This window comes from Aphelocoma coerulescens, unplaced genomic scaffold (assembly GCF_041296385.1).
Source record: "Aphelocoma coerulescens isolate FSJ_1873_10779 unplaced genomic scaffold, UR_Acoe_1.0 HiC_scaffold_158, whole genome shotgun sequence".
NCBI lineage: Eukaryota > Metazoa > Chordata > Aves > Passeriformes > Corvidae > Aphelocoma > Aphelocoma coerulescens.
In genome coordinates this window covers 235,833-304,748 of record NW_027183506.1, presented here as the reverse complement: position 1 = coordinate 304,748, position 68,916 = coordinate 235,833, and positions in this window count along the sequence as shown.

The window sequence follows — 68,916 nt, the reverse complement described above, 5'->3', positions numbered from 1 at the left end:
TAGCATCAGCACGGTCTCCAGGGCTCCCAGAGGTTCTGTGGTGTCACAGAGGAGGCAGGGTTGCATCAGGTTCCATAGCATCACCACGGTCTCCAGGGCTCCAAGAGCTTCTGTGGTGTCACAGAGGAGGCAGGGTTGCATCAGGTTCCATAGCATCAGCACAGTCTCCAGGGCTCCCCTGAGCTTCTGTGGTGGTGTCACAGAGGAGCCAGGCTTCCTTGTAGTTCCCCAGCATCACAAAGGCTCTCCTGGGAGCCACGGGTCACAAAGCACCGTGGGCTCTGTGCAGCCCCGCTGTGTCACAATGGCCGCTGGCTTCCACGAGCCCCCGCAGTGTCCCAGTGGGCCCCGTGGCTTTAGGAGTGGGTGGCTGGGAGTTGGTGCCAGCGGCTGGGGGAGCAGCAGCAGGGACTGTGTGTGGACAGTGCCATGGCCACTTGTGTGGCCACTGGTGTCTCTGTGCCAGGCACAGCCGTGGTGTGTAACACCGGCTCTGGGTCCTTTGGCTGTGCAGGTGGCAGTCACGGCCTGGAGCAGGGCTGCTCCCGGGGGACAGCCTGGGGCAGGAGGCTGCTGGAGATTCATTCCCCACACTCCTTGTCATGAGGTGCTCAGAGTGATTGGAAAGGCTGTTGGCAGCAGGCAGTTCTCTGGGTTCAAGCTGTGGAGCTGTCAGCGGGAATGCAAAGGCCAAGCTGGTGAGCCTTTTGTCCTGGTGCCTTTAGTGTGTGAGCAGTCCCTGGTGCCGTTGTCTTTGGATCCTGAGTGTGGGAGAGGCAAGGCTTAGGATGGTGCGTAGAGCTGAGAAGGAAAGTGCCGAGAGCAGCGTGTGTGCTGCTGCTTTGAGGGGTGCAGTTGAAGTTGTAGGCAGCAAGAGCTTTCTCAGCTGGCCCTTTTGTGAGCTCTGCTTTTGCCAGATGACTTCCATCTTACCCTCTTACCATCTTAGCCTCTCATTTTTGCATATCCCAAACCCCCTTCCAAACATCCAGCAGCTGCTTGTAAAGAAGAAGTCCTAGAACAAAAAGCCAGTGCTGCCTTTCATAGCCCCTTTGCTGTCTATGAAGTAGAGGAAAGAAGCTAGTGAGACGCACTTTCTTTCTCAACTCCATAGAGCGCATCCTTCTCTCAAGGTGGCAGAGTCCTTGGCGGAAGTGAAGCATCTGCAGCTGCAGTTCAGACTGAGAGATGTGCCAGGACAGGAAACATTTGCTGACCTTCCCTGTTCCCTGTGCAACATGATTCTCGCATCCCAGTCACTTTCACATACCTTCGGTATCCCTGAGTCCAAGCAGCTAAAGCTCACAGAGACAGAAGTGTCAGGAAGGAAAACGTTCCAAAAGCACCCCCTTCTCTTATCAGCATATAAATTGTGCACAACAGGCTGCGGCACCGAACCTTCCTTCTCAGATAGACATGCCATCACACTTTTCACTCTTGCAGCTCGGTTGAAAAGCTCCAGCAGCTGCTCCCGCAATAGCAAAAGGTTCTAGAAGTGAAAGCCAGTTTGGGGCTGCACCTTCTCCTTGCCGCATGTAAGCCACACCAAACTCCCTGATGCACTCTGTCCTCCCCTTCTCAAAGGAGTAGACGGTGGCATCAGGACACACCTGTGTCCCAGCAGCTGGGTGCCCAGCCGGGAGCAGGAGCAGGGCTGGGGCTGCTCCCAAAGTTGCCCCGCCCCAATGCCAGAGCCGGACATATGCTGAGGGGGGGCTGGATCAGGCTTTATTGTCCAGCTGCATGCCAGGAGTGAGCACAAAATCTACCTGCATTCTCTGCAGCATGCCATCCTGGAGCAGAGCCATTGCCAAAGGAAGCCGTGAGCCCGTGCCAAGCCAGTGCCGGAGTGGGATCCTAGCAGCACCTGTGGAAGCCGGGAGAGAGGAGCCCACCTGGAGCAGGTTCGTGCAGGATTAATCATCCCGTGGCTTCCCACCAGGGTCCTGTTGCTTCCAAAAGGCCCCACAGTGTCACTGTGGCCCCTCGGTTCCACCAGGTTCCATAGCGTCACTGTGGTGCCCAGGGTTCCGTCAGCTTCGCCAGCATCCCCACGGTCTGCAGAGCTCCCCGAGCTTCTGTGGTGTCACAGTGGAGGCAGGGTTGCATCAGGTTCCATAGCATCAGCACGGTCTCCAGGGCTCCCAGAGGTTCTGTGGTGTCACAGTGGAGGCAGGGTTGCATCAGGTTCCATAGCATCACCACAGTCTCCAGGGCTCCCTGAGCTTCTGTGGTGTCACAGTGGAGGCAGGGTTGCATCAGGTTCCATAGCATCAGCACGGTCTCCAGGGCTCCCAGAGGTTCTGTGGTGTCACAGAGGAGGCAGGGTTGCATCAGGTTCCATAGCATCACCACGGTCTCCAGGGCTCCAAGAGCTTCTGTGTTGTCACAGAGGAGGCAGGGTTGCATCAGGTTCAATAGCATCAGCACGGTCTCCAGGGCTCCCCTGAGCTTCTGTGGTGGTGTCACAGAGGAGCCAGGCTTCCTTGTAGTTCCCCAGCATCACAAAGGCTCTCCTGGGAGCCACGGGTCACAAAGCACCGTGGGCTCTGTGCAGCCCCGCTGTGTCACAATGGCCGCTGGCTTCCACGAGCCCCCGCAGTGTCCCAGTGGGCCCCGTGGCTTTAGGAGTGGGTGGCTGGGAGTTGGTGCCAGCGGCTGGGGGAGCAGCAGCAGGGACTGTGTGTGGACAGTGCCATGGCCACTTGTGTGGCCACTGGTGTCTCTGTGCCAGGCACAGCCGTGGTGTGTAACACCGGCTCTGGGTCCTTTGGCTGTGCAGGTGGCAGTCACGGCCTGGAGCAGGGCTGCTCCCGGGGGACAGCCTGGGGCAGGAGGCTGCTGGAGATTCATTCCCCACACTCCTTGTCATGAGGTGCTCAGAGTGATTGGAAAGGCTGTTGGCAGCAGGCAGTTCTCTGGGTTCAAGCTGTGGAGCTGTCAGCGGGAATGCAAAGGCCAAGCTGGTGAGCCTTTTGTCCTGGTGCCTTTAGTGTGTGAGCAGTCCCTGGTGCCGTTGTCTTTGGATCCTGAGTGTGGGAGAGGCAAGGCTTAGGATGGTGCGTAGAGCTGAGAAGGAAAGTGCCGAGAGCAGCGTGTGTGCTGCTGCTTTGAGGGGTGCAGTTGAAGTTGTAGGCAGCAAGAGCTTTCTCAGCTGGCCCTTTTGTGAGCTCTGCTTTTGCCAGATGACTTCCATCTTACCCTCTTACCATCTTAGCCTCTCATTTTTGCATATCCCAAACCCCCTTCCAAACATCCAGCAGCTGCTTGTAAAGAAGAAGTCCTAGAACAAAAAGCCAGTGCTGCCTTTCATAGCCCCTTTGCTGTCTATGAAGTAGAGGAAAGAAGCTAGTGAGACGCACTTTCTTTCTCAACTCCATAGAGCGCATCCTTCTCTCAAGGTGGCAGAGTCCTTGGCGGAAGTGAAGCATCTGCAGCTGCAGTTCAGACTGAGAGATGTGCCAGGACAGGAAACATTTGCTGACCTTCCCTGTTCCCTGTGCAACATGATTCTCGCATCCCAGTCACTTTCACATACCTTCGGTATCCCTGAGTCCAAGCAGCTAAAGCTCACAGAGACAGAAGTGTCAGGAAGGAAAACGTTCCAAAAGCACCCCCTTCTCTTATCAGCATATAAATTGTGCACAACAGGCTGCGGCACCGAACCTTCCTTCTCAGATAGACATGCCATCACACTTTTCACTCTTGCAGCTCGGTTGAAAAGCTCCAGCAGCTGCTCCCGCAATAGCAAAAGGTTCTAGAAGTGAAAGCCAGTTTGGGGCTGCACCTTCTCCTTGCCGCATGTAAGCCACACCAAACTCCCTGATGCACTCTGTCCTCCCCTTCTCAAAGGAGTAGACGGTGGCATCAGGACACACCTGTGTCCCAGCAGCTGGGTGCCCAGCCGGGAGCAGGAGCAGGGCTGGGGCTGCTCCCAAAGTTGCCCCGCCCCAATGCCAGAGCCGGACATATGCTGAGGGGGGGCTGGATCAGGCTTTATTGTCCAGCTGCATGCCAGGAGTGAGCACAAAATCTACCTGCATTCTCTGCAGCATGCCATCCTGGAGCAGAGCCATTGCCAAAGGAAGCCGTGAGCCCGTGCCAAGCCAGTGCCGGAGTGGGATCCTAGCAGCACCTGTGGAAGCCGGGAGAGAGGAGCCCACCTGGAGCAGGTTCGTGCAGGATTAATCATCCCGTGGCTTCCCACCAGGGTCCTGTTGCTTCCAAAAGGCCCCACAGTGTCACTGTGGCCCCTCGGTTCCACCAGGTTCCATAGCGTCACTGTGGTGCCCAGGGTTCCGTCAGCTTCGCCAGCATCCCCACGGTCTGCAGAGCTCCCCGAGCTTCTGTGGTGTCACAGTGGAGGCAGGGTTGCATCAGGTTCCATAGCATCAGCACGGTCTCCAGGGCTCCCAGAGGTTCTGTGGTGTCACAGTGGAGGCAGGGTTGCATCAGGTTCCATAGCATCACCACAGTCTCCAGGGCTCCCTGAGCTTCTGTGGTGTCACAGTGGAGGCAGGGTTGCATCAGGTTCCATAGCATCAGCACGGTCTGCAGAGCTCCCAGAGGTTCTGTGGTGTCACAGAGGAGGCAGGGTTGCATCAGGTTCCATAGCATCACCACGGTCTCCAGGGCTCCAAGAGCTTCTGTGGTGTCACAGAGGAGGCAGGGTTGCATCAGGTTCAATAGCATCAGCACAGTCTCCAGGGCTCCCCTGAGCTTCTGTGGTGGTGTCACAGAGGAGCCAGGCTTCCTTGTAGTTCCCCAGCATCACAAAGGCTCTCCTGGGAGCCACGGGTCACAAAGCACCGTGGGCTCTGTGCAGCCCCGCTGTGTCACAATGGCCGCTGGCTTCCACGAGCCCCCGCAGTGTCCCAGTGGGCCCCGTGGCTTTAGGAGTGGGTGGCTGGGAGTTGGTGCCAGCGGCTGGGGGAGCAGCAGCAGGGACTGTGTGTGGACAGTGCCATGGCCACTTGTGTGGCCACTGGTGTCTCTGTGCCAGGCACAGCCGTGGTGTGTAACACCGGCTCTGGGTCCTTTGGCTGTGCAGGTGGCAGTCACGGCCTGGAGCAGGGCTGCTCCCGGGGGACAGCCTGGGGCAGGAGGCTGCTGGAGATTCATTCCCCACACTCCTTGTCATGAGGTGCTCAGAGTGATTGGAAAGGCTGTTGGCAGCAGGCAGTTCTCTGGGTTCAAGCTGTGGAGCTGTCAGCGGGAATGCAAAGGCCAAGCTGGTGAGCCTTTTGTCCTGGTGCCTTTAGTGTGTGAGCAGTCCCTGGTGCCGTTGTCTTTGGATCCTGAGTGTGGGAGAGGCAAGGCTTAGGATGGTGCGTAGAGCTGAGAAGGAAAGTGCCGAGAGCAGCGTGTGTGCTGCTGCTTTGAGGGGTGCAGTTGAAGTTGTAGGCAGCAAGAGCTTTCTCAGCTGGCCCTTTTGTGAGCTCTGCTTTTGCCAGATGACTTCCATCTTACCCTCTTACCATCTTAGCCTCTCATTTTTGCATATCCCAAACCCCCTTCCAAACATCCAGCAGCTGCTTGTAAAGAAGAAGTCCTAGAACAAAAAGCCAGTGCTGCCTTTCATAGCCCCTTTGCTGTCTATGAAGTAGAGGAAAGAAGCTAGTGAGACGCACTTTCTTTCTCAACTCCATAGAGCGCATCCTTCTCTCAAGGTGGCAGAGTCCTTGGCGGAAGTGAAGCATCTGCAGCTGCAGTTCAGACTGAGAGATGTGCCAGGACAGGAAACATTTGCTGACCTTCCCTGTTCCCTGTGCAACATGATTCTCGCATCCCAGTCACTTTCACATACCTTCGGTATCCCTGAGTCCAAGCAGCTAAAGCTCACAGAGACAGAAGTGTCAGGAAGGAAAACGTTCCAAAAGCACCCCCTTCTCTTATCAGCATATAAATTGTGCACAACAGGCTGCGGCACCGAACCTTCCTTCTCAGATAGACATGCCATCACACTTTTCACTCTTGCAGCTCGGTTGAAAAGCTCCAGCAGCTGCTCCCGCAATAGCAAAAGGTTCTAGAAGTGAAAGCCAGTTTGGGGCTGCACCTTCTCCTTGCCGCATGTAAGCCACACCAAACTCCCTGATGCACTCTGTCCTCCCCTTCTCAAAGGAGTAGACGGTGGCATCAGGACACACCTGTGTCCCAGCAGCTGGGTGCCCAGCCGGGAGCAGGAGCAGGGCTGGGGCTGCTCCCAAAGTTGCCCCGCCCCAATGCCAGAGCCGGACATATGCTGAGGGGGGGCTGGATCAGGCTTTATTGTCCAGCTGCATGCCAGGAGTGAGCACAAAATCTACCTGCATTCTCTGCAGCATGCCATCCTGGAGCAGAGCCATTGCCAAAGGAAGCCGTGAGCCCGTGCCAAGCCAGTGCCGGAGTGGGATCCTAGCAGCACCTGTGGAAGCCGGGAGAGAGGAGCCCACCTGGAGCAGGTTCGTGCAGGATTAATCATCCCGTGGCTTCCCACCAGGGTCCTGTTGCTTCCAAAAGGCCCCACAGTGTCACTGTGGCCCCTCGGTTCCACCAGGTTCCATAGCGTCACTGTGGTGCCCAGGGTTCCGTCAGCTTCGCCAGCATCCCCACGGTCTGCAGAGCTCCCCGAGCTTCTGTGGTGTCACAGTGGAGGCAGGGTTGCATCAGGTTCCATAGCATCAGCACGGTCTCCAGGGCTCCCAGAGGTTCTGTGGTGTCACAGTGGAGGCAGGGTTGCATCAGGTTCCATAGCATCACCACAGTCTCCAGGGCTCCCTGAGCTTCTGTGGTGTCACAGTGGAGGCAGGGTTGCATCAGGTTCCATAGCATCACCACGGTCTCCAGGGCTCCAAGAGCTTCTGTGTTGTCACAGAGGAGGCAGGGTTGCATCAGGTTCAATAGCATCAGCACGGTCTCCAGGGCTCCCCTGAGCTTCTGTGGTGGTGTCACAGAGGAGCCAGGCTTCCTTGTAGTTCCCCAGCATCACAAAGGCTCTCCTGGGAGCCACGGGTCACAAAGCACCGTGGGCTCTGTGCAGCCCCGCTGTGTCACAATGGCCGCTGGCTTCCACGAGCCCCCGCAGTGTCCCAGTGGGCCCCGTGGCTTTAGGAGTGGGTGGCTGGGAGTTGGTGCCAGCGGCTGGGGGAGCAGCAGCAGGGACTGTGTGTGGACAGTGCCATGGCCACTTGTGTGGCCACTGGTGTCTCTGTGCCAGGCACAGCCGTGGTGTGTAACACCGGCTCTGGGTCCTTTGGCTGTGCAGGTGGCAGTCACAGCCTGGAGCAGGGCTGCTCCCGGGGGACAGCCTGGGGCAGGAGGCTGCTGGAGATTCATTCCCCACACTCCTTGTCATGAGGTGCTCAGAGTGATTGGAAAGGCTGTTGGCAGCAGGCAGTTCTCTGGGTTCAAGCTGTGGAGCTGTCAGCGGGAATGCAAAGGCCAAGCTGGTGAGCCTTTTGTCCTGGTGCCTTTAGTGTGTGAGCAGTCCCTGGTGCCGTTGTCTTTGGATCCTGAGTGTGGGAGAGGCAAGGCTTAGGATGGTGCGTAGAGCTGAGAAGGAAAGTGCCGAGAGCAGCGTGTGTGCTGCTGCTTTGAGGGGTGCAGTTGAAGTTGTAGGCAGCAAGAGCTTTCTCAGCTGGCCCTTTTGTGAGCTCTGCTTTTGCCAGATGACTTCCATCTTACCCTCTTACCATCTTAGCCTCTCATTTTTGCATATCCCAAACCCCCTTCCAAACATCCAGCAGCTGCTTGTAAAGAAGAAGTCCTAGAACAAAAAGCCAGTGCTGCCTTTCATAGCCCCTTTGCTGTCTATGAAGTAGAGGAAAGAAGCTAGTGAGACGCACTTTCTTTCTCAACTCCATAGAGCGCATCCTTCTCTCAAGGTGGCAGAGTCCTTGGCGGAAGTGAAGCATCTGCAGCTGCAGTTCAGACTGAGAGATGTGCCAGGACAGGAAACATTTGCTGACCTTCCCTGTTCCCTGTGCAACATGATTCTCGCATCCCAGTCACTTTCACATACCTTCGGTATCCCTGAGTCCAAGCAGCTAAAGCTCACAGAGACAGAAGTGTCAGGAAGGAAAACGTTCCAAAAGCACCCCCTTCTCTTATCAGCATATAAATTGTGCACAACAGGCTGCGGCACCGAACCTTCCTTCTCAGATAGACATGCCATCACACTTTTCACTCTTGCAGCTCGGTTGAAAAGCTCCAGCAGCTGCTCCCGCAATAGCAAAAGGTTCTAGAAGTGAAAGCCAGTTTGGGGCTGCACCTTCTCCTTGCCGCATGTAAGCCACACCAAACTCCCTGATGCACTCTGTCCTCCCCTTCTCAAAGGAGTAGACGGTGGCATCAGGACACACCTGTGTCCCAGCAGCTGGGTGCCCAGCCGGGAGCAGGAGCAGGGCTGGGGCTGCTCCCAAAGTTGCCCCGCCCCAATGCCAGAGCCGGACATATGCTGAGGGGGGGCTGGATCAGGCTTTATTGTCCAGCTGCATGCCAGGAGTGAGCACAAAATCTACCTGCATTCTCTGCAGCATGCCATCCTGGAGCAGAGCCATTGCCAAAGGAAGCCGTGAGCCCGTGCCAAGCCAGTGCCGGAGTGGGATCCTAGCAGCACCTGTGGAAGCCGGGAGAGAGGAGCCCACCTGGAGCAGGTTCGTGCAGGATTAATCATCCCGTGGCTTCCCACCAGGGTCCTGTTGCTTCCAAAAGGCCCCACAGTGTCACTGTGGCCCCTCGGTTCCACCAGGTTCCATAGCGTCACTGTGGTGCCCAGGGTTCCGTCAGCTTCGCCAGCATCCCCACGGTCTGCAGAGCTCCCCGAGCTTCTGTGGTGTCACAGTGGAGGCAGGGTTGCATCAGGTTCCATAGCATCAGCACGGTCTCCAGGGCTCCCAGAGGTTCTGTGGTGTCACAGTGGAGGCAGGGTTGCATCAGGTTCCATAGCATCACCACAGTCTCCAGGGCTCCCTGAGCTTCTGTGGTGTCACAGTGGAGGCAGGGTTGCATCAGGTTCCATAGCATCAGCACGGTCTGCAGAGCTCCCAGAGGTTCTGTGGTGTCACAGAGGAGGCAGGGTTGCATCAGGTTCCATAGCATCACCACGGTCTCCAGGGCTCCAAGAGCTTCTGTGGTGTCACAGAGGAGGCAGGGTTGCATCAGGTTCCATAGCATCAGCACAGTCTCCAGGGCTCCCCTGAGCTTCTGTGGTGGTGTCACAGAGGAGCCAGGCTTCCTTGTAGTTCCCCAGCATCACAAAGGCTCTCCTGGGAGCCACGGGTCACAAAGCACCGTGGGCTCTGTGCAGCCCCGCTGTGTCACAATGGCCGCTGGCTTCCACGAGCCCCCGCAGTGTCCCAGTGGGCCCCGTGGCTTTAGGAGTGGGTGGCTGGGAGTTGGTGCCAGCGGCTGGGGGAGCAGCAGCAGGGACTGTGTGTGGACAGTGCCATGGCCACTTGTGTGGCCACTGGTGTCTCTGTGCCAGGCACAGCCGTGGTGTGTAACACCGGCTCTGGGTCCTTTGGCTGTGCAGGTGGCAGTCACGGCCTGGAGCAGGGCTGCTCCCGGGGGACAGCCTGGGGCAGGAGGCTGCTGGAGATTCATTCCCCACACTCCTTGTCATGAGGTGCTCAGAGTGATTGGAAAGGCTGTTGGCAGCAGGCAGTTCTCTGGGTTCAAGCTGTGGAGCTGTCAGCGGGAATGCAAAGGCCAAGCTGGTGAGCCTTTTGTCCTGGTGCCTTTAGTGTGTGAGCAGTCCCTGGTGCCGTTGTCTTTGGATCCTGAGTGTGGGAGAGGCAAGGCTTAGGATGGTGCGTAGAGCTGAGAAGGAAAGTGCCGAGAGCAGCGTGTGTGCTGCTGCTTTGAGGGGTGCAGTTGAAGTTGTAGGCAGCAAGAGCTTTCTCAGCTGGCCCTTTTGTGAGCTCTGCTTTTGCCAGATGACTTCCATCTTACCCTCTTACCATCTTAGCCTCTCATTTTTGCATATCCCAAACCCCCTTCCAAACATCCAGCAGCTGCTTGTAAAGAAGAAGTCCTAGAACAAAAAGCCAGTGCTGCCTTTCATAGCCCCTTTGCTGTCTATGAAGTAGAGGAAAGAAGCTAGTGAGACGCACTTTCTTTCTCAACTCCATAGAGCGCATCCTTCTCTCAAGGTGGCAGAGTCCTTGGCGGAAGTGAAGCATCTGCAGCTGCAGTTCAGACTGAGAGATGTGCCAGGACAGGAAACATTTGCTGACCTTCCCTGTTCCCTGTGCAACATGATTCTCGCATCCCAGTCACTTTCACATACCTTCGGTATCCCTGAGTCCAAGCAGCTAAAGCTCACAGAGACAGAAGTGTCAGGAAGGAAAACGTTCCAAAAGCACCCCCTTCTCTTATCAGCATATAAATTGTGCACAACAGGCTGCGGCACCGAACCTTCCTTCTCAGATAGACATGCCATCACACTTTTCACTCTTGCAGCTCGGTTGAAAAGCTCCAGCAGCTGCTCCCGCAATAGCAAAAGGTTCTAGAAGTGAAAGCCAGTTTGGGGCTGCACCTTCTCCTTGCCGCATGTAAGCCACACCAAACTCCCTGATGCACTCTGTCCTCCCCTTCTCAAAGGAGTAGACGGTGGCATCAGGACACACCTGTGTCCCAGCAGCTGGGTGCCCAGCCGGGAGCAGGAGCAGGGCTGGGGCTGCTCCCAAAGTTGCCCCGCCCCAATGCCAGAGCCGGACATATGCTGAGGGGGGGCTGGATCAGGCTTTATTGTCCAGCTGCATGCCAGGAGTGAGCACAAAATCTACCTGCATTCTCTGCAGCATGCCATCCTGGAGCAGAGCCATTGCCAAAGGAAGCCGTGAGCCCGTGCCAAGCCAGTGCCGGAGTGGGATCCTAGCAGCACCTGTGGAAGCCGGGAGAGAGGAGCCCACCTGGAGCAGGTTCGTGCAGGATTAATCATCCCGTGGCTTCCCACCAGGGTCCTGTTGCTTCCAAAAGGCCCCACAGTGTCACTGTGGCCCCTCGGTTCCACCAGGTTCCATAGCGTCACTGTGGTGCCCAGGGTTCCGTCAGCTTCGCCAGCATCCCCACGGTCTGCAGAGCTCCCCGAGCTTCTGTGGTGTCACAGTGGAGGCAGGGTTGCATCAGGTTCCATAGCATCAGCACGGTCTCCAGGGCTCCCAGAGGTTCTGTGGTGTCACAGTGGAGGCAGGGTTGCATCAGGTTCCATAGCATCACCACAGTCTCCAGGGCTCCCTGAGCTTCTGTGGTGTCACAGTGGAGGCAGGGTTGCATCAGGTTCCATAGCATCAGCACGGTCTCCAGGGCTCCCAGAGGTTCTGTGGTGTCACAGAGGAGGCAGGGTTGCATCAGGTTCCATAGCATCACCACGGTCTCCAGGGCTCCAAGAGCTTCTGTGTTGTCACAGAGGAGGCAGGGTTGCATCAGGTTCAATAGCATCAGCACGGTCTCCAGGGCTCCCCTGAGCTTCTGTGGTGGTGTCACAGAGGAGCCAGGCTTCCTTGTAGTTCCCCAGCATCACAAAGGCTCTCCTGGGAGCCACGGGTCACAAAGCACCGTGGGCTCTGTGCAGCCCCGCTGTGTCACAATGGCCGCTGGCTTCCACGAGCCCCCGCAGTGTCCCAGTGGGCCCCGTGGCTTTAGGAGTGGGTGGCTGGGAGTTGGTGCCAGCGGCTGGGGGAGCAGCAGCAGGGACTGTGTGTGGACAGTGCCATGGCCACTTGTGTGGCCACTGGTGTCTCTGTGCCAGGCACAGCCGTGGTGTGTAACACCGGCTCTGGGTCCTTTGGCTGTGCAGGTGGCAGTCACGGCCTGGAGCAGGGCTGCTCCCGGGGGACAGCCTGGGGCAGGAGGCTGCTGGAGATTCATTCCCCACACTCCTTGTCATGAGGTGCTCAGAGTGATTGGAAAGGCTGTTGGCAGCAGGCAGTTCTCTGGGTTCAAGCTGTGGAGCTGTCAGCGGGAATGCAAAGGCCAAGCTGGTGAGCCTTTTGTCCTGGTGCCTTTAGTGTGTGAGCAGTCCCTGGTGCCGTTGTCTTTGGATCCTGAGTGTGGGAGAGGCAAGGCTTAGGATGGTGCGTAGAGCTGAGAAGGAAAGTGCCGAGAGCAGCGTGTGTGCTGCTGCTTTGAGGGGTGCAGTTGAAGTTGTAGGCAGCAAGAGCTTTCTCAGCTGGCCCTTTTGTGAGCTCTGCTTTTGCCAGATGACTTCCATCTTACCCTCTTACCATCTTAGCCTCTCATTTTTGCATATCCCAAACCCCCTTCCAAACATCCAGCAGCTGCTTGTAAAGAAGAAGTCCTAGAACAAAAAGCCAGTGCTGCCTTTCATAGCCCCTTTGCTGTCTATGAAGTAGAGGAAAGAAGCTAGTGAGACGCACTTTCTTTCTCAACTCCATAGAGCGCATCCTTCTCTCAAGGTGGCAGAGTCCTTGGCGGAAGTGAAGCATCTGCAGCTGCAGTTCAGACTGAGAGATGTGCCAGGACAGGAAACATTTGCTGACCTTCCCTGTTCCCTGTGCAACATGATTCTCGCATCCCAGTCACTTTCACATACCTTCGGTATCCCTGAGTCCAAGCAGCTAAAGCTCACAGAGACAGAAGTGTCAGGAAGGAAAACGTTCCAAAAGCACCCCCTTCTCTTATCAGCATATAAATTGTGCACAACAGGCTGCGGCACCGAACCTTCCTTCTCAGATAGACATGCCATCACACTTTTCACTCTTGCAGCTCGGTTGAAAAGCTCCAGCAGCTGCTCCCGCAATAGCAAAAGGTTCTAGAAGTGAAAGCCAGTTTGGGGCTGCACCTTCTCCTTGCCGCATGTAAGCCACACCAAACTCCCTGATGCACTCTGTCCTCCCCTTCTCAAAGGAGTAGACGGTGGCATCAGGACACACCTGTGTCCCAGCAGCTGGGTGCCCAGCCGGGAGCAGGAGCAGGGCTGGGGCTGCTCCCAAAGTTGCCCCGCCCCAATGCCAGAGCCGGACATATGCTGAGGGGGGGCTGGATCAGGCTTTATTGTCCAGCTGCATGCCAGGAGTGAGCACAAAATCTACCTGCATTCTCTGCAGCATGCCATCCTGGAGCAGAGCCATTGCCAAAGGAAGCCGTGAGCCCGTGCCAAGCCAGTGCCGGAGTGGGATCCTAGCAGCACCTGTGGAAGCCGGGAGAGAGGAGCCCACCTGGAGCAGGTTCGTGCAGGATTAATCATCCCGTGGCTTCCCACCAGGGTCCTGTTGCTTCCAAAAGGCCCCACAGTGTCACTGTGGCCCCTCGGTTCCACCAGGTTCCATAGCGTCACTGTGGTGCCCAGGGTTCCGTCAGCTTCGCCAGCATCCCCACGGTCTGCAGAGCTCCCCGAGCTTCTGTGGTGTCACAGTGGAGGCAGGGTTGCATCAGGTTCCATAGCATCAGCACGGTCTCCAGGGCTCCCAGAGGTTCTGTGGTGTCACAGTGGAGGCAGGGTTGCATCAGGTTCCATAGCATCACCACAGTCTCCAGGGCTCCCTGAGCTTCTGTGGTGTCACAGTGGAGGCAGGGTTGCATCAGGTTCCATAGCATCAGCACGGTCTGCAGAGCTCCCAGAGGTTCTGTGGTGTCACAGAGGAGGCAGGGTTGCATCAGGTTCCATAGCATCACCACGGTCTCCAGGGCTCCAAGAGCTTCTGTGGTGTCACAGAGGAGGCAGGGTTGCATCAGGTTCCATAGCATCAGCACAGTCTCCAGGGCTCCCCTGAGCTTCTGTGGTGGTGTCACAGAGGAGCCAGGCTTCCTTGTAGTTCCCCAGCATCACAAAGGCTCTCCTGGGAGCCACGGGTCACAAAGCACCGTGGGCTCTGTGCAGCCCCGCTGTGTCACAATGGCCGCTGGCTTCCACGAGCCCCCGCAGTGTCCCAGTGGGCCCCGTGGCTTTAGGAGTGGGTGGCTGGGAGTTGGTGCCAGCGGCTGGGGGAGCAGCAGCAGGGACTGTGTGTGGACAGTGCCATGGCCACTTGTGTGGCCACTGGTGTCTCTGTGCCAGGCACAGCCGTGGTGTGTAACACCGGCTCTGGGTCCTTTGGCTGTGCAGGTGGCAGTCACGGCCTGGAGCAGGGCTGCTCCCGGGGGACAGCCTGGGGCAGGAGGCTGCTGGAGATTCATTCCCCACACTCCTTGTCATGAGGTGCTCAGAGTGATTGGAAAGGCTGTTGGCAGCAGGCAGTTCTCTGGGTTCAAGCTGTGGAGCTGTCAGCGGGAATGCAAAGGCCAAGCTGGTGAGCCTTTTGTCCTGGTGCCTTTAGTGTGTGAGCAGTCCCTGGTGCCGTTGTCTTTGGATCCTGAGTGTGGGAGAGGCAAGGCTTAGGATGGTGCGTAGAGCTGAGAAGGAAAGTGCCGAGAGCAGCGTGTGTGCTGCTGCTTTGAGGGGTGCAGTTGAAGTTGTAGGCAGCAAGAGCTTTCTCAGCTGGCCCTTTTGTGAGCTCTGCTTTTGCCAGATGACTTCCATCTTACCCTCTTACCATCTTAGCCTCTCATTTTTGCATATCCCAAACCCCCTTCCAAACATCCAGCAGCTGCTTGTAAAGAAGAAGTCCTAGAACAAAAAGCCAGTGCTGCCTTTCATAGCCCCTTTGCTGTCTATGAAGTAGAGGAAAGAAGCTAGTGAGACGCACTTTCTTTCTCAACTCCATAGAGCGCATCCTTCTCTCAAGGTGGCAGAGTCCTTGGCGGAAGTGAAGCATCTGCAGCTGCAGTTCAGACTGAGAGATGTGCCAGGACAGGAAACATTTGCTGACCTTCCCTGTTCCCTGTGCAACATGATTCTCGCATCCCAGTCACTTTCACATACCTTCGGTATCCCTGAGTCCAAGCAGCTAAAGCTCACAGAGACAGAAGTGTCAGGAAGGAAAACGTTGCAAAAGCACCCCCTTCTCTTATCAGCATATAAATTGTGCACAACAGGCTGCGGCACCGAACCTTCCTTCTCAGATAGACATGCCATCACACTTTTCACTCTTGCAGCTCGGTTGAAAAGCTCCAGCAGCTGCTCCCGCAATAGCAAAAGGTTCTAGAAGTGAAAGCCAGTTTGGGGCTGCACCTTCTCCTTGCCGCATGTAAGCCACACCAAACTCCCTGATGCACTCTGTCCTCCCCTTCTCAAAGGAGTAGACGGTGGCATCAGGACACACCTGTGTCCCAGCAGCTGGGTGCCCAGCCGGGAGCAGGAGCAGGGCTGGGGCTGCTCCCAAAGTTGCCCCGCCCCAATGCCAGAGCCGGACATATGCTGAGGGGGGGCTGGATCAGGCTTTATTGTCCAGCTGCATGCCAGGAGTGAGCACAAAATCTACCTGCATTCTCTGCAGCATGCCATCCTGGAGCAGAGCCATTGCCAAAGGAAGCCGTGAGCCCGTGCCAAGCCAGTGCCGGAGTGGGATCCTAGCAGCACCTGTGGAAGCCGGGAGAGAGGAGCCCACCTGGAGCAGGTTCGTGCAGGATTAATCATCCCGTGGCTTCCCACCAGGGTCCTGTTGCTTCCAAAAGGCCCCACAGTGTCACTGTGGCCCCTCGGTTCCACCATGTTCCATAGCGTCACTGTGGTGCCCAGGGTTCCGTCAGCTTCGCCAGCATCCCCACGGTCTGCAGAGCTCCCCGAGCTTCTGTGGTGTCACAGTGGAGGCAGGGTTGCATCAGGTTCCATAGCATCAGCACGGTCTCCAGGGCTCCCAGAGGTTCTGTGGTGTCACAGTGGAGGCAGGGTTGCATCAGGTTCCATAGCATCACCACAGTCTCCAGGGCTCCCTGAGCTTCTGTGGTGTCACAGTGGAGGCAGGGTTGCATCAGGTTCCATAGCATCAGCACGGTCTCCAGGGCTCCCAGAGGTTCTGTGGTGTCACAGAGGAGGCAGGGTTGCATCAGGTTCCATAGCATCACCACGGTCTCCAGGGCTCCAAGAGCTTCTGTGGTGTCACAGAGGAGGCAGGGTTGCATCAGGTTCAATAGCATCAGCACGGTCTCCAGGGCTCCCCTGAGCTTCTGTGGTGGTGTCACAGAGGAGCCAGGCTTCCTTGTAGTTCCCCAGCATCACAAAGGCTCTCCTGGGAGCCACGGGTCACAAAGCACCGTGGGCTCTGTGCAGCCCCGCTGTGTCACAATGGCCGCTGGCTTCCACGAGCCCCCGCAGTGTCCCAGTGGGCCCCGTGGCTTTAGGAGTGGGTGGCTGGGAGTTGGTGCCAGCGGCTGGGGGAGCAGCAGCAGGGACTGTGTGTGGACAGTGCCATGGCCACTTGTGTGGCCACTGGTGTCTCTGTGCCAGGCACAGCCGTGGTGTGTAACACCGGCTCTGGGTCCTTTGGCTGTGCAGGTGGCAGTCACGGCCTGGAGCAGGGCTGCTCCCGGGGGACAGCCTGGGGCAGGAGGCTGCTGGAGATTCATTCCCCACACTCCTTGTCATGAGGTGCTCAGAGTGATTGGAAAGGCTGTTGGCAGCAGGCAGTTCTCTGGGTTCAAGCTGTGGAGCTGTCAGCGGGAATGCAAAGGCCAAGCTGGTGAGCCTTTTGTCCTGGTGCCTTTAGTGTGTGAGCAGTCCCTGGTGCCGTTGTCTTTGGATCCTGAGTGTGGAAGAGGCAAGGCTTAGGATGGTGCGTAGAGCTGAGAAGGAAAGTGCCGAGAGCAGCGTGTGTGCTGCTGCTTTGAGGGGTGCAGTTGAAGTTGTAGGCAGCAAGAGCTTTCTCAGCTGGCCCTTTTGTGAGCTCTGCTTTTGCCAGATGACTTCCATCTTACCCTCTTACCATCTTAGCCTCTCATTTTTGCATATCCCAAACCCCCTTCCAAACATCCAGCAGCTGCTTGTAAAGAAGAAGTCCTAGAACAAAAAGCCAGTGCTGCCTTTCATAGCCCCTTTGCTGTCTATGAAGTAGAGGAAAGAAGCTAGTGAGACGCACTTTCTTTCTCAACTCCATAGAGCGCATCCTTCTCTCAAGGTGGCAGAGTCCTTGGCGGAAGTGAAGCATCTGCAGCTGCAGTTCAGACTGAGAGATGTGCCAGGACAGGAAACATTTGCTGACCTTCCCTGTTCCCTGTGCAACATGATTCTCGCATCCCAGTCACTTTCACATACCTTCGGTATCCCTGAGTCCAAGCAGCTAAAGCTCACAGAGACAGAAGTGTCAGGAAGGAAAACGTTGCAAAAGCACCCCCTTCTCTTATCAGCATATAAATTGTGCACAACAGGCTGCGGCACCGAACCTTCCTTCTCAGATAGACATGCCATCACACTTTTCACTCTTGCAGCTCGGTTGAAAAGCTCCAGCAGCTGCTCCCGCAATAGCAAAAGGTTCTAGAAGTGAAAGCCAGTTTGGGGCTGCACCTTCTCCTTGCCGCATGTAAGCCACACCAAACTCCCTGATGCACTCTGTCCTCCCCTTCTCAAAGGAGTAGACGGTGGCATCAGGACACACCTGTGTCCCAGCAGCTGGGTGCCCAGCCGGGAGCAGGAGCAGGGCTGGGGCTGCTCCCAAAGTTGCCCCGCCCCAATGCCAGAGCCGGACATATGCTGAGGGGGGGCTGGATCAGGCTTTATTGTCCAGCTGCATGCCAGGAGTGAGCACAAAATCTACCTGCATTCTCTGCAGCATGCCATCCTGGAGCAGAGCCATTGCCAAAGGAAGCCGTGAGCCCGTGCCAAGCCAGTGCCGGAGTGGGATCCTAGCAGCACCTGTGGAAGCCGGGAGAGAGGAGCCCACCTGGAGCAGGTTCGTGCAGGATTAATCATCCCGTGGCTTCCCACCAGGGTCCTGTTGCTTCCAAAAGGCCCCACAGTGTCACTGTGGCCCCTCGGTTCCACCAGGTTCCATAGCGTCACTGTGGTGCCCAGGGTTCCGTCAGCTTCGCCAGCATCCCCACGGTCTGCAGAGCTCCCCGAGCTTCTGTGGTGTCACAGTGGAGGCAGGGTTGCATCAGGTTCCATAGCATCAGCACGGTCTCCAGGGCTCCCAGAGGTTCTGTGGTGTCACAGTGGAGGCAGGGTTGCATCAGGTTCCATAGCATCACCACAGTCTCCAGGGCTCCCTGAGCTTCTGTGGTGTCACAGTGGAGGCAGGGTTGCATCAGGTTCCATAGCATCAGCACGGTCTCCAGGGCTCCCAGAGGTTCTGTGGTGTCACAGAGGAGGCAGGGTTGCATCAGGTTCCATAGCATCACCACGGTCTCCAGGGCTCCAAGAGCTTCTGTGGTGTCACAGAGGAGGCAGGGTTGCATCAGGTTCAATAGCATCAGCACAGTCTCCAGGGCTCCCCTGAGCTTCTGTGGTGGTGTCACAGAGGAGCCAGGCTTCCTTGTAGTTCCCCAGCATCACAAAGGCTCTCCTGGGAGCCACGGGTCACAAAGCACCGTGGGCTCTGTGCAGCCCCGCTGTGTCACAATGGCCGCTGGCTTCCACGAGCCCCCGCAGTGTCCCAGTGGGCCCCGTGGCTTTAGGAGTGGGTGGCTGGGAGTTGGTGCCAGCGGCTGGGGGAGCAGCAGCAGGGACTGTGTGTGGACAGTGCCATGGCCACTTGTGTGGCCACTGGTGTCTCTGTGCCAGGCACAGCCGTGGTGTGTAACACCGGCTCTGGGTCCTTTGGCTGTGCAGGTGGCAGTCACGGCCTGGAGCAGGGCTGCTCCCGGGGGACAGCCTGGGGCAGGAGGCTGCTGGAGATTCATTCCCCACACTCCTTGTCATGAGGTGCTCAGAGTGATTGGAAAGGCTGTTGGCAGCAGGCAGTTCTCTGGGTTCAAGCTGTGGAGCTGTCAGCGGGAATGCAAAGGCCAAGCTGGTGAGCCTTTTGTCCTGGTGCCTTTAGTGTGTGAGCAGTCCCTGGTGCCGTTGTCTTTGGATCCTGAGTGTGGGAGAGGCAAGGCTTAGGATGGTGCGTAGAGCTGAGAAGGAAAGTGCCGAGAGCAGCGTGTGTGCTGCTGCTTTGAGGGGTGCAGTTGAAGTTGTAGGCAGCAAGAGCTTTCTCAGCTGGCCCTTTTGTGAGCTCTGCTTTTGCCAGATGACTTCCATCTTACCCTCTTACCATCTTAGCCTCTCATTTTTGCATATCCCAAACCCCCTTCCAAACATCCAGCAGCTGCTTGTAAAGAAGAAGTCCTAGAACAAAAAGCCAGTGCTGCCTTTCATAGCCCCTTTGCTGTCTATGAAGTAGAGGAAAGAAGCTAGTGAGACGCACTTTCTTTCTCAACTCCATAGAGCGCATCCTTCTCTCAAGGTGGCAGAGTCCTTGGCGGAAGTGAAGCATCTGCAGCTGCAGTTCAGACTGAGAGATGTGCCAGGACAGGAAACATTTGCTGACCTTCCCTGTTCCCTGTGCAACATGATTCTCGCATCCCAGTCACTTTCACATACCTTCGGTATCCCTGAGTCCAAGCAGCTAAAGCTCACAGAGACAGAAGTGTCAGGAAGGAAAACGTTCCAAAAGCACCCCCTTCTCTTATCAGCATATAAATTGTGCACAACAGGCTGCGGCACCGAACCTTCCTTCTCAGATAGACATGCCATCACACTTTTCACTCTTGCAGCTCGGTTGAAAAGCTCCAGCAGCTGCTCCCGCAATAGCAAAAGGTTCTAGAAGTGAAAGCCAGTTTGGGGCTGCACCTTCTCCTTGCCGCATGTAAGCCACACCAAACTCCCTGATGCACTCTGTCCTCCCCTTCTCAAAGGAGTAGACGGTGGCATCAGGACACACCTGTGTCCCAGCAGCTGGGTGCCCAGCCGGGAGCAGGAGCAGGGCTGGGGCTGCTCCCAAAGTTGCCCCGCCCCAATGCCAGAGCCGGACATATGCTGAGGGGGGGCTGGATCAGGCTTTATTGTCCAGCTGCATGCCAGGAGTGAGCACAAAATCTACCTGCATTCTCTGCAGCATGCCATCCTGGAGCAGAGCCATTGCCAAAGGAAGCCGTGAGCCCGTGCCAAGCCAGTGCCGGAGTGGGATCCTAGCAGCACCTGTGGAAGCCGGGAGAGAGGAGCCCACCTGGAGCAGGTTCGTGCAGGATTAATCATCCCGTGGCTTCCCACCAGGGTCCTGTTGCTTCCAAAAGGCCCCACAGTGTCACTGTGGCCCCTCGGTTCCACCAGGTTCCATAGCGTCACTGTGGTGCCCAGGGTTCCGTCAGCTTCGCCAGCATCCCCACGGTCTGCAGAGCTCCCCGAGCTTCTGTGGTGTCACAGTGGAGGCAGGGTTGCATCAGGTTCCATAGCATCAGCACGGTCTCCAGGGCTCCCAGAGGTTCTGTGGTGTCACAGTGGAGGCAGGGTTGCATCAGGTTCCATAGCATCACCACAGTCTCCAGGGCTCCCTGAGCTTCTGTGGTGTCACAGTGGAGGCAGGGTTGCATCAGGTTCCATAGCATCAGCACGGTCTCCAGGGCTCCCAGAGGTTCTGTGGTGTCACAGAGGAGGCAGGGTTGCATCAGGTTCCATAGCATCACCACGGTCTCCAGGGCTCCAAGAGCTTCTGTGGTGTCACAGAGGAGGCAGGGTTGCATCAGGTTCAATAGCATCAGCACAGTCTCCAGGGCTCCCCTGAGCTTCTGTGGTGGTGTCACAGAGGAGCCAGGCTTCCTTGTAGTTCCCCAGCATCACAAAGGCTCTCCTGGGAGCCACGGGTCACAAAGCACCGTGGGCTCTGTGCAGCCCCGCTGTGTCACAATGGCCGCTGGCTTCCACGAGCCCCCGCAGTGTCCCAGTGGGCCCCGTGGCTTTAGGAGTGGGTGGCTGGGAGTTGGTGCCAGCGGCTGGGGGAGCAGCAGCAGGGACTGTGTGTGGACAGTGCCATGGCCACTTGTGTGGCCACTGGTGTCTCTGTGCCAGGCACAGCCGTGGTGTGTAACACCGGCTCTGGGTCCTTTGGCTGTGCAGGTGGCAGTCACGGCCTGGAGCAGGGCTGCTCCCGGGGGACAGCCTGGGGCAGGAGGCTGCTGGAGATTCATTCCCCACACTCCTTGTCATGAGGTGCTCAGAGTGATTGGAAAGGCTGTTGGCAGCAGGCAGTTCTCTGGGTTCAAGCTGTGGAGCTGTCAGCGGGAATGCAAAGGCCAAGCTGGTGAGCCTTTTGTCCTGGTGCCTTTAGTGTGTGAGCAGTCCCTGGTGCCGTTGTCTTTGGATCCTGAGTGTGGGAGAGGCAAGGCTTAGGATGGTGCGTAGAGCTGAGAAGGAAAGTGCCGAGAGCAGCGTGTGTGCTGCTGCTTTGAGGGGTGCAGTTGAAGTTGTAGGCAGCAAGAGCTTTCTCAGCTGGCCCTTTTGTGAGCTCTGCTTTTGCCAGATGACTTCCATCTTACCCTCTTACCATCTTAGCCTCTCATTTTTGCATATCCCAAACCCCCTTCCAAACATCCAGCAGCTGCTTGTAAAGAAGAAGTCCTAGAACAAAAAGCCAGTGCTGCCTTTCATAGCCCCTTTGCTGTCTATGAAGTAGAGGAAAGAAGCTAGTGAGACGCACTTTCTTTCTCAACTCCATAGAGCGCATCCTTCTCTCAAGGTGGCAGAGTCCTTGGCGGAAGTGAAGCATCTGCAGCTGCAGTTCAGACTGAGAGATGTGCCAGGACAGGAAACATTTGCTGACCTTCCCTGTTCCCTGTGCAACATGATTCTCGCATCCCAGTCACTTTCACATACCTTCGGTATCCCTGAGTCCAAGCAGCTAAAGCTCACAGAGACAGAAGTGTCAGGAAGGAAAACGTTCCAAAAGCACCCCCTTCTCTTATCAGCATATAAATTGTGCACAACAGGCTGCGGCACCGAACCTTCCTTCTCAGATAGACATGCCATCACACTTTTCACTCTTGCAGCTCGGTTGAAAAGCTCCAGCAGCTGCTCCCGCAATAGCAAAAGGTTCTAGAAGTGAAAGCCAGTTTGGGGCTGCACCTTCTCCTTGCCGCATGTAAGCCACACCAAACTCCCTGATGCACTCTGTCCTCCCCTTCTCAAAGGAGTAGACGGTGGCATCAGGACACACCTGTGTCCCAGCAGCTGGGTGCCCAGCCGGGAGCAGGAGCAGGGCTGGGGCTGCTCCCAAAGTTGCCCCGCCCCAATGCCAGAGCCGGACATATGCTGAGGGGGGGCTGGATCAGGCTTTATTGTCCAGCTGCATGCCAGGAGTGAGCACAAAATCTACCTGCATTCTCTGCAGCATGCCATCCTGGAGCAGAGCCATTGCCAAAGGAAGCCGTGAGCCCGTGCCAAGCCAGTGCCGGAGTGGGATCCTAGCAGCACCTGTGGAAGCCGGGAGAGAGGAGCCCACCTGGAGCAGGTTCGTGCAGGATTAATCATCCCGTGGCTTCCCACCAGGGTCCTGTTGCTTCCAAAAGGCCCCACAGTGTCACTGTGGCCCCTCGGTTCCACCAGGTTCCATAGCGTCACTGTGGTGCCCAGGGTTCCGTCAGCTTCGCCAGCATCCCCACGGTCTGCAGAGCTCCCCGAGCTTCTGTGGTGTCACAGTGGAGGCAGGGTTGCATCAGGTTCCATAGCATCAGCACGGTCTCCAGGGCTCCCAGAGGTTCTGTGGTGTCACAGTGGAGGCAGGGTTGCATCAGGTTCCATAGCATCACCACAGTCTCCAGGGCTCCCTGAGCTTCTGTGGTGTCACAGTGGAGGCAGGGTTGCATCAGGTTCCATAGCATCAGCACGGTCTCCAGGGCTCCCAGAGGTTCTGTGGTGTCACAGAGGAGGCAGGGTTGCATCAGGTTCCATAGCATCACCACGGTCTCCAGGGCTCCAAGAGCTTCTGTGTTGTCACAGAGGAGGCAGGGTTGCATCAGGTTCAATAGCATCAGCACGGTCTCCAGGGCTCCCCTGAGCTTCTGTGGTGGTGTCACAGAGGAGCCAGGCTTCCTTGTAGTTCCCCAGCATCACAAAGGCTCTCCTGGGAGCCACGGGTCACAAAGCACCGTGGGCTCTGTGCAGCCCCGCTGTGTCACAATGGCCGCTGGCTTCCACGAGCCCCCGCAGTGTCCCAGTGGGCCCCGTGGCTTTAGGAGTGGGTGGCTGGGAGTTGGTGCCAGCGGCTGGGGGAGCAGCAGCAGGGACTGTGTGTGGACAGTGCCATGGCCACTTGTGTGGCCACTGGTGTCTCTGTGCCAGGCACAGCCGTGGTGTGTAACACCGGCTCTGGGTCCTTTGGCTGTGCAGGTGGCAGTCACGGCCTGGAGCAGGGCTGCTCCCGGGGGACAGCCTGGGGCAGGAGGCTGCTGGAGATTCATTCCCCACACTCCTTGTCATGAGGTGCTCAGAGTGATTGGAAAGGCTGTTGGCAGCAGGCAGTTCTCTGGGTTCAAGCTGTGGAGCTGTCAGCGGGAATGCAAAGGCCAAGCTGGTGAGCCTTTTGTCCTGGTGCCTTTAGTGTGTGAGCAGTCCCTGGTGCCGTTGTCTTTGGATCCTGAGTGTGGGAGAGGCAAGGCTTAGGATGGTGCGTAGAGCTGAGAAGGAAAGTGCCGAGAGCAGCGTGTGTGCTGCTGCTTTGAGGGGTGCAGTTGAAGTTGTAGGCAGCAAGAGCTTTCTCAGCTGGCCCTTTTGTGAGCTCTGCTTTTGCCAGATGACTTCCATCTTACCCTCTTACCATCTTAGCCTCTCATTTTTGCATATCCCAAACCCCCTTCCAAACATCCAGCAGCTGCTTGTAAAGAAGAAGTCCTAGAACAAAAAGCCAGTGCTGCCTTTCATAGCCCCTTTGCTGTCTATGAAGTAGAGGAAAGAAGCTAGTGAGACGCACTTTCTTTCTCAACTCCATAGAGCGCATCCTTCTCTCAAGGTGGCAGAGTCCTTGGCGGAAGTGAAGCATCTGCAGCTGCAGTTCAGACTGAGAGATGTGCCAGGACAGGAAACATTTGCTGACCTTCCCTGTTCCCTGTGCAACATGATTCTCGCATCCCAGTCACTTTCACATACCTTCGGTATCCCTGAGTCCAAGCAGCTAAAGCTCACAGAGACAGAAGTGTCAGGAAGGAAAACGTTCCAAAAGCACCCCCTTCTCTTATCAGCATATAAATTGTGCACAACAGGCTGCGGCACCGAACCTTCCTTCTCAGATAGACATGCCATCACACTTTTCACTCTTGCAGCTCGGTTGAAAAGCTCCAGCAGCTGCTCCCGCAATAGCAAAAGGTTCTAGAAGTGAAAGCCAGTTTGGGGCTGCACCTTCTCCTTGCCGCATGTAAGCCACACCAAACTCCCTGATGCACTCTGTCCTCCCCTTCTCAAAGGAGTAGACGGTGGCATCAGGACACACCTGTGTCCCAGCAGCTGGGTGCCCAGCCGGGAGCAGGAGCAGGGCTGGGGCTGCTCCCAAAGTTGCCCCGCCCCAATGCCAGAGCCGGACATATGCTGAGGGGGGGCTGGATCAGGCTTTATTGTCCAGCTGCATGCCAGGAGTGAGCACAAAATCTACCTGCATTCTCTGCAGCATGCCATCCTGGAGCAGAGCCATTGCCAAAGGAAGCCGTGAGCCCGTGCCAAGCCAGTGCCGGAGTGGGATCCTAGCAGCACCTGTGGAAGCCGGGAGAGAGGAGCCCACCTGGAGCAGGTTCGTGCAGGATTAATCATCCCGTGGCTTCCCACCAGGGTCCTGTTGCTTCCAAAAGGCCCCACAGTGTCACTGTGGCCCCTCGGTTCCACCAGGTTCCATAGCGTCACTGTGGTGCCCAGGGTTCCGTCAGCTTCGCCAGCATCCCCACGGTCTGCAGAGCTCCCCGAGCTTCTGTGGTGTCACAGTGGAGGCAGGGTTGCATCAGGTTCCATAGCATCAGCACGGTCTCCAGGGCTCCCAGAGGTTCTGTGGTGTCACAGTGGAGGCAGGGTTGCATCAGGTTCCATAGCATCACCACAGTCTCCAGGGCTCCCTGAGCTTCTGTGGTGTCACAGTGGAGGCAGGGTTGCATCAGGTTCCATAGCATCAGCACGGTCTGCAGAGCTCCCAGAGGTTCTGTGGTGTCACAGAGGAGGCAGGGTTGCATCAGGTTCCATAGCATCACCACGGTCTCCAGGGCTCCAAGAGCTTCTGTGGTGTCACAGAGGAGGCAGGGTTGCATCAGGTTCAATAGCATCAGCACAGTCTCCAGGGCTCCCCTGAGCTTCTGTGGTGGTGTCACAGAGGAGCCAGGCTTCCTTGTAGTTCCCCAGCATCACAAAGGCTCTCCTGGGAGCCACGGGTCACAAAGCACCGTGGGCTCTGTGCAGCCCCGCTGTGTCACAATGGCCGCTGGCTTCCACGAGCCCCCGCAGTGTCCCAGTGGGCCCCGTGGCTTTAGGAGTGGGTGGCTGGGAGTTGGTGCCAGCGGCTAGGGGAGCAGCAGCAGGGACTGTGTGTGGACAGTGCCATGGCCACTTGTGTGGCCACTGGTGTCTCTGTGCCAGGCACAGCCGTGGTGTGTAACACCGGCTCTGGGTCCTTTGGCTGTGCAGGTGGCAGTCACGGCCTGGAGCAGGGCTGCTCCCGGGGGACAGCCTGGGGCAGGAGGCTGCTGGAGATTCATTCCCCACACTCCTTGTCATGAGGTGCTCAGAGTGATTGGAAAGGCTGTTGGCAGCAGGCAGTTCTCTGGGTTCAAGCTGTGGAGCTGTCAGCGGGAATGCAAAGGCCAAGCTGGTGAGCCTTTTGTCCTGGTGCCTTTAGTGTGTGAGCAGTCCCTGGTGCCGTTGTCTTTGGATCCTGAGTGTGGGAGAGGCAAGGCTTAGGATGGTGCGTAGAGCTGAGAAGGAAAGTGCCGAGAGCAGCGTGTGTGCTGCTGCTTTGAGGGGTGCAGTTGAAGTTGTAGGCAGCAAGAGCTTTCTCAGCTGGCCCTTTTGTGAGCTCTGCTTTTGCCAGATGACTTCCATCTTACCCTCTTACCATCTTAGCCTCTCATTTTTGCATATCCCAAACCCCCTTCCAAACATCCAGCAGCTGCTTGTAAAGAAGAAGTCCTAGAACAAAAAGCCAGTGCTGCCTTTCATAGCCCCTTTGCTGTCTATGAAGTAGAGGAAAGAAGCTAGTGAGACGCACTTTCTTTCTCAACTCCATAGAGCGCATCCTTCTCTCAAGGTGGCAGAGTCCTTGGCGGAAGTGAAGCATCTGCAGCTGCAGTTCAGACTGAGAGATGTGCCAGGACAGGAAACATTTGCTGACCTTCCCTGTTCCCTGTGCAACATGATTCTCGCATCCCAGTCACTTTCACATACCTTCGGTATCCCTGAGTCCAAGCAGCTAAAGCTCACAGAGACAGAAGTGTCAGGAAGGAAAACGTTCCAAAAGCACCCCCTTCTCTTATCAGCATATAAATTGTGCACAACAGGCTGCGGCACCGAACCTTCCTTCTCAGATAGACATGCCATCACACTTTTCACTCTTGCAGCTCGGTTGAAAAGCTCCAGCAGCTGCTCCCGCAATAGCAAAAGGTTCTAGAAGTGAAAGCCAGTTTGGGGCTGCACCTTCTCCTTGCCGCATGTAAGCCACACCAAACTCCCTGATGCACTCTGTCCTCCCCTTCTCAAAGGAGTAGACGGTGGCATCAGGACACACCTGTGTCCCAGCAGCTGGGTGCCCAGCCGGGAGCAGGAGCAGGGCTGGGGCTGCTCCCAAAGTTGCCCCGCCCCAATGCCAGAGCCGGACATATGCTGAGGGGGGGCTGGATCAGGCTTTATTGTCCAGCTGCATGCCAGGAGTGAGCACAAAATCTACCTGCATTCTCTGCAGCATGCCATCCTGGAGCAGAGCCATTGCCAAAGGAAGCCGTGAGCCCGTGCCAAGCCAGTGCCGGAGTGGGATCCTAGCAGCACCTGTGGAAGCCGGGAGAGAGGAGCCCACCTGGAGCAGGTTCGTGCAGGATTAATCATCCCGTGGCTTCCCACCAGGGTCCTGTTGCTTCCAAAAGGCCCCACAGTGTCACTGTGGCCCCTCGGTTCCACCAGGTTCCATAGCGTCACTGTGGTGCCCAGGGTTCCGTCAGCTTCGCCAGCATCCCCACGGTCTGCAGAGCTCCCCGAGCTTCTGTGGTGTCACAGTGGAGGCAGGGTTGCATCAGGTTCCATAGCATCAGCACGGTCTCCAGGGCTCCCAGAGGTTCTGTGGTGTCACAGTGGAGGCAGGGTTGCATCAGGTTCCATAGCATCACCACAGTCTCCAGGGCTCCCTGAGCTTCTGTGGTGTCACAGTGGAGGCAGGGTTGCATCAGGTTCCATAGCATCAGCACGGTCTCCAGGGCTCCCAGAGGTTCTGTGGTGTCACAGAGGAGGCAGGGTTGCATCAGGTTCCATAGCATCAGCACGGTCTCCAGGGCTCCAAGAGCTTCTGTGGTGTCACAGAGGAGGCAGGGTTGCATCAGGTTCAATAGCATCAGCACGGTCTCCAGGGCTCCCCTGAGCTTCTGTGGTGGTGTCACAGAGGAGCCAGGCTTCCTTGTAGTTCCCCAGGATCACAAAGGCTCTCCTGGGAGCCACGGGTCACAAAGCACCGTGGGCTCTGTGCAGCATTGCTGTGTCACAATGGCCGCTGGCTTCCACGAGCCCCCGCAGTGTCCCAGTGGGCCCCGTGGCTTTAGGAGTGGGTGGCTGGGAGTTGGTGCCAGCGGCTGGGGGAGCAGCAGCAGGGACTGTGTGTGGACAGTGCCATGGCCACTTGTGTGGCCACTGGTGTCTCTGTGCCAGGCACAGCCGTGGTGTGTAACACCGGCTCTGGGTCCTTTGGCTGTGCAGGTGGCAGTCACGGCCTGGAGCAGGGCTGCTCCCGGGGGACAGCCTGGGGCAGGAGGCTGCTGGAGATTCATTCCCCACACTCCTTGTCATGAGGTGCTCAGAGTGATTGGAAAGGCTGTTGGCAGCAGGCAGTTCTCTGGGTTCAAGCTGTGGAGCTGTCAGCGGGAATGCAAAGGCCAAGCTGGTGAGCCTTTTGTCCTGGTGCCTTTAGTGTGTGAGCAGTCCCTGGTGCCGTTGTCTTTGGATCCTGAGTGTGGGAGAGGCAAGGCTTAGGATGGTGCGTAGAGCTGAGAAGGAAAGTGCCGAGAGCAGCGTGTGTGCTGCTGCTTTGAGGGGTGCAGTTGAAGTTGTAGGCAGCAAGAGCTTTCTCAGCTGGCCCTTTTGTGAGCTCTGCTTTTGCCAGATGACTTCCATCTTACCCTCTTACCATCTTAGCCTCTCATTTTTGCATATCCCAAACCCCCTTCCAAACATCCAGCAGCTGCTTGTAAAGAAGAAGTCCTAGAACAAAAAGCCAGTGCTGCCTTTCATAGCCCCTTTGCTGTCTATGAAGTAGAGGAAAGAAGCTAGTGAGACGCACTTTCTTTCTCAACTCCATAGAGCGCATCCTTCTCTCAAGGTGGCAGAGTCCTTGGCGGAAGTGAAGCATCTGCAGCTGCAGTTCAGACTGAGAGATGTGCCAGGACAGGAAACATTTGCTGACCTTCCCTGTTCCCTGTGCAACATGATTCTCGCATCCCAGTCACTTTCACATACCTTCGGTATCCCTGAGTCCAAGCAGCTAAAGCTCACAGAGACAGAAGTGTCAGGAAGGAAAACGTTCCAAAAGCACCCCCTTCTCTTATCAGCATATAAATTGTGCACAACAGGCTGCGGCACCGAACCTTCCTTCTCAGATAGACATGCCATCACACTTTTCACTCTTGCAGCTCGGTTGAAAAGCTCCAGCAGCTGCTCCCGCAATAGCAAAAGGTTCTAGAAGTGAAAGCCAGTTTGGGGCTGCACCTTCTCCTTGCCGCATGTAAGCCACACCAAACTCCCTGATGCACTCTGTCCTCCCCTTCTCAAAGGAGTAGACGGTGGCATCAGGACACACCTGTGTCCCAGCAGCTGGGTGCCCAGCCGGGAGCAGGAGCAGGGCTGGGGCTGCTCCCAAAGTTGCCCCGCCCCAATGCCAGAGCCGGACATATGCTGAGGGGGGGCTGGATCAGGCTTTATTGTCCAGCTGCATGCCAGGAGTGAGCACAAAATCTACCTGCATTCTCTGCAGCATGCCATCCTGGAGCAGAGCCATTGCCAAAGGAAGCCGTGAGCCCGTGCCAAGCCAGTGCCGGAGTGGGATCCTAGCAGCACCTGTGGAAGCCGGGAGAGAGGAGCCCACCTGGAGCAGGTTCGTGCAGGATTAATCATCCCGTGGCTTCCCACCAGGGTCCTGTTGCTTCCAAAAGGCCCCACAGTGTCACTGTGGCCCCTCGGTTCCACCAGGTTCCATAGCGTCACTGTGGTGCCCAGGGTTCCGTCAGCTTCGCCAGCATCCCCACGGTCTGCAGAGCTCCCCGAGCTTCTGTGGTGTCACAGTGGAGGCAGGGTTGCATCAGGTTCCATAGCATCAGCACGGTCTCCAGGGCTCCCAGAGGTTCTGTGGTGTCACAGTGGAGGCAGGGTTGCATCAGGTTCCATAGCATCACCACAGTCTCCAGGGCTCCCTGAGCTTCTGTGGTGTCACAGTGGAGGCAGGGTTGCATCAGGTTCCATAGCATCAGCACGGTCTGCAGAGCTCCCAGAGGTTCTGTGGTGTCACAGAGGAGGCAGGGTTGCATCAGGTTCCATAGCATCACCACGGTCTCCAGGGCTCCAAGAGCTTCTGTGGTGTCACAGAGGAGGCAGGGTTGCATCAGGTTCCATAGCATCAGCACAGTCTCCAGGGCTCCCCTGAGCTTCTGTGGTGGTGTCACAGAGGAGCCAGGCTTCCTTGTAGTTCCCCAGCATCACAAAGGCTCTCCTGGGAGCCACGGGTCACAAAGCACCGTGGGCTCTGTGCAGCCCCGCTGTGTCACAATGGCCGCTGGCTTCCACGAGCCCCCGCAGTGTCCCAGTGGGCCCCGTGGCTTTAGGAGTGGGTGGCTGGGAGTTGGTGCCAGCGGCTGGGGGAGCAGCAGCAGGGACTGTGTGTGGACAGTGCCATGGCCACTTGTGTGGCCACTGGTGTCTCTGTGCCAGGCACAGCCGTGGTGTGTAACACCGGCTCTGGGTCCTTTGGCTGTGCAGGTGGCAGTCACGGCCTGGAGCAGGGCTGCTCCCGGGGGACAGCCTGGGGCAGGAGGCTGCTGGAGATTCATTCCCCACACTCCTTGTCATGAGGTGCTCAGAGTGATTGGAAAGGCTGTTGGCAGCAGGCAGTTCTCTGGGTTCAAGCTGTGGAGCTGTCAGCGGGAATGCAAAGGCCAAGCTGGTGAGCCTTTTGTCCTGGTGCCTTTAGTGTGTGAGCAGTCCCTGGTGCCGTTGTCTTTGGATCCTGAGTGTGGGAGAGGCAAGGCTTAGGATGGTGCGTAGAGCTGAGAAGGAAAGTGCCGAGAGCAGCGTGTGTGCTGCTGCTTTGAGGGGTGCAGTTGAAGTTGTAGGCAGCAAGAGCTTTCTCAGCTGGCCCTTTTGTGAGCTCTGCTTTTGCCAGATGACTTCCATCTTACCCTCTTACCATCTTAGCCTCTCATTTTTGCATATCCCAAACCCCCTTCCAAACATCCAGCAGCTGCTTGTAAAGAAGAAGTCCTAGAACAAAAAGCCAGTGCTGCCTTTCATAGCCCCTTTGCTGTCTATGAAGTAGAGGAAAGAAGCTAGTGAGACGCACTTTCTTTCTCAACTCCATAGAGCGCATCCTTCTCTCAAGGTGGCAGAGTCCTTGGCGGAAGTGAAGCATCTGCAGCTGCAGTTCAGACTGAGAGATGTGCCAGGACAGGAAACATTTGCTGACCTTCCCTGTTCCCTGTGCAACATGATTCTCGCATCCCAGTCACTTTCACATACCTTCGGTATCCCTGAGTCCAAGCAGCTAAAGCTCACAGAGACAGAAGTGTCAGGAAGGAAAACGTTCCAAAAGCACCCCCTTCTCTTATCAGCATATAAATTGTGCACAACAGGCTGCGGCACCGAACCTTCCTTCTCAGATAGACATGCCATCACACTTTTCACTCTTGCAGCTCGGTTGAAAAGCTCCAGCAGCTGCTCCCGCAATAGCAAAAGGTTCTAGAAGTGAAAGCCAGTTTGGGGCTGCACCTTCTCCTTGCCGCATGTAAGCCACACCAAACTCCCTGATGCACTCTGTCCTCCCCTTCTCAAAGGAGTAGACGGTGGCATCAGGACACACCTGTGTCCCAGCAGCTGGGTGCCCAGCCGGGAGCAGGAGCAGGGCTGGGGCTGCTCCCAAAGTTGCCCCGCCCCAATGCCAGAGCCGGACATATGCTGAGGGGGGGCTGGATCAGGCTTTATTGTCCAGCTGCATGCCAGGAGTGAGCACAAAATCTACCTGCATTCTCTGCAGCATGCCATCCTGGAGCAGAGCCATTGCCAAAGGAAGCCGTGAGCCCGTGCCAAGCCAGTGCCGGAGTGGGATCCTAGCAGCACCTGTGGAAGCCGGGAGAGAGGAGCCCACCTGGAGCAGGTTCGTGCAGGATTAATCATCCCGTGGCTTCCCACCAGGGTCCTGTTGCTTCCAAAAGGCCCCACAGTGTCACTGTGGCCCCTCGGTTCCACCAGGTTCCATAGCGTCACTGTGGTGCCCAGGGTTCCGTCAGCTTCGCCAGCATCCCCACGGTCTGCAGAGCTCCCCGAGCTTCTGTGGTGTCACAGTGGAGGCAGGGTTGCATCAGGTTCCATAGCATCAGCACGGTCTCCAGGGCTCCCAGAGGTTCTGTGGTGTCACAGTGGAGGCAGGGTTGCATCAGGTTCCATAGCATCACCACAGTCTCCAGGGCTCCCTGAGCTTCTGTGGTGTCACAGTGGAGGCAGGGTTGCATCAGGTTCCATAGCATCAGCACGGTCTGCAGAGCTCCCAGAGGTTCTGTGGTGTCACAGAGGAGGCAGGGTTGCATCAGGTTCCATAGCATCACCACGGTCTCCAGGGCTCCCAGAGGTTCTGTGGTGTCACAGAGGAGGCAGGGTTGCATCAGGTTCCATAGCATCAGCACAGTCTCCAGGGCTCCCCTGAGCTTCTGTGGTGGTGTCACAGAGGAGCCAGGCTTCCTTGTAGTTCCCCAGCATCACAAAGGCTCTCCTGGGAGCCACGGGTCACAAAGCACCGTGGGCTCTGTGCAGCCCCGCTGTGTCACAATGGCCGCTGGCTTCCACGAGCCCCCGCAGTGTCCCAGTGGGCCCCGTGGCTTTAGGAGTGGGTGGCTGGGAGTTGGTGCCAGCGGCTGGGGGAGCAGCAGCAGGGACTGTGTGTGGACAGTGCCATGGCCACTTGTGTGGCCACTGGTGTCTCTGTGCCAGGCACAGCCGTGGTGTGTAACACCGGCTCTGGGTCCTTTGGCTGTGCAGGTGGCAGTCACGGCCTGGAGCAGGGCTGCTCCCGGGGGACAGCCTGGGGCAGGAGGCTGCTGGAGATTCATTCCCCACACTCCTTGTCATGAGGTGCTCAGAGTGATTGGAAAGGCTGTTGGCAGCAGGCAGTTCTCTGGGTTCAAGCTGTGGAGCTGTCAGCGGGAATGCAAAGGCCAAGCTGGTGAGCCTTTTGTCCTGGTGCCTTTAGTGTGTGAGCAGTCCCTGGTGCCGTTGTCTTTGGATCCTGAGTGTGGGAGAGGCAAGGCTTAGGATGGTGCGTAGAGCTGAGAAGGAAAGTGCCGAGAGCAGCGTGTGTGCTGCTGCTTTGAGGGGTGCAGTTGAAGTTGTAGGCAGCAAGAGCTTTCTCAGCTGGCCCTTTTGTGAGCTCTGCTTTTGCCAGATGACTTCCATCTTACCCTCTTACCATCTTAGCCTCTCATTTTTGCATATCCCAAACCCCCTTCCAAACATCCAGCAGCTGCTTGTAAAGAAGAAGTCCTAGAACAAAAAGCCAGTGCTGCCTTTCATAGCCCCTTTGCTGTCTATGAAGTAGAGGAAAGAAGCTAGTGAGACGCACTTTCTTTCTCAACTCCATAGAGCGCATCCTTCTCTCAAGGTGGCAGAGTCCTTGGCGGAAGTGAAGCATCTGCAGCTGCAGTTCAGACTGAGAGATGTGCCAGGACAGGAAACATTTGCTGACCTTCCCTGTTCCCTGTGCAACATGATTCTCGCATCCCAGTCACTTTCACATACCTTCGGTATCCCTGAGTCCAAGCAGCTAAAGCTCACAGAGACAGAAGTGTCAGGAAGGAAAACGTTCCAAAAGCACCCCCTTCTCTTATCAGCATATAAATTGTGCACAACAGGCTGCGGCACCGAACCTTCCTTCTCAGATAGACATGCCATCACACTTTTCACTCTTGCAGCTCGGTTGAAAAGCTCCAGCAGCTGCTCCCGCAATAGCAAAAGGTTCTAGAAGTGAAAGCCAGTTTGGGGCTGCACCTTCTCCTTGCCGCATGTAAGCCACACCAAACTCCCTGATGCACTCTGTCCTCCCCTTCTCAAAGGAGTAGACGGTGGCATCAGGACACACCTGTGTCCCAGCAGCTGGGTGCCCAGCCGGGAGCAGGAGCAGGGCTGGGGCTGCTCCCAAAGTTGCCCCGCCCCAATGCCAGAGCCGGACATATGCTGAGGGGGGGCTGGATCAGGCTTTATTGTCCAGCTGCATGCCAGGAGTGAGCACAAAATCTACCTGCATTCTCTGCAGCATGCCATCCTGGAGCAGAGCCATTGCCAAAGGAAGCCGTGAGCCCGTGCCAAGCCAGTGCCGGAGTGGGATCCTAGCAGCACCTGTGGAAGCCGGGAGAGAGGAGCCCACCTGGAGCAGGTTCGTGCAGGATTAATCATCCCGTGGCTTCCCACCAGGGTCCTGTTGCTTCCAAAAGGCCCCACAGTGTCACTGTGGCCCCTCGGTTCCACCATGTTCCATAGCGTCACTGTGGTGCCCAGGGTTCCGTCAGCTTCGCCAGCATCCCCACGGTCTGCAGAGCTCCCCGAGCTTCTGTGGTGTCACAGTGGAGGCAGGGTTGCATCAGGTTCCATAGCATCAGCACGGTCTCCAGGGCTCCCAGAGGTTCTGTGGTGTCACAGTGGAGGCAGGGTTGCATCAGGTTCCATAGCATCACCACAGTCTCCAGGGCTCCCTGAGCTTCTGTGGTGTCACAGTGGAGGCAGGGTTGCATCAGGTTCCATAGCATCAGCACGGTCTCCAGGGCTCCCAGAGGTTCTGTGGTGTCACAGAGGAGGCAGGGTTGCATCAGGTTCCATAGCATCACCACGGTCTCCAGGGCTCCAAGAGCTTCTGTGGTGTCACAGAGGAGGCAGGGTTGCATCAGGTTCAATAGCATCAGCACGGTCTCCAGGGCTCCCCTGAGCTTCTGTGGTGGTGTCACAGAGGAGCCAGGCTTCCTTGTAGTTCCCCAGCATCACAAAGGCTCTCCTGGGAGCCACGGGTCACAAAGCACCGTGGGCTCTGTGCAGCATTGCTGTGTCACAATGGCCGCTGGCTTCCACGAGCCCCCGCAGTGTCCCAGTGGGCCCCGTGGCTTTAGGAGTGGGTGGCTGGGAGTTGGTGCCAGCGGCTGGGGGAGCAGCAGCAGGGACTGTGTGTGGACAGTGCCATGGCCACTTGTGTGGCCACTGGTGTCTCTGTGCCAGGCACAGCCGTGGTGTGTAACACCGGCTCTGGGTCCTTTGGCTGTGCAGGTGGCAGTCACGGCCTGGAGCAGGGCTGCTCCCGGGGGACAGCCTGGGGCAGGAGGCTGCTGGAGATTCATTCCCCACACTCCTTGTCATGAGGTGCTCAGAGTGATTGGAAAGGCTGTTGGCAGCAGGCAGTTCTCTGGGTTCAAGCTGTGGAGCTGTCAGCGGGAATGCAAAGGCCAAGCTGGTGAGCCTTTTGTCCTGGTGCCTTTAGTGTGTGAGCAGTCCCTGGTGCCGTTGTCTTTGGATCCTGAGTGTGGGAGAGGCAAGGCTTAGGATGGTGCGTAGAGCTGAGAAGGAAAGTGCCGAGAGCAGCGTGTGTGCTGCTGCTTTGAGGGGTGCAGTTGAAGTTGTAGGCAGCAAGAGCTTTCTCAGCTGGCCCTTTTGTGAGCTCTGCTTTTGCCAGATGACTTCCATCTTACCCTCTTACCATCTTAGCCTCTCATTTTTGCATATCCCAAACCCCCTTCCAAACATCCAGCAGCTGCTTGTAAAGAAGAAGTCCTAGAACAAAAAGCCAGTGCTGCCTTTCATAGCCCCTTTGCTGTCTATGAAGTAGAGGAAAGAAGCTAGTGAGACGCACTTTCTTTCTCAACTCCATAGAGCGCATCCTTCTCTCAAGGTGGCAGAGTCCTTGGCGGAAGTGAAGCATCTGCAGCTGCAGTTCAGACTGAGAGATGTGCCAGGACAGGAAACATTTGCTGACCTTCCCTGTTCCCTGTGCAACATGATTCTCGCATCCCAGTCACTTTCACATACCTTCGGTATCCCTGAGTCCAAGCAGCTAAAGCTCACAGAGACAGAAGTGTCAGGAAGGAAAACGTTCCAAAAGCACCCCCTTCTCTTATCAGCATATAAATTGTGCACAACAGGCTGCGGCACCGAACCTTCCTTCTCAGATAGACATGCCATCACACTTTTCACTCTTGCAGCTCGGTTGAAAAGCTCCAGCAGCTGCTCCCGCAATAGCAAAAGGTTCTAGAAGTGAAAGCCAGTTTGGGGCTGCACCTTCTCCTTGCCGCATGTAAGCCACACCAAACTCCCTGATGCACTCTGTCCTCCCCTTCTCAAAGGAGTAGACGGTGGCATCAGGACACACCTGTGTCCCAGCAGCTGGGTGCCCAGCCGGGAGCAGGAGCAGGGCTGGGGCTGCTCCCAAAGTTGCCCCGCCCCAATGCCAGAGCCGGACATATGCTGAGGGGGGGCTGGATCAGGCTTTATTGTCCAGCTGCATGCCAGGAGTGAGCACAAAATCTACCTGCATTCTCTGCAGCATGCCATCCTGGAGCAGAGCCATTGCCAAAGGAAGCCGTGAGCCCGTGCCAAGCCAGTGCCGGAGTGGGATCCTAGCAGCACCTGTGGAAGCCGGGAGAGAGGAGCCCACCTGGAGCAGGTTCGTGCAGGATTAATCATCCCGTGGCTTCCCACCAGGGTCCTGTTGCTTCCAAAAGGCCCCACAGTGTCACTGTGGCCCCTCGGTTCCACCAGGTTCCATAGCGTCACTGTGGTGCCCAGGGTTCCGTCAGCTTCGCCAGCATCCCCACGGTCTGCAGAGCTCCCCGAGCTTCTGTGGTGTCACAGTGGAGGCAGGGTTGCATCAGGTTCCATAGCATCAGCACGGTCTCCAGGGCTCCCAGAGGTTCTGTGGTGTCACAGTGGAGGCAGGGTTGCATCAGGTTCCATAGCATCACCACAGTCTCCAGGGCTCCCTGAGCTTCTGTGGTGTCACAGTGGAGGCAGGGTTGCATCAGGTTCCATAGCATCAGCACGGTCTCCAGGGCTCCCAGAGGTTCTGTGGTGTCACAGAGGAGGCAGGGTTGCATCAGGTTCCATAGCATCACCACGGTCTCCAGGGCTCCAAGAGCTTCTGTGGTGTCACAGAGGAGGCAGGGTTGCATCAGGTTCAATAGCATCAGCACAGTCTCCAGGGCTCCCCTGAGCTTCTGTGGTGGTGTCACAGAGGAGCCAGGCTTCCTTGTAGTTCCCCAGCATCACAAAGGCTCTCCTGGGAGCCACGGGTCACAAAGCACCGTGGGCTCTGTGCAGCCCCGCTGTGTCACAATGGCCGCTGGCTTCCACGAGCCCCCGCAGTGTCCCAGTGGGCCCCGTGGCTTTAGGAGTGGGTGGCTGGGAGTTGGTGCCAGCGGCTGGGGGAGCAGCAGCAGGGACTGTGTGTGGACAGTGCCATGGCCACTTGTGTGGCCACTGGTGTCTCTGTGCCAGGCACAGCCGTGGTGTGTAACACCGGCTCTGGGTCCTTTGGCTGTGCAGGTGGCAGTCACGGCCTGGAGCAGGGCTGCTCCCGGGGGACAGCCTGGGGCAGGAGGCTGCTGGAGATTCATTCCCCACACTCCTTGTCATGAGGTGCTCAGAGTGATTGGAAAGGCTGTTGGCAGCAGGCAGTTCTCTGGGTTCAAGCTGTGGAGCTGTCAGCGGGAATGCAAAGGCCAAGCTGGTGAGCCTTTTGTCCTGGTGCCTTTAGTGTGTGAGCAGTCCCTGGTGCCGTTGTCTTTGGATCCTGAGTGTGGGAGAGGCAAGGCTTAGGATGGTGCGTAGAGCTGAGAAGGAAAGTGCCGAGAGCAGCGTGTGTGCTGCTGCTTTGAGGGGTGCAGTTGAAGTTGTAGGCAGCAAGAGCTTTCTCAGCTGGCCCTTTTGTGAGCTCTGCTTTTGCCAGATGACTTCCATCTTACCCTCTTACCATCTTAGCCTCTCATTTTTGCATATCCCAAACCCCCTTCCAAACATCCAGCAGCTGCTTGTAAAGAAGAAGTCCTAGAACAAAAAGCCAGTGCTGCCTTTCATAGCCCCTTTGCTGTCTATGAAGTAGAGGAAAGAAGCTAGTGAGACGCACTTTCTTTCTCAACTCCATAGAGCGCATCCTTCTCTCAAGGTGGCAGAGTCCTTGGCGGAAGTGAAGCATCTGCAGCTGCAGTTCAGACTGAGAGATGTGCCAGGACAGGAAACATTTGCTGACCTTCCCTGTTCCCTGTGCAACATGATTCTCGCATCCCAGTCACTTTCACATACCTTCGGTATCCCTGAGTCCAAGCAGCTAAAGCTCACAGAGACAGAAGTGTCAGGAAGGAAAACGTTCCAAAAGCACCCCCTTCTCTTATCAGCATATAAATTGTGCACAACAGGCTGCGGCACCGAACCTTCCTTCTCAGATAGACATGCCATCACACTTTTCACTCTTGCAGCTCGGTTGAAAAGCTCCAGCAGCTGCTCCCGCAATAGCAAAAGGTTCTAGAAGTGAAAGCCAGTTTGGGGCTGCACCTTCTCCTTGCCGCATGTAAGCCACACCAAACTCCCTGATGCACTCTGTCCTCCCCTTCTCAAAGGAGTAGACGGTGGCATCAGGACACACCTGTGTCCCAGCAGCTGGGTGCCCAGCCGGGAGCAGGAGCAGGGCTGGGGCTGCTCCCAAAGTTGCCCCGCCCCAATGCCAGAGCCGGACATATGCTGAGGGGGGGCTGGATCAGGCTTTATTGTCCAGCTGCATGCCAGGAGTGAGCACAAAATCTACCTGCATTCTCTGCAGCATGCCATCCTGGAGCAGAGCCATTGCCAAAGGAAGCCGTGAGCCCGTGCCAAGCCAGTGCCGGAGTGGGATCCTAGCAGCACCTGTGGAAGCCGGGAGAGAGGAGCCCACCTGGAGCAGGTTCGTGCAGGATTAATCATCCCGTGGCTTCCCACCAGGGTCCTGTTGCTTCCAAAAGGCCCCACAGTGTCACTGTGGCCCCTCGGTTCCACCAGGTTCCATAGCGTCACTGTGGTGCCCAGGGTTCCGTCAGCTTCGCCAGCATCCCCACGGTCTGCAGAGCTCCCCGAGCTTCTGTGGTGTCACAGTGGAGGCAGGGTTGCATCAGGTTCCATAGCATCAGCACGGTCTCCAGGGCTCCCAGAGGTTCTGTGGTGTCACAGTGGAGGCAGGGTTGCATCAGGTTCCATAGCATCACCACAGTCTCCAGGGCTCCCTGAGCTTCTGTGGTGTCACAGTGGAGGCAGGGTTGCATCAGGTTCCATAGCATCAGCACGGTCTCCAGGGCTCCCAGAGGTTCTGTGGTGTCACAGAGGAGGCAGGGTTGCATCAGGTTCCATAGCATCACCACGGTCTCCAGGGCTCCAAGAGCTTCTGTGTTGTCACAGAGGAGGCAGGGTTGCATCAGGTTCAATAGCATCAGCACGGTCTCCAGGGCTCCCCTGAGCTTCTGTGGTGGTGTCACAGAGGAGCCAGGCTTCCTTGTAGTTCCCCAGCATCACAAAGGCTCTCCTGGGAGCCACGGGTCACAAAGCACCGTGGGCTCTGTGCAGCCCCGCTGTGTCACAATGGCCGCTGGCTTCCACGAGCCCCCGCAGTGTCCCAGTGGGCCCCGTGGCTTTAGGAGTGGGTGGCTGGGAGTTGGTGCCAGCGGCTGGGGGAGCAGCAGCAGGGACTGTGTGTGGACAGTGCCATGGCCACTTGTGTGGCCACTGGTGTCTCTGTGCCAGGCACAGCCGTGGTGTGTAACACCGGCTCTGGGTCCTTTGGCTGTGCAGGTGGCAGTCACGGCCTGGAGCAGGGCTGCTCCCGGGGGACAGCCTGGGGCAGGAGGCTGCTGGAGATTCATTCCCCACACTCCTTGTCATGAGGTGCTCAGAGTGATTGGAAAGGCTGTTGGCAGCAGGCAGTTCTCTGGGTTCAAGCTGTGGAGCTGTCAGCGGGAATGCAAAGGCCAAGCTGGTGAGCCTTTTGTCCTGGTGCCTTTAGTGTGTGAGCAGTCCCTGGTGCCGTTGTCTTTGGATCCTGAGTGTGGGAGAGGCAAGGCTTAGGATGGTGCGTAGAGCTGAGAAGGAAAGTGCCGAGAGCAGCGTGTGTGCTGCTGCTTTGAGGGGTGCAGTTGAAGTTGTAGGCAGCAAGAGCTTTCTCAGCTGGCCCTTTTGTGAGCTCTGCTTTTGCCAGATGACTTCCATCTTACCCTCTTACCATCTTAGCCTCTCATTTTTGCATATCCCAAACCCCCTTCCAAACATCCAGCAGCTGCTTGTAAAGAAGAAGTCCTAGAACAAAAAGCCAGTGCTGCCTTTCATAGCCCCTTTGCTGTCTATGAAGTAGAGGAAAGAAGCTAGTGAGACGCACTTTCTTTCTCAACTCCATAGAGCGCATCCTTCTCTCAAGGTGGCAGAGTCCTTGGCGGAAGTGAAGCATCTGCAGCTGCAGTTCAGACTGAGAGATGTGCCAGGACAGGAAACATTTGCTGACCTTCCCTGTTCCCTGTGCAACATGATTCTCGCATCCCAGTCACTTTCACATACCTTCGGTATCCCTGAGTCCAAGCAGCTAAAGCTCACAGAGACAGAAGTGTCAGGAAGGAAAACGTTCCAAAAGCACCCCCTTCTCTTATCAGCATATAAATTGTGCACAACAGGCTGCGGCACCGAACCTTCCTTCTCAGATAGACATGCCATCACACTTTTCACTCTTGCAGCTCGGTTGAAAAGCTCCAGCAGCTGCTCCCGCAATAGCAAAAGGTTCTAGAAGTGAAAGCCAGTTTGGGGCTGCACCTTCTCCTTGCCGCATGTAAGCCACACCAAACTCCCTGATGCACTCTGTCCTCCCCTTCTCAAAGGAGTAGACGGTGGCATCAGGACACACCTGTGTCCCAGCAGCTGGGTGCCCAGCCGGGAGCAGGAGCAGGGCTGGGGCTGCTCCCAAAGTTGCCCCGCCCCAATGCCAGAGCCGGACATATGCTGAGGGGGGGCTGGATCAGGCTTTATTGTCCAGCTGCATGCCAGGAGTGAGCACAAAATCTACCTGCATTCTCTGCAGCATGCCATCCTGGAGCAGAGCCATTGCCAAAGGAAGCCGTGAGCCCGTGCCAAGCCAGTGCCGGAGTGGGATCCTAGCAGCACCTGTGGAAGCCGGGAGAGAGGAGCCCACCTGGAGCAGGTTCGTGCAGGATTAATCATCCCGTGGCTTCCCACCAGGGTCCTGTTGCTTCCAAAAGGCCCCACAGTGTCACTGTGGCCCCTCGGTTCCACCAGGTTCCATAGCGTCACTGTGGTGCCCAGGGTTCCGTCAGCTTCGCCAGCATCCCCACGGTCTGCAGAGCTCCCCGAGCTTCTGTGGTGTCACAGTGGAGGCAGGGTTGCATCAGGTTCCATAGCATCAGCACGGTCTCCAGGGCTCCCAGAGGTTCTGTGGTGTCACAGTGGAGGCAGGGTTGCATCAGGTTCCATAGCATCACCACAGTCTCCAGGGCTCCCTGAGCTTCTGTGGTGTCACAGTGGAGGCAGGGTTGCATCAGGTTCCATAGCATCAGCACGGTCTGCAGAGCTCCCAGAGGTTCTGTGGTGTCACAGAGGAGGCAGGGTTGCATCAGGTTCCATAGCATCACCACGGTCTCCAGGGCTCCAAGAGCTTCTGTGGTGTCACAGAGGAGGCAGGGTTGCATCAGGTTCAATAGCATCAGCACAGTCTCCAGGGCTCCCCTGAGCTTCTGTGGTGGTGTCACAGAGGAGCCAGGCTTCCTTGTAGTTCCCCAGCATCACAAAGGCTCTCCTGGGAGCCACGGGTCACAAAGCACCGTGGGCTCTGTGCAGCCCCGCTGTGTCACAATGGCCGCTGGCTTCCACGAGCCCCCGCAGTGTCCCAGTGGGCCCCGTGGCTTTAGGAGTGGGTGGCTGGGAGTTGGTGCCAGCGGCTGGGGGAGCAGCAGCAGGGACTGTGTGTGGACAGTGCCATGGCCACTTGTGTGGCCACTGGTGTCTCTGTGCCAGGCACAGCCGTGGTGTGTAACACCGGCTCTGGGTCCTTTGGCTGTGCAGGTGGCAGTCACGGCCTGGAGCAGGGCTGCTCCCGGGGGACAGCCTGGGGCAGGAGGCTGCTGGAGATTCATTCCCCACACTCCTTGTCATGAGGTGCTCAGAGTGATTGGAAAGGCTGTTGGCAGCAGGCAGTTCTCTGGGTTCAAGCTGTGGAGCTGTCAGCGGGAATGCAAAGGCCAAGCTGGTGAGCCTTTTGTCCTGGTGCCTTTAGTGTGTGAGCAGTCCCTGGTGCCGTTGTCTTTGGATCCTGAGTGTGGGAGAGGCAAGGCTTAGGATGGTGCGTAGAGCTGAGAAGGAAAGTGCCGAGAGCAGCGTGTGTGCTGCTGCTTTGAGGGGTGCAGTTGAAGTTGTAGGCAGCAAGAGCTTTCTCAGCTGGCCCTTTTGTGAGCTCTGCTTTTGCCAGATGACTTCCATCTTACCCTCTTACCATCTTAGCCTCTCATTTTTGCATATCCCAAACCCCCTTCCAAACATCCAGCAGCTGCTTGTAAAGAAGAAGTCCTAGAACAAAAAGCCAGTGCTGCCTTTCATAGCCCCTTTGCTGTCTATGAAGTAGAGGAAAGAAGCTAGTGAGACGCACTTTCTTTCTCAACTCCATAGAGCGCATCCTTCTCTCAAGGTGGCAGAGTCCTTGGCGGAAGTGAAGCATCTGCAGCTGCAGTTCAGACTGAGAGATGTGCCAGGACAGGAAACATTTGCTGACCTTCCCTGTTCCCTGTGCAACATGATTCTCGCATCCCAGTCACTTTCACATACCTTCGGTATCCCTGAGTCCAAGCAGCTAAAGCTCACAGAGACAGAAGTGTCAGGAAGGAAAACGTTCCAAAAGCACCCCCTTCTCTTATCAGCATATAAATTGTGCACAACAGGCTGCGGCACCGAACCTTCCTTCTCAGATAGACATGCCATCACACTTTTCACTCTTGCAGCTCGGTTGAAAAGCTCCAGCAGCTGCTCCCGCAATAGCAAAAGGTTCTAGAAGTGAAAGCCAGTTTGGGGCTGCACCTTCTCCTTGCCGCATGTAAGCCACACCAAACTCCCTGATGCACTCTGTCCTCCCCTTCTCAAAGGAGTAGACGGTGGCATCAGGACACACCTGTGTCCCAGCAGCTGGGTGCCCAGCCGGGAGCAGGAGCAGGGCTGGGGCTGCTCCCAAAGTTGCCCCGCCCCAATGCCAGAGCCGGACATATGCTGAGGGGGGGCTGGATCAGGCTTTATTGTCCAGCTGCATGCCAGGAGTGAGCACAAAATCTACCTGCATTCTCTGCAGCATGCCATCCTGGAGCAGAGCCATTGCCAAAGGAAGCCGTGAGCCCGTGCCAAGCCAGTGCCGGAGTGGGATCCTAGCAGCACCTGTGGAAGCCGGGAGAGAGGAGCCCACCTGGAGCAGGTTCGTGCAGGATTAATCATCCCGTGGCTTCCCACCAGGGTCCTGTTGCTTCCAAAAGGCCCCACAGTGTCACTGTGGCCCCTCGGTTCCACCAGGTTCCATAGCGTCACTGTGGTGCCCAGGGTTCCGTCAGCTTCGCCAGCATCCCCACGGTCTGCAGAGCTCCCCGAGCTTCTGTGGTGTCACAGTGGAGGCAGGGTTGCATCAGGTTCCATAGCATCAGCACGGTCTCCAGGGCTCCCAGAGGTTCTGTGGTGTCACAGTGGAGGCAGGGTTGCATCAGGTTCCATAGCATCACCACAGTCTCCAGGGCTCCCTGAGCTTCTGTGGTGTCACAGTGGAGGCAGGGTTGCATCAGGTTCCATAGCATCAGCACGGTCTCCAGGGCTCCCAGAGGTTCTGTGGTGTCACAGAGGAGGCAGGGTTGCATCAGGTTCCATAGCATCAGCACGGTCTCCAGGGCTCCAAGAGCTTCTGTGGTGTCACAGAGGAGGCAGGGTTGCATCAGGTTCAATAGCATCAGCACGGTCTCCAGGGCTCCCCTGAGCTTCTGTGGTGGTGTCACAGAGGAGCCAGGCTTCCTTGTAGTTCCCCAGGATCACAAAGGCTCTCCTGGGAGCCACGGGTCACAAAGCACCGTGGGCTCTGTGCAGCATTGCTGTGTCACAATGGCCGCTGGCTTCCACGAGCCCCCGCAGTGTCCCAGTGGGCCCCGTGGCTTTAGGAGTGGGTGGCTGGGAGTTGGTGCCAGCGGCTGGGGGAGCAGCAGCAGGGACTGTGTGTGGACAGTGCCATGGCCACTTGTGTGGCCACTGGTGTCTCTGTGCCAGGCACAGCCGTGGTGTGTAACACCGGCTCTGGGTCCTTTGGCTGTGCAGGTGGCAGTCACGGCCTGGAGCAGGGCTGCTCCCGGGGGACAGCCTGGGGCAGGAGGCTGCTGGAGATTCATTCCCCACACTCCTTGTCATGAGGTGCTCAGAGTGATTGGAAAGGCTGTTGGCAGCAGGCAGTTCTCTGGGTTCAAGCTGTGGAGCTGTCAGCGGGAATGCAAAGGCCAAGCTGGTGAGCCTTTTGTCCTGGTGCCTTTAGTGTGTGAGCAGTCCCTGGTGCCGTTGTCTTTGGATCCTGAGTGTGGGAGAGGCAAGGCTTAGGATGGTGCGTAGAGCTGAGAAGGAAAGTGCCGAGAGCAGCGTGTGTGCTGCTGCTTTGAGGGGTGCAGTTGAAGTTGTAGGCAGCAAGAGCTTTCTCAGCTGGCCCTTTTGTGAGCTCTGCTTTTGCCAGATGACTTCCATCTTACCCTCTTACCATCTTAGCCTCTCATTTTTGCATATCCCAAACCCCCTTCCAAACATCCAGCAGCTGCTTGTAAAGAAGAAGTCCTAGAACAAAAAGCCAGTGCTGCCTTTCATAGCCCCTTTGCTGTCTATGAAGTAGAGGAAAGAAGCTAGTGAGACGCACTTTCTTTCTCAACTCCATAGAGCGCATCCTTCTCTCAAGGTGGCAGAGTCCTTGGCGGAAGTGAAGCATCTGCAGCTGCAGTTCAGACTGAGAGATGTGCCAGGACAGGAAACATTTGCTGACCTTCCCTGTTCCCTGTGCAACATGATTCTCGCATCCCAGTCACTTTCACATACCTTCGGTATCCCTGAGTCCAAGCAGCTAAAGCTCACAGAGACAGAAGTGTCAGGAAGGAAAACGTTCCAAAAGCACCCCCTTCTCTTATCAGCATATAAATTGTGCACAACAGGCTGCGGCACCGAACCTTCCTTCTCAGATAGACATGCCATCACACTTTTCACTCTTGCAGCTCGGTTGAAAAGCTCCAGCAGCTGCTCCCGCAATAGCAAAAGGTTCTAGAAGTGAAAGCCAGTTTGGGGCTGCACCTTCTCCTTGCCGCATGTAAGCCACACCAAACTCCCTGATGCACTCTGTCCTCCCCTTCTCAAAGGAGTAGACGGTGGCATCAGGACACACCTGTGTCCCAGCAGCTGGGTGCCCAGCCGGGAGCAGGAGCAGGGCTGGGGCTGCTCCCAAAGTTGCCCCGCCCCAATGCCAGAGCCGGACATATGCTGAGGGGGGGCTGGATCAGGCTTTATTGTCCAGCTGCATGCCAGGAGTGAGCACAAAATCTACCTGCATTCTCTGCAGCATGCCATCCTGGAGCAGAGCCATTGCCAAAGGAAGCCGTGAGCCCGTGCCAAGCCAGTGCCGGAGTGGGATCCTAGCAGCACCTGTGGAAGCCGGGAGAGAGGAGCCCACCTGGAGCAGGTTCGTGCAGGATTAATCATCCCGTGGCTTCCCACCAGGGTCCTGTTGCTTCCAAAAGGCCCCACAGTGTCACTGTGGCCCCTCGGTTCCACCATGTTCCATAGCGTCACTGTGGTGCCCAGGGTTCCGTCAGCTTCGCCAGCATCCCCACGGTCTGCAGAGCTCCCCGAGCTTCTGTGGTGTCACAGTGGAGGCAGGGTTGCATCAGGTTCCATAGCATCAGCACGGTCTCCAGGGCTCCCAGAGGTTCTGTGGTGTCACAGTGGAGGCAGGGTTGCATCAGGTTCCATAGCATCACCACAGTCTCCAGGGCTCCCTGAGCTTCTGTGGTGTCACAGTGGAGGCAGGGTTGCATCAGGTTCCATAGCATCAGCACGGTCTCCAGGGCTCCCAGAGGTTCTGTGGTGTCACAGAGGAGGCAGGGTTGCATCAGGTTCCATAGCATCAGCACGGTCTCCAGGGCTCCAAGAGCTTCTGTGGTGTCACAGAGGAGGCAGGGTTGCATCAGGTTCAATAGCATCAGCACGGTCTCCAGGGCTCCCCTGAGCTTCTGTGGTGGTGTCACAGAGGAGCCAGGCTTCCTTGTAGTTCCCCAGGATCACAAAGGCTCTCCTGGGAGCCACGGGTCACAAAGCACCGTGGGCTCTGTGCAGCATTGCTGTGTCACAATGGCCGCTGGCTTCCACGAGCCCCCGCAGTGTCCCAGTGGGCCCCGTGGCTTTAGGAGTGGGTGGCTGGGAGTTGGTGCCAGCGGCTGGGGGAGCAGCAGCAGGGACTGTGTGTGGACAGTGCCATGGCCACTTGTGTGGCCACTGGTGTCTCTGTGCCAGGCACAGCCGTGGTGTGTAACACCGGCTCTGGGTCCTTTGGCTGTGCAGGTGGCAGTCACGGCCTGGAGCAGGGCTGCTCCCGGGGGACAGCCTGGGGCAGGAGGCTGCTGGAGATTCATTCCCCACACTCCTTGTCATGAGGTGCTCAGAGTGATTGGAAAGGCTGTTGGCAGCAGGCAGTTCTCTGGGTTCAAGCTGTGGAGCTGTCAGCGGGAATGCAAAGGCCAAGCTGGTGAGCCTTTTGTCCTGGTGCCTTTAGTGTGTGAGCAGTCCCTGGTGCCGTTGTCTTTGGATCCTGAGTGTGGGAGAGGCAAGGCTTAGGATGGTGCGTAGAGCTGAGAAGGAAAGTGCCGAGAGCAGCGTGTGTGCTGCTGCTTTGAGGGGTGCAGTTGAAGTTGTAGGCAGCAAGAGCTTTCTCAGCTGGCCCTTTTGTGAGCTCTGCTTTTGCCAGATGACTTCCATCTTACCCTCTTACCATCTTAGCCTCTCATTTTTGCATATCCCAAACCCCCTTCCAAACATCCAGCAGCTGCTTGTAAAGAAGAAGTCCTAGAACAAAAAGCCAGTGCTGCCTTTCATAGCCCCTTTGCTGTCTATGAAGTAGAGGAAAGAAGCTAGTGAGACGCACTTTCTTTCTCAACTCCATAGAGCGCATCCTTCTCTCAAGGTGGCAGAGTCCTTGGCGGAAGTGAAGCATCTGCAGCTGCAGTTCAGACTGAGAGATGTGCCAGGACAGGAAACATTTGCTGACCTTCCCTGTTCCCTGTGCAACATGATTCTCGCATCCCAGTCACTTTCACATACCTTCGGTATCCCTGAGTCCAAGCAGCTAAAGCTCACAGAGACAGAAGTGTCAGGAAGGAAAACGTTCCAAAAGCACCCCCTTCTCTTATCAGCATATAAATTGTGCACAACAGGCTGCGGCACCGAACCTTCCTTCTCAGATAGACATGCCATCACACTTTTCACTCTTGCAGCTCGGTTGAAAAGCTCCAGCAGCTGCTCCCGCAATAGCAAAAGGTTCTAGAAGTGAAAGCCAGTTTGGGGCTGCACCTTCTCCTTGCCGCATGTAAGCCACACCAAACTCCCTGATGCACTCTGTCCTCCCCTTCTCAAAGGAGTAGACGGTGGCATCAGGACACACCTGTGTCCCAGCAGCTGGGTGCCCAGCCGGGAGCAGGAGCAGGGCTGGGGCTGCTCCCAAAGTTGCCCCGCCCCAATGCCAGAGCCGGACATATGCTGAGGGGGGGCTGGATCAGGCTTTATTGTCCAGCTGCATGCCAGGAGTGAGCACAAAATCTACCTGCATTCTCTGCAGCATGCCATCCTGGAGCAGAGCCATTGCCAAAGGAAGCCGTGAGCCCGTGCCAAGCCAGTGCCGGAGTGGGATCCTAGCAGCACCTGTGGAAGCCGGAAGAGAGGAGCCCACCTGGAGCAGGTTCGTGCAGGATTAATCATCCCGTGGCTTCCCACCAGGGTCCTGTTGCTTCCAAAAGGCCCCACAGTGTCACTGTGGCCCCTCGGTTCCACCAGGTTCCATAGCGTCACTGTGGTGCCCAGGGTTCCGTCAGCTTCGCCAGCATCCCCACGGTCTGCAGAGCTCCCCGAGCTTCTGTGGTGTCACAGTGGAGGCAGGGTTGCATCAGGTTCCATAGCATCAGCACGGTCTCCAGGGCTCCCAGAGGTTCTGTGGTGTCACAGTGGAGGCAGGGTTGCATCAGGTTCCATAGCATCACCACAGTCTCCAGGGCTCCCTGAGCTTCTGTGGTGTCACAGTGGAGGCAGGGTTGCATCAGGTTCCATAGCATCAGCACGGTCTCCAGGGCTCCCAGAGGTTCTGTGGTGTCACAGAGGAGGCAGGGTTGCATCAGGTTCCATAGCATCACCACGGTCTCCAGGGCTCCAAGAGCTTCTGTGGTGTCACAGAGGAGGCAGGGTTGCATCAGGTTCAATAGCATCAGCACGGTCTCCAGGGCTCCCCTGAGCTTCTGTGGTGGTGTCACAGAGGAGCCAGGCTTCCTTGTAGTTCCCCAGGATCACAAAGGCTCTCCTGGGAGCCACGGGTCACAAAGCACCGTGGGCTCTGTGCAGCATTGCTGTGTCACAATGGCCGCTGGCTTCCACGAGCCCCCGCAGTGTCCCAGTGGGCCCCGTGGCTTTAGGAGTGGGTGGCTGGGAGTTGGTGCCAGCGGCTGGGGGAGCAGCAGCAGGGACTGTGTGTGGACAGTGCCATGGCCACTTGTGTGGCCACTGGTGTCTCTGTGCCAGGCACAGCCGTGGTGTGTAACACCGGCTCTGGGTCCTTTGGCTGTGCAGGTGGCAGTCACGGCCTGGAGCAGGGCTGCTCCCGGGGGACAGCCTGGGGCAGGAGGCTGCTGGAGATTCATTCCCCACACTCCTTGTCATGAGGTGCTCAGAGTGATTGGAAAGGCTGTTGGCAGCAGGCAGTTCTCTGGGTTCAAGCTGTGGAGCTGTCAGCGGGAATGCAAAGGCCAAGCTGGTGAGCCTTTTGTCCTGGTGCCTTTAGTGTGTGAGCAGTCCCTGGTGCCGTTGTCTTTGGATCCTGAGTGTGGGAGAGGCAAGGCTTAGGATGGTGCGTAGAGCTGAGAAGGAAAGTGCCGAGAGCAGCGTGTGTGCTGCTGCTTTGAGGGGTGCAGTTGAAGTTGTAGGCAGCAAGAGCTTTCTCAGCTGGCCCTTTTGTGAGCTCTGCTTTTGCCAGATGACTTCCATCTTACCCTCTTACCATCTTAGCCTCTCATTTTTGCATATCCCAAACCCCCTTCCAAACATCCAGCAGCTGCTTGTAAAGAAGAAGTCCTAGAACAAAAAGCCAGTGCTGCCTTTCATAGCCCCTTTGCTGTCTATGAAGTAGAGGAAAGAAGCTAGTGAGACGCACTTTCTTTCTCAACTCCATAGAGCGCATCCTTCTCTCAAGGTGGCAGAGTCCTTGGCGGAAGTGAAGCATCTGCAGCTGCAGTTCAGACTGAGAGATGTGCCAGGACAGGAAACATTTGCTGACCTTCCCTGTTCCCTGTGCAACATGATTCTCGCATCCCAGTCACTTTCACATACCTTCGGTATCCCTGAGTCCAAGCAGCTAAAGCTCACAGAGACAGAAGTGTCAGGAAGGAAAACGTTCCAAAAGCACCCCCTTCTCTTATCAGCATATAAATTGTGCACAACAGGCTGCGGCACCGAACCTTCCTTCTCAGATAGACATGCCATCACACTTTTCACTCTTGCAGCTCGGTTGAAAAGCTCCAGCAGCTGCTCCCGCAATAGCAAAAGGTTCTAGAAGTGAAAGCCAGTTTGGGGCTGCACCTTCTCCTTGCCGCATGTAAGCCACACCAAACTCCCTGATGCACTCTGTCCTCCCCTTCTCAAAGGAGTAGACGGTGGCATCAGGACACACCTGTGTCCCAGCAGCTGGGTGCCCAGCCGGGAGCAGGAGCAGGGCTGGGGCTGCTCCCAAAGTTGCCCCGCCCCAATGCCAGAGCCGGACATATGCTGAGGGGGGGCTGGATCAGGCTTTATTGTCCAGCTGCATGCCAGGAGTGAGCACAAAATCTACCTGCATTCTCTGCAGCATGCCATCCTGGAGCAGAGCCATTGCCAAAGGAAGCCGTGAGCCCGTGCCAAGCCAGTGCCGGAGTGGGATCCTAGCAGCACCTGTGGAAGCCGGAAGAGAGGAGCCCACCTGGAGCAGGTTCGTGCAGGATTAATCATCCCGTGGCTTCCCACCAGGGTCCTGTTGCTTCCAAAAGGCCCCACAGTGTCACTGTGGCCCCTCGGTTCCACCAGGTTCCATAGCGTCACTGTGGTGCCCAGGGTTCCGTCAGCTTCGCCAGCATCCCCACGGTCTGCAGAGCTCCCCGAGCTTCTGTGGTGTCACAGTGGAGGCAGGGTTGCATCAGGTTCCATAGCATCAGCACGGTCTCCAGGGCTCCCAGAGGTTCTGTGGTGTCACAGTGGAGGCAGGGTTGCATCAGGTTCCATAGCATCACCACAGTCTCCAGGGCTCCCTGAGCTTCTGTGGTGTCACAGTGGAGGCAGGGTTGCATCAGGTTCCATAGCATCAGCACGGTCTCCAGGGCTCCCAGAGGTTCTGTGGTGTCACAGAGGAGGCAGGGTTGCATCAGGTTCCATAGCATCAGCACGGTCTGCAGAGCTCCCAGAGGTTCTGTGGTGTCACAGAGGAGGCAGGGTTGCATCAGGTTCCATAGCATCACCACGGTCTCCAGGGCTCCAAGAGCTTCTGTGGTGTCACAGAGGAGGCAGGGTTGCATCAGGTTCAATAGCATCAGCACAGTCTCCAGGGCTCCCCTGAGCTTCTGTGGTGGTGTCACAGAGGAGCCAGGCTTCCTTGTAGTTCCCCAGCATCACAAAGGCTCTCCTGGGAGCCACGGGTCACAAAGCACCGTGGGCTCTGTGCAGCCCCGCTGTGTCACAATGGCCGCTGGCTTCCACGAGCCCCCGCAGTGTCCCAGTGGGCCCCGTGGCTTTAGGAGTGGGTGGCTGGGAGTTGGTGCCAGCGGCTGGGGGAGCAGCAGCAGGGACTGTGTGTGGACAGTGCCATGGCCACTTGTGTGGCCACTGGTGTCTCTGTGCCAGGCACAGCCGTGGTGTGTAACACCGGCTCTGGGTCCTTTGGCTGTGCAGGTGGCAGTCACGGCCTGGAGCAGGGCTGCTCCCGGGGGACAGCCTGGGGCAGGAGGCTGCTGGAGATTCATTCCCCACACTCCTTGTCATGAGGTGCTCAGAGTGATTGGAAAGGCTGTTGGCAGCAGGCAGTTCTCTGGGTTCAAGCTGTGGAGCTGTCAGCGGGAATGCAAAGGCCAAGCTGGTGAGCCTTTTGTCCTGGTGCCTTTAGTGTGTGAGCAGTCCCTGGTGCCGTTGTCTTTGGATCCTGAGTGTGGGAGAGGCAAGGCTTAGGATGGTGCGTAGAGCTGAGAAGGAAAGTGCCGAGAGCAGCGTGTGTGCTGCTGCTTTGAGGGGTGCAGTTGAAGTTGTAGGCAGCAAGAGCTTTCTCAGCTGGCCCTTTTGTGAGCTCTGCTTTTGCCAGATGACTTCCATCTTACCCTCTTACCATCTTAGCCTCTCATTTTTGCATATCCCAAACCCCCTTCCAAACATCCAGCAGCTGCTTGTAAAGAAGAAGTCCTAGAACAAAAAGCCAGTGCTGCCTTTCATAGCCCCTTTGCTGTCTATGAAGTAGAGGAAAGAAGCTAGTGAGACGCACTTTCTTTCTCAACTCCATAGAGCGCATCCTTCTCTCAAGGTGGCAGAGTCCTTGGCGGAAGTGAAGCATCTGCAGCTGCAGTTCAGACTGAGAGATGTGCCAGGACAGGAAACATTTGCTGACCTTCCCTGTTCCCTGTGCAACATGATTCTCGCATCCCAGTCACTTTCACATACCTTCGGTATCCCTGAGTCCAAGCAGCTAAAGCTCACAGAGACAGAAGTGTCAGGAAGGAAAACGTTCCAAAAGCACCCCCTTCTCTTATCAGCATATAAATTGTGCACAACAGGCTGCGGCACCGAACCTTCCTTCTCAGATAGACATGCCATCACACTTTTCACTCTTGCAGCTCGGTTGAAAAGCTCCAGCAGCTGCTCCCGCAATAGCAAAAGGTTCTAGAAGTGAAAGCCAGTTTGGGGCTGCACCTTCTCCTTGCCGCATGTAAGCCACACCAAACTCCCTGATGCACTCTGTCCTCCCCTTCTCAAAGGAGTAGACGGTGGCATCAGGACACACCTGTGTCCCAGCAGCTGGGTGCCCAGCCGGGAGCAGGAGCAGGGCTGGGGCTGCTCCCAAAGTTGCCCCGCCCCAATGCCAGAGCCGGACATATGCTGAGGGGGGGCTGGATCAGGCTTTATTGTCCAGCTGCATGCCAGGAGTGAGCACAAAATCTACCTGCATTCTCTGCAGCATGCCATCCTGGAGCAGAGCCATTGCCAAAGGAAGCCGTGAGCCCGTGCCAAGCCAGTGCCGGAGTGGGATCCTAGCAGCACCTGTGGAAGCCGGAAGAGAGGAGCCCACCTGGAGCAGGTTCGTGCAGGATTAATCATCCCGTGGCTTCCCACCAGGGTCCTGTTGCTTCCAAAAGGCCCCACAGTGTCACTGTGGCCCCTCGGTTCCACCAGGTTCCATAGCGTCACTGTGGTGCCCAGGGTTCCGTCAGCTTCGCCAGCATCCCCACGGTCTGCAGAGCTCCCCGAGCTTCTGTGGTGTCACAGTGGAGGCAGGGTTGCATCAGGTTCCATAGCATCAGCACGGTCTCCAGGGCTCCCAGAGGTTCTGTGGTGTCACAGTGGAGGCAGGGTTGCATCAGGTTCCATAGCATCACCACAGTCTCCAGGGCTCCCTGAGCTTCTGTGGTGTCACAGTGGAGGCAGGGTTGCATCAGGTTCCATAGCATCAGCACGGTCTCCAGGGCTCCCAGAGGTTCTGTGGTGTCACAGAGGAGGCAGGGTTGCATCAGGTTCCATAGCATCAGCACGGTCTGCAGAGCTCCCAGAGGTTCTGTGGTGTCACAGAGGAGGCAGGGTTGCATCAGGTTCCATAGCATCACCACGGTCTCCAGGGCTCCAAGAGCTTCTGTGGTGTCACAGAGGAGGCAGGGTTGCATCAGGTTCAATAGCATCAGCACAGTCTCCAGGGCTCCCCTGAGCTTCTGTGGTGGTGTCACAGAGGAGCCAGGCTTCCTTGTAGTTCCCCAGCATCACAAAGGCTCTCCTGGGAGCCACGGGTCACAAAGCACCGTGGGCTCTGTGCAGCCCCGCTGTGTCACAATGGCCGCTGGCTTCCACGAGCCCCCGCAGTGTCCCAGTGGGCCCCGTGGCTTTAGGAGTGGGTGGCTGGGAGTTGGTGCCAGCGGCTGGGGGAGCAGCAGCAGGGACTGTGTGTGGACAGTGCCATGGCCACTTGTGTGGCCACTGGTGTCTCTGTGCCAGGCACAGCCGTGGTGTGTAACACCGGCTCTGGGTCCTTTGGCTGTGCAGGTGGCAGTCACGGCCTGGAGCAGGGCTGCTCCCGGGGGACAGCCTGGGGCAGGAGGCTGCTGGAGATTCATTCCCCACACTCCTTGTCATGAGGTGCTCAGAGTGATTGGAAAGGCTGTTGGCAGCAGGCAGTTCTCTGGGTTCAAGCTGTGGAGCTGTCAGCGGGAATGCAAAGGCCAAGCTGGTGAGCCTTTTGTCCTGGTGCCTTTAGTGTGTGAGCAGTCCCTGGTGCCGTTGTCTTTGGATCCTGAGTGTGGGAGAGGCAAGGCTTAGGATGGTGCGTAGAGCTGAGAAGGAAAGTGCCGAGAGCAGCGTGTGTGCTGCTGCTTTGAGGGGTGCAGTTGAAGTTGTAGGCAGCAAGAGCTTTCTCAGCTGGCCCTTTTGTGAGCTCTGCTTTTGCCAGATGACTTCCATCTTACCCTCTTACCATCTTAGCCTCTCATTTTTGCATATCCCAAACCCCCTTCCAAACATCCAGCAGCTGCTTGTAAAGAAGTCCTAGAACAAAAAGCCAGTGCTGCCTTTCATAGCCCCTTTGCTGTCTATGAAGTAGAGGAAAGAAGCTAGTGAGACGCACTTTCTTTCTCAACTCCATAGAGCGCATCCTTCTCTCAAGGTGGCAGAGTCCTTGGCGGAAGTGAAGCATCTGCAGCTGCAGTTCAGACTGAGAGATGTGCCAGGACAGGAAACATTTGCTGACCTTCCCTGTTCCCTGTGCAACATGATTCTCGCATCCCAGTCACTTTCACATACCTTCGGTATCCCTGAGTCCAAGCAGCTAAAGCTCACAGAGACAGAAGTGTCAGGAAGGAAAACGTTCCAAAAGCACCCCCTTCTCTTATCAGCATATAAATTGTGCACAACAGGCTGCGGCACCGAACCTTCCTTCTCAGATAGACATGCCATCACACTTTTCACTCTTGCAGCTCGGTTGAAAAGCTCCAGCAGCTGCTCCCGCAATAGCAAAAGGTTCTAGAAGTGAAAGCCAGTTTGGGGCTGCACCTTCTCCTTGCCGCATGTAAGCCACACCAAACTCCCTGATGCACTCTGTCCTCCCCTTCTCAAAGGAGTAGACGGTGGCATCAGGACACACCTGTGTCCCAGCAGCTGGGTGCCCAGCCGGGAGCAGGAGCAGGGCTGGGGCTGCTCCCAAAGTTGCCCCGCCCCAATGCCAGAGCCGGACATATGCTGAGGGGGGGCTGGATCAGGCTTTATTGTCCAGCTGCATGCCAGGAGTGAGCACAAAATCTACCTGCATTCTCTGCAGCATGCCATCCTGGAGCAGAGCCATTGCCAAAGGAAGCCGTGAGCCCGTGCCAAGCCAGTGCCGGAGTGGGATCCTAGCAGCACCTGTGGAAGCCGGAAGAGAGGAGCCCACCTGGAGCAGGTTCGTGCAGGATTAATCATCCCGTGGCTTCCCACCAGGGTCCTGTTGCTTCCAAAAGGCCCCACAGTGTCACTGTGGCCCCTCGGTTCCACCAGGTTCCATAGCGTCACTGTGGTGCCCAGGGTTCCGTCAGCTTCGCCAGCATCCCCACGGTCTGCAGAGCTCCCCGAGCTTCTGTGGTGTCACAGTGGAGGCAGGGTTGCATCAGGTTCCATAGCATCAGCACGGTCTCCAGGGCTCCCAGAGGTTCTGTGGTGTCACAGTGGAGGCAGGGTTGCATCAGGTTCCATAGCATCACCACAGTCTCCAGGGCTCCCTGAGCTTCTGTGGTGTCACAGTGGAGGCAGGGTTGCATCAGGTTCCATAGCATCAGCACGGTCTCCAGGGCTCCCAGAGGTTCTGTGGTGTCACAGAGGAGGCAGGGTTGCATCAGGTTCCATAGCATCAGCACGGTCTGCAGAGCTCCCAGAGGTTCTGTGGTGTCACAGAGGAGGCAGGGTTGCATCAGGTTCCATAGCATCACCACGGTCTCCAGGGCTCCAAGAGCTTCTGTGGTGTCACAGAGGAGGCAGGGTTGCATCAGGTTCAATAGCATCAGCACAGTCTCCAGGGCTCCCCTGAGCTTCTGTGGTGGTGTCACAGAGGAGCCAGGCTTCCTTGTAGTTCCCCAGCATCACAAAGGCTCTCCTGGGAGCCACGGGTCACAAAGCACCGTGGGCTCTGTGCAGCCCCGCTGTGTCACAATGGCCGCTGGCTTCCACGAGCCCCCGCAGTGTCCCAGTGGGCCCCGTGGCTTTAGGAGTGGGTGGCTGGGAGTTGGTGCCAGCGGCTGGGGGAGCAGCAGCAGGGACTGTGTGTGGACAGTGCCATGGCCACTTGTGTGGCCACTGGTGTCTCTGTGCCAGGCACAGCCGTGGTGTGTAACACCGGCTCTGGGTCCTTTGGCTGTGCAGGTGGCAGTCACGGCCTGGAGCAGGGCTGCTCCCGGGGGACAGCCTGGGGCAGGAGGCTGCTGGAGATTCATTCCCCACACTCCTTGTCATGAGGTGCTCAGAGTGATTGGAAAGGCTGTTGGCAGCAGGCAGTTCTCTGGGTTCAAGCTGTGGAGCTGTCAGCGGGAATGCAAAGGCCAAGCTGGTGAGCCTTTTGTCCTGGTGCCTTTAGTGTGTGAGCAGTCCCTGGTGCCGTTGTCTTTGGATCCTGAGTGTGGGAGAGGCAAGGCTTAGGATGGTGCGTAGAGCTGAGAAGGAAAGTGCCGAGAGCAGCGTGTGTGCTGCTGCTTTGAGGGGTGCAGTTGAAGTTGTAGGCAGCAAGAGCTTTCTCAGCTGGCCCTTTTGTGAGCTCTGCTTTTGCCAGATGACTTCCATCTTACCCTCTTACCATCTTAGCCTCTCATTTTTGCATATCCCAAACCCCCTTCCAAACATCCAGCAGCTGCTTGTAAAGAAGAAGTCCTAGAACAAAAAGCCAGTGCTGCCTTTCATAGCCCCTTTGCTGTCTATGAAGTAGAGGAAAGAAGCTAGTGAGACGCACTTTCTTTCTCAACTCCATAGAGCGCATCCTTCTCTCAAGGTGGCAGAGTCCTTGGCGGAAGTGAAGCATCTGCAGCTGCAGTTCAGACTGAGAGATGTGCCAGGACAGGAAACATTTGCTGACCTTCCCTGTTCCCTGTGCAACATGATTCTCGCATCCCAGTCACTTTCACATACCTTCGGTATCCCTGAGTCCAAGCAGCTAAAGCTCACAGAGACAGAAGTGTCAGGAAGGAAAACGTTCCAAAAGCACCCCCTTCTCTTATCAGCATATAAATTGTGCACAACAGGCTGCGGCACCGAACCTTCCTTCTCAGATAGACATGCCATCACACTTTTCACTCTTGCAGCTCGGTTGAAAAGCTCCAGCAGCTGCTCCCGCAATAGCAAAAGGTTCTAGAAGTGAAAGCCAGTTTGGGGCTGCACCTTCTCCTTGCCGCATGTAAGCCACACCAAACTCCCTGATGCACTCTGTCCTCCCCTTCTCAAAGGAGTAGACGGTGGCATCAGGACACACCTGTGTCCCAGCAGCTGGGTGCCCAGCCGGGAGCAGGAGCAGGGCTGGGGCTGCTCCCAAAGTTGCCCCGCCCCAATGCCAGAGCCGGACATATGCTGAGGGGGGGCTGGATCAGGCTTTATTGTCCAGCTGCATGCCAGGAGTGAGCACAAAATCTACCTGCATTCTCTGCAGCATGCCATCCTGGAGCAGAGCCATTGCCAAAGGAAGCCGTGAGCCCGTGCCAAGCCAGTGCCGGAGTGGGATCCTAGCAGCACCTGTGGAAGCCGGGAGAGAGGAGCCCACCTGGAGCAGGTTCGTGCAGGATTAATCATCCCGTGGCTTCCCACCAGGGTCCTGTTGCTTCCAAAAGGCCCCACAGTGTCACTGTGGCCCCTCGGTTCCACCAGGTTCCATAGCGTCACTGTGGTGCCCAGGGTTCCGTCAGCTTCGCCAGCATCCCCACGGTCTGCAGAGCTCCCCGAGCTTCTGTGGTGTCACAGTGGAGGCAGGGTTGCATCAGGTTCCATAGCATCAGCACGGTCTCCAGGGCTCCCAGAGGTTCTGTGGTGTCACAGTGGAGGCAGGGTTGCATCAGGTTCCATAGCATCACCACAGTCTCCAGGGCTCCCTGAGCTTCTGTGGTGTCACAGTGGAGGCAGGGTTGCATCAGGTTCCATAGCATCAGCACGGTCTCCAGGGCTCCCAGAGGTTCTGTGGTGTCACAGAGGAGGCAGGGTTGCCTCAGGTTCCATAGCATCACCACGGTCTCCAGGGCTCCAAGAGCTTCTGTGGTGTCACAGAGGAGGCAGGGTTGCATCAGGTTCAATAGCATCAGCACGGTCTCCAGGGCTCCCCTGAGCTTCTGTGGTGGTGTCACAGAGGAGCCAGGCTTCCTTGTAGTTCCCCAGCATCACAAAGGCTCTCCTGGGAGCCACGGGTCACAAAGCACCGTGGGCTCTGTGCAGCCCCGCTGTGTCACAATGGCCGCTGGCTTCCACGAGCCCCCGCAGTGTCCCAGTGGGCCCCGTGGCTTTAGGAGTGGGTGGCTGGGAGTTGGTGCCAGCGGCTGGGGGAGCAGCAGCAGGGACTGTGTGTGGACAGTGCCATGGCCACTTGTGTGGCCACTGGTGTCTCTGTGTCAGGCACAGCCGTGGTGTGTAACACCGGCTCTGGGTCCTTTGGCTGTGCAGGTGGCAGTCACGGCCTGGAGCAGGGCTGCTCCCGGGGGACAGCCTGGGGCAGGAGGCTGCTGGAGATTCATTCCCCACACTCCTTGTCATGAGGTGCTCAGAGTGATTGGAAAGGCTGTTGGCAGCAGGCAGTTCTCTGGGTTCAAGCTGTGGAGCTGTCAGCGGGAATGCAAAGGCCAAGCTGGTGAGCCTTTTGTCCTGGTGCCTTTAGTGTGTGAGCAGTCCCTGGTGCCGTTGTCTTTGGATCCTGAGTGTGGGAGAGGCAAGGCTTAGGATGGTGCGTAGAGCTGAGAAGGAAAGTGCCGAGAGCAGCGTGTGTGCTGCTGCTTTGAGGGGTGCAGTTGAAGTTGTAGGCAGCAAGAGCTTTCTCAGCTGGCCCTTTTGTGAGCTCTGCTTTTGCCAGATGACTTCCATCTTACCCTCTTACCATCTTAGCCTCTCATTTTTGCATATCCCAAACCCCCTTCCAAACATCCAGCAGCTGCTTGTAAAGAAGTCCTAGAACAAAAAGCCAGTGCTGCCTTTCATAGCCCCTTTGCTGTCTATGAAGTAGAGGAAAGAAGCTAGTGAGACGCACTTTCTTTCTCAACTCCATAGAGCGCATCCTTCTCTCAAGGTGGCAGAGTCCTTGGCGGAAGTGAAGCATCTGCAGCTGCAGTTCAGACTGAGAGATGTGCCAGGACAGGAAACATTTGCTGACCTTCCCTGTTCCCTGTGCAACATGATTCTCGCATCCCAGTCACTTTCACATACCTTCGGTATCCCTGAGTCCAAGCAGCTAAAGCTCACAGAGACAGAAGTGTCAGGAAGGAAAACGTTCCAAAAGCACCCCCTTCTCTTATCAGCATATAAATTGTGCACAACAGGCTGCGGCACCGAACCTTCCTTCTCAGATAGACATGCCATCACACTTTTCACTCTTGCAGCTCGGTTGAAAAGCTCCAGCAGCTGCTCCCGCAATAGCAAAAGGTTCTAGAAGTGAAAGCCAGTTTGGGGCTGCACCTTCTCCTTGCCGCATGTAAGCCACACCAAACTCCCTGATGCACTCTGTCCTCCCCTTCTCAAAGGAGTAGACGGTGGCATCAGGACACACCTGTGTCCCAGCAGCTGGGTGCCCAGCCGGGAGCAGGAGCAGGGCTGGGGCTGCTCCCAAAGTTGCCCCGCCCCAATGCCAGAGCCGGACATATGCTGAGGGGGGGCTGGATCAGGCTTTATTGTCCAGCTGCATGCCAGGAGTGAGCACAAAATCTACCTGCATTCTCTGCAGCATGCCATCCTGGAGCAGAGCCATTGCCAAAGGAAGCCGTGAGCCCGTGCCAAGCCAGTGCCGGAGTGGGATCCTAGCAGCACCTGTGGAAGCCGGGAGAGAGGAGCCCACCTGGAGCAGGTTCGTGCAGGATTAATCATCCCGTGGCTTCCCACCAGGGTCCTGTTGCTTCCAAAAGGCCCCACAGTGTCACTGTGGCCCCTCGGTTCCACCAGGTTCCATAGCGTCACTGTGGTGCCCAGGGTTCCGTCAGCTTCGCCAGCATCCCCACGGTCTGCAGAGCTCCCTGAGCTTCTGTGGTGTCACAGTGGAGGCAGGGTTGCATCAGGTTCCATAGCATCAGCACGGTCTCCAGGGCTCCCAGAGGTTCTGTGGTGTCACAGTGGAGGCAGGGTTGCATCAGGTTCCATAGCATCACCACAGTCTCCAGGGCTCCCTGAGCTTCTGTGGTGTCACAGTGGAGGCAGGGTTGCATCAGGTTCCATAGCATCAGCACGGTCTCCAGGGCTCCCAGAGGTTCTGTGGTGTCACAGAGGAGGCAGGGTTGCATCAGGTTCCATAGCATCACCACAGTCTCCAGGGCTCCCTGAGCTTCTGTGGTGTCACAGTGGAGGCAGGGTTGCATCAGGTTCAATAGCATCAGCACGGTCTCCAGGGCTCCCCTGAGCTTCTGTGGTGGTGTCACAGAGGAGCCAGGCTTCCTTGTAGTTCCCCAGCATCACAAAGGCTCTCCTGGGAGCCACGGGTCACAAAGCACCGTGGGCTCTGTGCAGCCCCGCTGTGTCACAATGGCCGCTGGCTTCCACGAGCCCCCGCAGTGTCCCAGTGGGCCCCGTGGCTTTAGGAGTGGGTGGCTGGGAGTTGGTGCCAGCGGCTGGGGGAGCAGCAGCAGGGACTGTGTGTGGACAGTGCCATGGCCACTTGTGTGGCCACTGGTGTCTCTGTGCCAGGCACAGCCGTGGTGTGTAACACCGGCTCTGGGTCCTTTGGCTGTGCAGGTGGCAGTCACGGCCTGGAGCAGGGCTGCTCCCGGGGGACAGCCTGGGGCAGGAGGCTGCTGGAGATTCATTCCCCACACTCCTTGTCATGAGGTGCTCAGAGTGATTGGAAAGGCTGTTGGCAGCAGGCAGTTCTCTGGGTTCAAGCTGTGGAGCTGTCAGCGGGAATGCAAAGGCCAAGCTGGTGAGCCTTTTGTCCTGGTGCCTTTAGTGTGTGAGCAGTCCCTGGTGCCGTTGTCTTTGGATCCTGAGTGTGGGAGAGGCAAGGCTTAGGATGGTGCGTAGAGCTGAGAAGGAAAGTGCCGAGAGCAGCGTGTGTGCTGCTGCTTTGAGGGGTGCAGTTGAAGTTGTAGGCAGCAAGAGCTTTCTCAGCTGGCCCTTTTGTGAGCTCTGCTTTTGCCAGATGACTTCCATCTTACCCTCTTACCATCTTAGCCTCTCATTTTTGCATATCCCAAACCCCCTTCCAAACATCCAGCAGCTGCTTGTAAAGAAGAAGTCCTAGAACAAAAAGCCAGTGCTGCCTTTCATAGCCCCTTTGCTGTCTATGAAGTAGAGGAAAGAAGCTAGTGAGACGCACTTTCTTTCTCAACTCCATAGAGCGCATCCTTCTCTCAAGGTGGCAGAGTCCTTGGCGGAAGTGAAGCATCTGCAGCTGCAGTTCAGACTGAGAGATGTGCCAGGACAGGAAACATTTGCTGACCTTCCCTGTTCCCTGTGCAACATGATTCTCGCATCCCAGTCACTTTCACATACCTTCGGTATCCCTGAGTCCAAGCAGCTAAAGCTCACAGAGACAGAAGTGTCAGGAAGGAAAACGTTGCAAAAGCACCCCCTTCTCTTATCAGCATATAAATTGTGCACAACAGGCTGCGGCACCGAACCTTCCTTCTCAGATAGACATGCCATCACACTTTTCACTCTTGCAGCTCGGTTGAAAAGCTCCAGCAGCTGCTCCCGCAATAGCAAAAGGTTCTAGAAGTGAAAGCCAGTTTGGGGCTGCACCTTCTCCTTGCCGCATGTAAGCCACACCAAACTCCCTGATGCACTCTGTCCTCCCCTTCTCAAAGGAGTAGACGGTGGCATCAGGACACACCTGTGTCCCAGCAGCTGGGTGCCCAGCCGGGAGCAGGAGCAGGGCTGGGGCTGCTCCCAAAGTTGCCCCGCCCCAATGCCAGAGCCGGACATATGCTGAAGGGGGGCTGGATCAGGCTTTATTGTCCAGCTGCATGCCAGGAGTGAGCACAAAATCTACCTGCATTCTCTGCAGCATGCCATCCTGGAGCAGAGCCATTGCCAAAGGAAGCCGTGAGCCCGTGCCAAGCCAGTGCCGGAGTGGGATCCTAGCAGCACCTGTGGAAGCCGGGAGAGAGGAGCCCACCTGGAGCAGGTTCGTGCAGGATTAATCATCCCGTGGCTTCCCACCAGGGTCCTGTTGCTTCCAAAAGGCCCCACAGTGTCACTGTGGCCCCTCGGTTCCACCAGGTTCCATAGCGTCACTGTGGTGCCCAGGGTTCCGTCAGCTTCGCCAGCATCCCCACGGTCTGCAGAGCTCCCCGAGCTTCTGTGGTGTCACAGTGGAGGCAGGGTTGCATCAGGTTCCATAGCATCAGCACGGTCTCCAGGGCTCCCAGAGGTTCTGTGGTGTCACAGTGGAGGCAGGGTTGCATCAGGTTCCATAGCATCACCACAGTCTCCAGGGCTCCCTGAGCTTCTGTGGTGTCACAGTGGAGGCAGGGTTGCATCAGGTTCCATAGCATCAGCACGGTCTCCAGGGCTCCCAGAGGTTCTGTGGTGTCACAGAGGAGGCAGGGTTGCCTCAGGTTCCATAGCATCACCACGGTCTCCAGGGCTCCAAGAGCTTCTGTGGTGTCACAGAGGAGGCAGGGTTGCATCAGGTTCAATAGCATCAGCACGGTCTCCAGGGCTCCCCTGAGCTTCTGTGGTGGTGTCACAGAGGAGCCAGGCTTCCTTGTAGTTCCCCAGCATCACAAAGGCTCTCCTGGGAGCCACGGGTCACAAAGCACCGTGGGCTCTGTGCAGCCCCGCTGTGTCACAATGGCCGCTGGCTTCCACGAGCCCCCGCAGTGTCCCAGTGGGCCCCGTGGCTTTAGGAGTGGGTGGCTGGGAGTTGGTGCCAGCGGCTGGGGGAGCAGCAGCAGGGACTGTGTGTGGACAGTGCCATGGCCACTTGTGTGGCCACTGGTGTCTCTGTGTCAGGCACAGCCGTGGTGTGTAACACCGGCTCTGGGTCCTTTGGCTGTGCAGGTGGCAGTCACGGCCTGGAGCAGGGCTGCTCCCGGGGGACAGCCTGGGGCAGGAGGCTGCTGGAGATTCATTCCCCACACTCCTTGTCATGAGGTGCTCAGAGTGATTGGAAAGGCTGTTGGCAGCAGGCAGTTCTCTGGGTTCAAGCTGTGGAGCTGTCAGCGGGAATGCAAAGGCCAAGCTGGTGAGCCTTTTGTCCTGGTGCCTTTAGTGTGTGAGCAGTCCCTGGTGCCGTTGTCTTTGGATCCTGAGTGTGGGAGAGGCAAGGCTTAGGATGGTGCGTAGAGCTGAGAAGGAAAGTGCCGAGAGCAGCGTGTGTGCTGCTGCTTTGAGGGGTGCAGTTGAAGTTGTAGGCAGCAAGAGCTTTCTCAGCTGGCCCTTTTGTGAGCTCTGCTTTTGCCAGATGACTTCCATCTTACCCTCTTACCATCTTAGCCTCTCATTTTTGCATATCCCAAACCCCCTTCCAAACATCCAGCAGCTGCTTGTAAAGAAGAAGTCCTAGAACAAAAAGCCAGTGCTGCCTTTCATAGCCCCTTTGCTGTCTATGAAGTAGAGGAAAGAAGCTAGTGAGACGCACTTTCTTTCTCAACTCCATAGAGCGCATCCTTCTCTCAAGGTGGCAGAGTCCTTGGCGGAAGTGAAGCATCTGCAGCTGCAGTTCAGACTGAGAGATGTGCCAGGACAGGAAACATTTGCTGACCTTCCCTGTTCCCTGTGCAACATGATTCTCGCATCCCAGTCACTTTCACATACCTTCGGTATCCCTGAGTCCAAGCAGCTAAAGCTCACAGAGACAGAAGTGTCAGGAAGGAAAACGTTGCAAAAGCACCCCCTTCTCTTATCAGCATATAAATTGTGCACAACAGGCTGCGGCACCGAACCTTCCTTCTCAGATAGACATGCCATCACACTTTTCACTCTTGCAGCTCGGTTGAAAAGCTCCAGCAGCTGCTCCCGCAATAGCAAAAGGTTCTAGAAGTGAAAGCCAGTTTGGGGCTGCACCTTCTCCTTGCCGCATGTAAGCCACACCAAACTCCCTGATGCACTCTGTCCTCCCCTTCTCAAAGGAGTAGACGGTGGCATCAGGACACACCTGTGTCCCAGCAGCTGGGTGCCCAGCCGGGAGCAGGAGCAGGGCTGGGGCTGCTCCCAAAGTTGCCCCGCCCCAATGCCAGAGCCGGACATATGCTGAGGGGGGGCTGGATCAGGCTTTATTGTCCAGCTGCATGCCAGGAGTGAGCACAAAATCTACCTGCATTCTCTGCAGCATGCCATCCTGGAGCAGAGCCATTGCCAAAGGAAGCCGTGAGCCCGTGCCAAGCCAGTGCCGGAGTGGGATCCTAGCAGCACCTGTGGAAGCCGGGAGAGAGGAGCCCACCTGGAGCAGGTTCGTGCAGGATTAATCATCCCGTGGCTTCCCACCAGGGTCCTGTTGCTTCCAAAAGGCCCCACAGTGTCACTGTGGCCCCTCGGTTCCACCAGGTTCCATAGCGTCACTGTGGTGCCCAGGGTTCCGTCAGCTTCGCCAGCATCCCCACGGTCTGCAGAGGTCCCCGAGCTTCTGTGGTGTCACAGTGGAGGCAGGGTTGCATCAGGTTCCATAGCATCAGCACGGTCTCCAGGGCTCCCAGAGGTTCTGTGGTGTCACAGTGGAGGCAGGGTTGCATCAGGTTCCATAGCATCACCACAGTCTCCAGGGCTCCCTGAGCTTCTGTGGTGTCACAGTGGAGGCAGGGTTGCATCAGGTTCCATAGCATCAGCACGGTCTCCAGGGCTCCCAGAGGTTCTGTGGTGTCACAGAGGAGGCAGGGTTGCATCAGGTTCCATAGCATCAGCACGGTCTCCAGGGCTCCAAGAGCTTCTGTGGTGTCACAGAGGAGGCAGGGTTGCATCAGGTTCAATAGCATCAGCACGGTCTCCAGGGCTCCCCTGAGCTTCTGTGGTGGTGTCACAGAGGAGCCAGGCTTCCTTGTAGTTCCCCAGCATCACAAAGGCTCTCCTGGGAGCCACGGGTCACAAAGCACCGTGGGCTCTGTGCAGCCCCGCTGTGTCACAATGGCCGCTGGCTTCCACGAGCCCCCGCAGTGTCCCAGTGGGCCCCGTGGCTTTAGGAGTGGGTGACTGGGAGTTGGTGCCAGCGGCTGGGGGAGCAGCAGCAGGGACTGTGTGTGGACAGTGCCATGGCCACTTGTGTGGCCACTGGTGTCTCTGTGCCAGGCACAGCCGTGGTGTGTAACACCGGCTCTGGGTCCTTTGGCTGTGCAGGTGGCAGTCACGGCCTGGAGCAGGGCTGCTCCCGGGGGACAGCCTGGGGCAGGAGGCTGCTGGAGATTCATTCCCCACACTCCTTGTCATGAGGTGCTCAGAGTGATTGGAAAGGCTGTTGGCAGCAGGCAGTTCTCTGGGTTCAAGCTGTGGAGCTGTCAGCGGGAATGCAAAGGCCAAGCTGGTGAGCCTTTTGTCCTGGTGCCTTTAGTGTGTGAGCAGTCCCTGGTGCCGTTGTCTTTGGATCCTGAGTGTGGGAGAGGCAAGGCTTAGGATGGTGCGTAGAGCTGAGAAGGAAAGTGCCGAGAGCAGCGTGTGTGCTGCTGCTTTGAGGGGTGCAGTTGAAGTTGTAGGCAGCAAGAGCTTTCTCAGCTGGCCCTTTTGTGAGCTCTGCTTTTGCCAGATGACTTCCATCTTACCCTCTTACCATCTTAGCCTCTCATTTTTGCATATCCCAAACCCCCTTCCAAACATCCAGCAGCTGCTTGTAAAGAAGAAGTCCTAGAACAAAAAGCCAGTGCTGCCTTTCATAGCCCCTTTGCTGTCTATGAAGTAGAGGAAAGAAGCTAGTGAGACGCACTTTCTTTCTCAACTCCATAGAGCGCATCCTTCTCTCAAGGTGGCAGAGTCCTTGGCGGAAGTGAAGCATCTGCAGCTGCAGTTCAGACTGAGAGATGTGCCAGGACAGGAAACATTTGCTGACCTTCCCTGTTCCCTGTGCAACATGATTCTCGCATCCCAGTCACTTTCACATACCTTCGGTATCCCTGAGTCCAAGCAGCTAAAGCTCACAGAGACAGAAGTGTCAGGAAGGAAAACGTTCCAAAAGCACCCCCTTCTCTTATCAGCATATAAATTGTGCACAACAGGCTGCGGCACCGAACCTTCCTTCTCAGATAGACATGCCATCACACTTTTCACTCTTGCAGCTCGGTTGAAAAGCTCCAGCAGCTGCTCCCGCAATAGCAAAAGGTTCTAGAAGTGAAAGCCAGTTTGGGGCTGCACCTTCTCCTTGCCGCATGTAAGCCACACCAAACTCCCTGATGCACTCTGTCCTCCCCTTCTCAAAGGAGTAGACGGTGGCATCAGGACACACCTGTGTCCCAGCAGCTGGGTGCCCAGCCGGGAGCAGGAGCAGGGCTGGGGCTGCTCCCAAAGTTGCCCCGCCCCAATGCCAGAGCCGGACATATGCTGAAGGGGGGCTGGATCAGGCTTTATTGTCCAGCTGCATGCCAGGAGTGAGCACAAAATCTACCTGCATTCTCTGCAGCATGCCATCCTGGAGCAGAGCCATTGCCAAAGGAAGCCGTGAGCCCGTGCCAAGCCAGTGCCGGAGTGGGATCCTAGCAGCACCTGTGGAAGCCGGGAGAGAGGAGCCCACCTGGAGCAGGTTCGTGCAGGATTAATCATCCCGTGGCTTCCCACCAGGGTCCTGTTGCTTCCAAAAGGCCCCACAGTGTCACTGTGGCCCCTCGGTTCCACCAGGTTCCATAGCGTCACTGTGGTGCCCAGGGTTCCGTCAGCTTCGCCAGCATCCCCACGGTCTGCAGAGCTCCCCGAGCTTCTGTGGTGTCACAGTGGAGGCAGGGTTGCATCAGGTTCCATAGCATCAGCACGGTCTCCAGGGCTCCCAGAGGTTCTGTGGTGTCACAGTGGAGGCAGGGTTGCATCAGGTTCCATAGCATCACCACAGTCTCCAGGGCTCCCTGAGCTTCTGTGGTGTCACAGTGGAGGCAGGGTTGCATCAGGTTCCATAGCATCAGCACGGTCTCCAGGGCTCCCAGAGGTTCTGTGGTGTCACAGAGGAGGCAGGGTTGCCTCAGGTTCCATAGCATCACCACGGTCTCCAGGGCTCCAAGAGCTTCTGTGGTGTCACAGAGGAGGCAGGGTTGCATCAGGTTCAATAGCATCAGCACGGTCTCCAGGGCTCCCCTGAGCTTCTGTGGTGGTGTCACAGAGGAGGCAGGCTTCCTTGTAGTTCCCCAGCATCACAAAGGCTCTCCTGGGAGCCACGGGTCACAAAGCACCGTGGGCTCTGTGCAGCCCCGCTGTGTCACAATGGCCGCTGGCTTCCACGAGCCCCCGCAGTGTCCCAGTGGGCCCCGTGGCTTTAGGAGTGGGTGGCTGGGAGTTGGTGCCAGCGGCTGGGGGAGCAGCAGCAGGGACTGTGTGTGGACAGTGCCATGGCCACTTGTGTGGCCACTGGTGTCTCTGTGTCAGGCACAGCCGTGGTGTGTAACACCGGCTCTGGGTCCTTTGGCTGTGCAGGTGGCAGTCACGGCCTGGAGCAGGGCTGCTCCCGGGGGACAGCCTGGGGCAGGAGGCTGCTGGAGATTCATTCCCCACACTCCTTGTCATGAGGTGCTCAGAGTGATTGGAAAGGCTGTTGGCAGCAGGCAGTTCTCTGGGTTCAAGCTGTGGAGCTGTCAGCGGGAATGCAAAGGCCAAGCTGGTGAGCCTTTTGTCCTGGTGCCTTTAGTGTGTGAGCAGTCCCTGGTGCCGTTGTCTTTGGATCCTGAGTGTGGGAGAGGCAAGGCTTAGGATGGTGCGTAGAGCTGAGAAGGAAAGTGCCGAGAGCAGCGTGTGTGCTGCTGCTTTGAGGGGTGCAGTTGAAGTTGTAGGCAGCAAGAGCTTTCTCAGCTGGCCCTTTTGTGAGCTCTGCTTTTGCCAGATGACTTCCATCTTACCCTCTTACCATCTTAGCCTCTCATTTTTGCATATCCCAAACCCCCTTCCAAACATCCAGCAGCTGCTTGTAAAGAAGAAGTCCTAGAACAAAAAGCCAGTGCTGCCTTTCATAGCCCCTTTGCTGTCTATGAAGTAGAGGAAAGAAGCTAGTGAGACGCACTTTCTTTCTCAACTCCATAGAGCGCATCCTTCTCTCAAGGTGGCAGAGTCCTTGGCGGAAGTGAAGCATCTGCAGCTGCAGTTCAGACTGAGAGATGTGCCAGGACAGGAAACATTTGCTGACCTTCCCTGTTCCCTGTGCAACATGATTCTCGCATCCCAGTCACTTTCACATACCTTCGGTATCCCTGAGTCCAAGCAGCTAAAGCTCACAGAGACAGAAGTGTCAGGAAGGAAAACGTTCCAAAAGCACCCCCTTCTCTTATCAGCATATAAATTGTGCACAACAGGCTGCGGCACCGAACCTTCCTTCTCAGATAGACATGCCATCACACTTTTCACTCTTGCAGCTCGGTTGAAAAGCTCCAGCAGCTGCTCCCGCAATAGCAAAAGGTTCTAGAAGTGAAAGCCAGTTTGGGGCTGCACCTTCTCCTTGCCGCATGTAAGCCACACCAAACTCCCTGATGCACTCTGTCCTCCCCTTCTCAAAGGAGTAGACGGTGGCATCAGGACACACCTGTGTCCCAGCAGCTGGGTGCCCAGCCGGGAGCAGGAGCAGGGCTGGGGCTGCTCCCAAAGTTGCCCCGCCCCAATGCCAGAGCCGGACATATGCTGAGGGGGGGCTGGATCAGGCTTTATTGTCCAGCTGCATGCCAGGAGTGAGCACAAAATCTACCTGCATTCTCTGCAGCATGCCATCCTGGAGCAGAGCCATTGCCAAAGGAAGCCGTGAGCCCGTGCCAAGCCAGTGCCGGAGTGGGATCCTAGCAGCACCTGTGGAAGCCGGGAGAGAGGAGCCCACCTGGAGCAGGTTCGTGCAGGATTAATCATCCCGTGGCTTCCCACCAGGGTCCTGTTGCTTCCAAAAGGCCCCACAGTGTCACTGTGGCCCCTCGGTTCCACCAGGTTCCATAGCGTCACTGTGGTGCCCAGGGTTCCGTCAGCTTCGCCAGCATCCCCACGGTCTGCAGAGCTCCCCGAGCTTCTGTGGTGTCACAGTGGAGGCAGGGTTGCATCAGGTTCCATAGCATCAGCACGGTCTCCAGGGCTCCCAGAGGTTCTGTGGTGTCACAGTGGAGGCAGGGTTGCATCAGGTTCCATAGCATCACCACAGTCTCCAGGGCTCCCTGAGCTTCTGTGGTGTCACAGTGGAGGCAGGGTTGCATCAGGTTCCATAGCATCAGCACGGTCTCCAGGGCTCCCAGAGGTTCTGTGGTGTCACAGAGGAGGCAGGGTTGCATCAGGTTCCATAGCATCACCACGGTCTCCAGGGCTCCAAGAGCTTCTGTGGTGTCACAGAGGAGGCAGGGTTGCATCAGGTTCAATAGCATCAGCACGGTCTCCAGGGCTCCCCTGAGCTTCTGTGGTGGTGTCACAGAGGAGGCAGGCTTCCTTGTAGTTCCCCAGCATCACAAAGGCTCTCCTGGGAGCCACGGGTCACAAAGCACCGTGGGCTCTGTGCAGCCCCGCTGTGTCACAATGGCCGCTGGCTTCCACGAGCCCCCGCAGTGTCCCAGTGGGCCCCGTGGCTTTAGGAGTGGGTGGCTGGGAGTTGGTGCCAGCGGCTGGGGGAGCAGCAGCAGGGACTGTGTGTGGACAGTGCCATGGCCACTTGTGTGGCCACTGGTGTCTCTGTGCCAGGCACAGCCGTGGTGTGTAACACCGGCTCTGGGTCCTTTGGCTGTGCAGGTGGCAGTCACGGCCTGGAGCAGGGCTGCTCCCGGGGGACAGCCTGGGGCAGGAGGCTGCTGGAGATTCATTCCCCACACTCCTTGTCATGAGGTGCTCAGAGTGATTGGAAAGGCTGTTGGCAGCAGGCAGTTCTCTGGGTTCAAGCTGTGGAGCTGTCAGCGGGAATGCAAAGGCCAAGCTGGTGAGCCTTTTGTCCTGGTGCCTTTAGTGTGTGA